General features: G+C 35.1%; 2 protein-coding genes and 1 long non-coding RNA gene across 3 annotated transcripts; all 3 read right to left on the reverse strand.

Moving 5' to 3' along the window:
- Positions 1-27669: 27669 nt before the first annotated feature.
- LOC126814328 (zinc finger protein 8) lies at positions 27670-31618 on the reverse strand. The gene is made up of 2 exons (XM_050539421.2): positions 31480-31618; positions 27670-29086 (listed from the first exon to the last, which is right to left on the reverse strand). Exons 1-2 carry the CDS (start codon positions 31553-31555, stop codon positions 27981-27983), a joined length of 1182 nt encoding a protein of 393 aa, XP_050395378.1. The 5' UTR covers positions 31556-31618; the 3' UTR covers positions 27670-27980.
- Positions 31619-37523: 5905 nt separating this feature from the next.
- LOC126815290 (receptor-type tyrosine-protein phosphatase epsilon) lies at positions 37524-52058 on the reverse strand. The gene is made up of 18 exons (XM_050540856.2): positions 51827-52058; positions 51287-51389; positions 50617-50708; positions 50163-50455; positions 49793-49880; positions 48938-49014; positions 48585-48621; positions 47863-47960; positions 46940-47065; positions 46481-46626; positions 45998-46133; positions 45264-45432; positions 44103-44161; positions 42677-42796; positions 42124-42249; positions 41585-41727; positions 40891-41023; positions 37524-40627 (listed from the first exon to the last, which is right to left on the reverse strand). The coding sequence occupies exons 2-18, from the start codon at positions 51298-51300 to the stop codon at positions 40556-40558; spliced, it is 1929 nt and encodes a 642-aa protein (XP_050396813.2). The 5' UTR covers positions 51301-51389; positions 51827-52058; the 3' UTR covers positions 37524-40555.
- A 15591-nt stretch (positions 52059-67649) lies between these two features.
- On the reverse strand, positions 67650-70277 carry LOC126814356 (uncharacterized). The gene is made up of 3 exons (XR_007677557.2): positions 70194-70277; positions 68992-69120; positions 67650-67815 (listed from the first exon to the last, which is right to left on the reverse strand). It is a non-coding gene; the product is annotated as an uncharacterized LOC126814356 (long non-coding RNA).
- Positions 70278-72089: the final 1812 nt, after the last annotated feature.

Consider the following 72089-nt stretch of genomic DNA (forward strand, 5'->3'; position numbering starts at 1 on the left):
ACCTCCCTGACAAATGTAGGCCTCTACTTGAAAAATCACGGATATCATCCCCGGTCCACGCCCGGATTCAAATCTCGACGATTCAAGTCGAGAGTCCAATGCCCTGCACGGGAAGCCTCTTGGCCGTACCCACTCGACTAGAGAGCAATAAAAATGGGGTTTAACGTCCACTTAAGGTTGTTTCTGGGTTACCATGTGGTTCAATTGTTCAATTCTATTATAATAACCAGCTTTCGAGTAGTGTTTTTCCTTAGTAGTGGGGGGAGACTGGAGTACCCGGAGAAAACCGACGAGCCTGGACAGGCGACACTTCTCCTTGTCACGTTCGTGTACATGCGGAGAATCGGTACCACGCCATTTGACTCAATGACAGATCTTGTGATCTTGTGATATTCGCCCCACCCCACTCGACTACCTCCCCCGCCCCGCCGCCCCACACCACACCGTGCATATAACACAACTATGGGTAAATCAGGATATTTACCCACCGATCATTATAAATATTTCTGTCAGTATTATAGCTGTTAAAATGAATGTAGTAATATATCAATTCTAGAATTTATGCCGCTATGTGAAATCTTGTTGAAGGTAAACACAGTTGAAATAATACATACAGATATTGGGTATATCTGCTTGTTTCTTTGCCACAGCTGTGTATAATAAGCATATGACAGGCGATGAAATTATGATATACAAATCAAATAGTAAGAAATACAGCGCAAATAAAGAAACTATACACCACGTTATGGGGCTGATAAATATTCAAAGTATGTATGAACACCTGATGCTACTTCACAACTGTCAGTGACGTAATAGTTCCCCTTTCCTGTTTGTAATGGGGTGAACCGCCGTGGATCAGGTGGTAAGACGCTTGCTTACTAACCTACATTTATGTGTTAACCATTTAGATGCGGGTCTCGACTGGAAAATCCCGTGTTCGATAAACACGGGGAGTGGGGTGTGTGTGGGGTGGGGAAGGGGGGTGATCGGGAGGTTGAGCACTGGCCCCCTGTCCAGAAAATCCCTGGTTTGATAAACACGGCGGGCCGGGGGGGGGGGGGGGGTCGAGCCGCAGAGCACTGGAATCTTGATAAGAATATCTCGGGTTCAAATACAGGCGTGTGTCTAGAAGAAAAATCGGAATAGACATTGAAAATGTGCCTAGTCTTTCGAATGGGACGGAAAACGCTGTACGTAAAAGAACCTAGGACAGCCGAATACGAACAAGAGTTGAAGGCAACACCACTGCTCGTTTATCCCCACGCCACATTGGACACGCAACCATAGAATTGATGATCATCATGTGTTAGTCTCAACATGAAAACTTGTTGTTTTGACTAGATTCAGTGGTTCTCAACCTCTTTTTGCGTACGGCACACCTTGAAACACATGGAACTATAGCGGCACACCCGGCTAAATATATATGAAATATATTTGTATTTTGCAAAATAAAAACATGGCAAGTCAGACACAGACTAGTCATAGACACATAGAATGACTTAAGCTAAATAGAGGGAAAAAAACATGGTTATATGAACTTACTTTATTGCGGTGTTTCGAATTTCATCAATCAAAAAGATGATTTCTTTTGTGAGGAATTTTCTTAGTGTGCCGTTCTAAATTTCGCGGTACACTCAGGAAGATCTCGCGGCACACTGGTTGAGAATCACTGGACTAGACTATTTGAATATCATTCCAATTAGTTTGGGATGTCTACATACCATTAACTAACTATTTTGTCATTTTATATATCGGGCTTTTCAATTTGTTTGATTTTGTCATTAGGGCGTGTTCTGTAGATAGAGCACGAGGGTGTCCGGTGTGGAGACAACGCCACGTTTAGCGCGAGGTCTAGGTGATCAACCCAGAATTTATAAAATAAGAGGCACCCAGACAATATTTTCTGCTTATTTGGGTGCATTCTATAGAATTAGAATGATGTGAAGAGAAAGAAAATATGCTCTGTGCGGGTAGGGTAAGGTCCGGACACGCCCCTGTATAATGTCCTATATTTTGTATTGTTGTTAATATGTTTAAAGATACATTATGTAAGATTTAGACAAAGAGCTAGCCATTCTTGCTTTAATAGTTCGAAAATAGATAATATAAAATTAATAATTTGAAAATTTCATTTAAATTACTCTATTGCGGGCGAAGATATTAGCCTTTGAAGGTTTGCGCAATAATTTCAACCACAGTACTGGTAGTTCAAAGCCAAGTCTCGCTCCTCCATTTTTAGCTTAAATCAAAATATGACTCAACTGTTCTAATCTGTTCTAATATCGGAGAAATCCGATGCCCATTGAGAGCTGATTATGGCCTGGATAAGTTAATTAATGTCTAATTAATAATTAAGAAAACATTTCAGGCCTAAAGAAAGACCTGCAATAGGCAGATTTAGCTCCTGCATAATGGATGCTTAAATAGAATCACCAGAGATTAGGAAGGAGACATTTACCGATAGTAATGAATAAAATGGGGTTTCACACCCTATTTGTCTACACCAATCCTGTGCCAAGCAAATAAAGTGATTGAAATTTTTAGACTTAATATTTTGTCTTATATTTAAATGCAATTTTCTCGCTCAAAATTGAATTATTATTAATTCTACGCTGAGAGCCATTCTAGTGTGCAGAATCGTACATCTTTGTTTAAGTCTATTTTCGATACTTTTTGAAATCATATACAATGAAATAACAACTGAAAATCGATTTGAAATAGAAGTTAGTATAAATACATGTATTGATAATATTTCTGAAATAAATATTTATTTTGATAATAATGTTTATAGTTTAAGAGCACGCTTTGTTTATCGATTAACATTGGGTATTATTTGTGATAGTCAACGGACACGCACAGAGCTGTACGGGATATATGATAAGGGAAATAACTCTTGTTATCTATCCCAATTTGGATCCAGACTAGTAAAGATATTCCTATTGTTAGTAATGCTAATTATGTATCTTTGCACGTCTCTAAATCTCGCGCTCGCCTGTCTTCATTAGCCCAATCGATGGAGAAATGTAGGACGTTAAGCCCAATTTCAAATTCTATACATTGCTAAGATGAGAACCGCTACATGTGTACGACCATGAAAATGTAGATACATTCTGGACAATTTACTGGATATATATTACGAAACAAATGACTAATTTATGGAGAAGGGTTTGAAATATTCATTTCATTTCGAAGGTTTACTTGTTCATAGTTATGGGACAGGATCGGGGCCCAGACTGCAAATCTGACAGGGATTCGGGTTGGCTTCTTTCAAACGCAATCCAACACACTGTTGGCAAATCGGCTGCACATACATATGAAAGGATATTCTGGATTAGTCAGTTACCATGTATCTCATTTAATTACTTTTTGTTAAAGATGCATTATGTCAGGTACCGTTGCTACCATAATAAACAATCTACGCTACATCTTCAAATTAACCATAAAGTAATTAGAATGAAATTTTCAATATATTCGTTTTTCATTATCAATTTCTGAACGCTAGCTCTTTACCTAAATCTTACATAATGCATCTTTAATAGTGATCGCAATTAGAATAATGGTAGATTTGCTATTATTTAAAGCTAAACAGATTTAAAGTTTCTTAGCCTTACTTGTTATTCTTAAAGAGCGTTTTGCAGGAACTAAACCAAGTTGAAGCAGAACCCCATTATTCAATTCCAGTAGGTTTTGTTTTTCTTGCGCAAAAGTTTAAAATTTCAAACATGCGTGTGTTTTCTATTGAAATATCAACACAAGTTTCAAAATAGATGAAATGGATGAAATGAAAAAAGGCACAACGATGAGGGAAAAAAACATGGCGGCTTACAGCTGATAGAGTCGTTAAGTGGTCATAAAATTGATGAGATATTCCGGGTTATTTATTCTTTCACTCGCGCGAATCCTTGCTGAAGTCAACAGTTCAGATAATGCTAACAATCACAGAAGTAAGCAGCAAGTGATTTCACCTTTTTTTAGTTTTGTGATTACCAGAGGTAGGAGGTTGATACGTGACTTAAAGAGCCGTAACTATGTCGATTAACCCTTTCACTCCCTCCAACTGTTACTCTACTTGTTTTGCACATGTTCTTCTCTGTTATTGGTCTACACAAACCTTTTTTGGTGTAAGATTACTATTTTATGAAGAGATTTAACACGTGCTATTCCTATACAGACTCATTACATAAGCTATTATGCGCATACTGTTTTTACATATTCAGCATTTAGCAAATGTAAAAATGTGAAATTGTGAATAAAGCTAATGTCTCTTTTCACTTAAAGAACCAAAAAATCATTCAAATCAATCTATTCATAATTAAGCTATGAAATGAAACGAAGGCGGACATATGCCATACAGTGTATTATGAAGACAATTTTGCCCAGATAGCGGCACTATGACCTACACTTATTTCGAATTCCAACTGGCAAGGGTTCTTTAATATGCACGGGGCCCAAGTTTTTCATGCCTTTCAAACGACTAGACATTGCCGTTGTCAGGCCCTCCGCCACGCAGTACTGACATGGCGAAACCGCATTGAAAAAACCAGGGGAACGTTCTCGGCCAAGACCGGGAGCGAACCCGTGAGCTACTCGTTAATCACTGAGCCACCGCGTCGATTACATTACTTAAAGTATGAAGTTGAACTTTGTTGAGTTCTTTTGATTCCATAGCTCATAAAACAATATCAATTTTGAAAAGTAATGAAATGGGGTTCAACGTGATACCTTTCTGCACCAACCGGGATGATGAAGATGAGCATGGAAATTTTGGTAAGCAGGACAGAGGTGTTTCCGCCTACTCTTCATTTTATGACCATGTAGTTAATTTTTACTTACATGAAAAGAGTTGAACAACGCCACATTCTACAGAACTTAATAAATAAACACGTACTTAAAATAGAGACATCCTTGTAATGAACCGCGACGAATAACTAGACCGACAGGTGAACGCATGCGCCAATCTCTTTGATCACACGCGAGCAAATGGAACCAGCGCCACTTCCGCTCAACGGGATGTTCCTGGAGGTGTTTGAAGTTAGTGTCCTTACTTTACTTATATTTAGTACGTTTCAACAAGTTTGTCAAGTACTTTTACTTTATGGTTTCATACTTTATTTCCTCTTTTTGAAAAACTGTTAATGGTAAATGAATTATTAATAATTAACTGTAAATATTCTTATCTTATAAGAGGATACGCAGTTAAAAAGTAAAATTCTTTTCATCTTGATTACAAATATAGTATTCATTATAGGTTATCAGTGTAACATTTGCCCAATCCTTAATATATCAAAAGATATTTAAACAAAATAATTTTTTAAAACTTCATAAATTTGATGTTCAGTTACACCTCTGTATGTTACGTGATCCCAAAAAAGAAATAAATGAAACGGGGTTTAACGTCCTTTCATTTTTGCACGTTAATAGTAAGTGAAGGAGAACCACACTGCACGCAAAGCCGACAAGACAAACTACATGGACATTGCATGAAATAAACAACAAAAATAGCAAATCAAGTGAATGGATCCATATAGTTAATTTTATTTATTTGGGATAATGAAGATGGCAAATAAAAATAAATTGAAACCTCGCCTTAACCATTCTAACACATTCCAGAAGTTTAAAACGGTTTGATTGTTTGTTCTAACTTTACTATAATATCAAATTTATACCTTATTTCTTTTTATTTTTAAAGTTCTGATCTGTCTATATTCAAAACGGCTGCCGTTTCGTCGAGTGACATCGACTGTCAGTTTATAAATACATGTAGATCAATTGACGATGTCTTGACTTGATTAAAATCTCTCCACCCGTACCCAAATTTCGTTTTAGCTTTATCCTAGTTTTCTTCGCTACTAAACGGCTGTTGCTTAGGCGGCAGACTCCGCAAATAAACTACAGTGCGTTTACCAACAGTTCAGTAGACAATGTCTTGGCGTGATTGGAAAAGCTGCATTTTCATTGACTGTTTAAAGTACACAAATACGAACACGGTACACTGATAAAGCCATTCAGGTATTCATTCAAATTGAGCCCGGTAAAATATAAAATGCGAAATATAAAACGAAAGAAACCCACTATAGAACATCGTTACATACTTAGTTAGGTATTGAGCAATTCAATGGGCAAAAATTCGTTCGAGCGAGTAGTAAATTTAGTATAGACAAGGGGCGATAATCAATGCAAGACGTATTATCTGCTTGATATAACCTATACACGTATAACACTAATCCAGTTAACAAGTAACAGTACGAACATGTAAACATATCCCTATCCTTCTTTGTTCTTTGTAACGTAACTCTATCAAATTTAACGCTTTGAATCAGATGAAAGATTGTAACTGGACATCAGAGACAGAGTGGTCATTGCCTGGTATGTAATTATACACTCATTATCTCTTTATCTATTGACTGGACAGACGAGTCTTTTGGTCAGTGATTTCTCTATGACCGTTTAATGGGTTAATTAAGAACAGTGAAGCTTTATTTATTGTAGATAGGTATATGTACACGTGTTTAATGGTATACATAGCGGTGTTAGAACACAGTAGATGAATTAACCACGGGCCACATGCCAGATCCATCAAATCTCGATGCTGCTCTTAACCTTTCTATGCTGGAACATTCTTAGTTTTTGCAAACTTATGGCTAATATCTGAGAGTATGCTCGTACTATAGACTGCACACAAAAGGTCAAATTGAGCCACTAAAGTTCACTTTTGTCTTGTGTGTGTGTGTGTGAGAGAGAGAGAGAAAGAGAGAGGGGGGAGGTAACGTCCACTCGACACATAATAGGTCATTTCGGGACTAACATATTGTTCAATTTTATTCCAATAGTTCGCTTGCGCGTAGGGGTCTTTAGCAGTGGGAGGAAACCGGAGGTTGGACAGGCGACACTACCCATTGTCACGTACAACCGGGGAATCGAAACCAAACAAGTTGACTCAATGACAGACCTTATGATACAGCGCGCACGTGCAAACCATTCTTCCAGCCCCCCCCCCCCCCCCCACACACACACACACGTTTGTCTTGTTAAGAGTAAATAAGTTTTAAAACGGATACAATATGTGTTGATACGTTAACACATTTAAAAACTATAAAATGCTTTGCGTTAATATGTTAACAAATTTACAAAGTACACAATGTATTGTGTTAAAACGTTAATAAAGTACACAACGTTTTGTGTGGGATGATTGACAAATTTTTGTGTGGAAATGTTAACAAATGTTAATACGTACACAATGCTTTGTGTTGAAATTTTTAACACGGTTTAAAAAGTAACCAACATTTTGTGTTAAAACGTTAACAAGTTTTAAAACGTAGGCAACATTTTTGTTGATACGTAGAATTGGTCCTATAAATTCAAGACATTTTGTTTTGAAAATAATGTTAAATGAAACATTATAATTCTGTAACAATTACATACAAAGCATCCCTCGTGTGTCTATAATATATTTTGTTAGTTTGTTGTGTTTTGATTTTTTTTTTTTTTCAAAAACCTTAACAGTGAATATTCCATTTGTAAATTATAAAAAAAACCCAAAAAACAAGCAAAGTAAAGCAACAATTGTAAAAATGAAGTAATATCTAGAGTTGATTTAGAGTGAAGGGTTGATAAGTACAAAGAAATATCTGGCAGTTTTTAAACAGTTTTTAGCAGTTAATAATTCATCTGTTGAATTTACGATGAACGCTTGATAAGCAATAGAAAGTTAAAACTGTAAATATTTCATATATTAAATTTATGATCTGTGTCTCAAATGATCTGAATACACACACCACGATACGTAATATTATACCATATGTATCTGCTCTTAAGTCAATTACAGGGTACTACCAACTATTTTATTAAAATGATTGACAGGTCCCAACCACGCCTTCATATAAAAAAGGCGGGGCCATTATAATGGTCTAATTATTGTTTTGAGTTTTCTGTTTGGTTTGTCCGTGTGCGTGCGTGTGTGTGTGTGTGTGTGTGGGGGGGGGGGGGGTGAATGGCCGAATGGTTAGCACGAGGGCGCTGTATCATAAGGTATGTCATTGAGTCAACTGGCGGGGATTCTATTCCCCGGTTGTACGTGACAACGAGTAGGGTCGCCTGTCCAACCTCCTGGGGTTTCTCCGGGTCCCCCGGTTTCCTCCCTCTGGCCTAGTTTGTGTTGCCCCTGTTTGATGCTCTATTTTCTGTTTTTCGAATATTTGATTTTTGCTATATAACGGGAAAAGAAAGCGAATGAAGCAAGTTGTGAAAAAAAACCCCAGAAATATACACAATAATTTGTTAATTTGTAAGTTATTTTGTAGAATACAACGAACTAAAATCACCATTAAACCAGAGTGAGCTATACTCTCTCTGGGGTTGGGTGGGCTAGTGCTTTAACGCGTGCGCGTGAAATCACAAGTTCTGTCATTGAATCAAGTGGCGAGGTTTCGATTCCACGCTTGAACGTGACAAGAAGTAGGCCGCCTGTCGAATCTTGCGGGTTTACTCCGGGTCCCCCCGGTTTCCTTCCACTACTAAAGACCGCTGCGAATTATTGAAATAAAATTGAACCATATTTTAGTCCCGAAATGACCTAGTTAAACTTTATTTATATATTTTTGTTACGTGTACAGTGTGGTCTAGATTAATTTTGCCCTGGCAGTGGCTTTCCCTTTTATTCTTCTTCGTCCTCCAACGACAAGGGGTCGTTTATGTGCACGCCAATGTGTGCATCGGTGGATATTTCATGACTACTGTCTGATTCATCGTAAATTTTAAACGGATTTCTTCGATTATGAACAAACTACTTAACGTTGGTTATTATAAACTTACCTGTGTGTTTGTAATGAACTCCCGTTCAATAAAATCCATTGCACAACTAATTATCACAACGATGAAAACAAGTTCTCTCTTGAAAAATTGAAATATCACAAACTTTTCCCAGAGAAAAATACCAATATGGAAGATGGTTACGTCACTCTGCGGAAGATATCATTTCGTATTAGGGGTGACAGCATAGGAAATTCAAGTACAATTACGACAAGAATCCATGACCACTCGGACCAAAGACCACTCGGTTCAAGATCAGTCGGACCAACTGATAGACCACTCAGCCCAAACAAATAGACTACTCGGACCATACAAAAATACTATTCGGACCCAACAGAAAGACGACTCGGACCAATAATAAAATGTTGTTTTAATAAATTGATAATTGCGTTTGTTTTAATATAATTACTCGAACCAATAATAAAGTGTTATTTTAATAAATTGATAATTGTGTTTATTTTAATATGACTACTCGAACCAATAATAAAGTGTTATTTGAATAAATTGATAATTGTGTGTGTTTTAATATGACTACTCGAACTAATAATAACGTGTTGTTTGAATAAATTGATAATTGTATTCCAAATCGCAAAATATCGAGAACCACACTTGTAGTCACGTTTAAAAAGGGGCATATAAACGTCCGGTCTTCGTATTATTATGTGCTGTTTATATTAACGCATCAAGGGCGGATAACTTGAAAACGTGTCTCCACCCCCCCCCCCCCCATATATAGTTACTCAGGGGTTAGTGGGGTAGAACGGAATGAAACCACTGGGGATACCGCGAATGTGGAAAAAGTAAAATTAGGCTATCAGACAAGAACAGTATACCCGTATATGTAGAAACTGTCAAAAGTCTGGACATACCAAGTCTCATTGCAAGAGTAAAGAAAAATTAGATTGATATTTTTTTTTGGCACCATTATTAATTAATTTTAAAACTAATCGTTGATTTATTTTCCGTACACAAAATTGAACCAAACAACTCTAAATATAAGAATTCCGTATAAGAATTATTTGCTTCTTTGTATTGTGATTTAATAATAAATAAATAGCATATTGTCTAGCCTTATAATATAATTTAATTGGTCCGACTGGTCTTGTTTTGGTCCGACTGGTCTTAGTCCGAGTAGTCTTTGGTCCGAGTGGTCTGGATACCTACGACAATTGGCATTAAGTTTGAGCGTTCGCACACATAACTACCCGCATTCCTGTATTTAGTTACCGTCTTTTACATTCTAGTAAAATCTCTGCAAATTTTATAGCTTTACTTTTTGAAATATTTTGTTCTAATTTTTTGATTAGCGACTCGGATGGGATTATTTACTTTTGAACACGCATGCCGCACAAACACAACTATACATTCGTTTTACGGGCTTTATCACACTTCGGTCAAAACTGTCGAATCGAGAATTAATGTTCCGCTTCTTACGGGGTCATACGGGCTTAGTAGCATTATATACCCACCCGGGCACCCAATACGGCAATAGACACGCTGAGGGCTGCCGCAACACGCTTAAAGATGTTACTGAAGCGGTTATTATTCGATCGAAAGAATGCGTATAAAATTAAAAATACACTCAGAGAATTCGGAGGTAAGCTTCATGATCCTTGTTAAATTAATTATAACATAAAGAAGATAGGATATTTATAGTTTATTCATGACTTTATTTTTACGAGTATCCGTGCAATCAGTGATATTTTAATTGTGAAGAAAATTTGATAGACTGGCGATCAATGGTTTCCATATAAATCTCCTATGTAATTGCCTTCAATTGATATTTTTCGTCGCCCAAACCCATATACGATCAAAATGATCGCGCTGTCAAACTATCTTTCAATGTTAACCAACCCCCGCAACAGGTATATTGGATTCGACCATTACGTCACGAAGACATTGTTGACATCGACTCTGTCGAAATTACAAGTAAATTTTCAAATTTTTCAAGAGAGAAATTGTTTTCATCGTTGTGATAATTAGTTGTGCAATGGATTTTATCGAACGGGAGTTCATTACAAACACACAGGTAAGTTTATAATAACCAAAGTTAAGTAGTTTGTTCATAATCGAAGAAATCCGTTTAAAATTTACGATGAATCAGACAGTAGGCACATTTTTCTTGTCACTACTGACCACAAACATTGCTATGTATAATGCATAAATACAATAAATGCCTTGGCTACGATTGAGCGTAGTTCGGTATTTATGTATAAAGGCAAAACTGTTAACTGTGCCGTTTTCAATATGTAATATCTTTCAACCTTCGTCCGGTCTATGGGACAGGCATATTAAATTATTTAATTTGAAATATAGTAAACATTTACATGCAGCAAAACTAGTTATACGGGTTAAACCTCATTTCGATATGGATGTCGACCCCTGCAATGTTTTAAATGTATCTATTCCCAATTTTAATTTTAATCTTATGTCCCTAGCGATCTATTGTAAACTATACCAGTTACATATCAAATTAAAGAAATAGTGAAAAACAAGTTTTATGATAAAAACATTATCTTCTAGAACTGTTTACTACAACTAACTTGTATTTTACACGTAATAACATCATTATTCCCGTGTGAAAACTACAAATCGACTGCAAAAATTACAAACATTTCTCACACATCTGCAGTCGTATTTTAATCAATTAGAAATATTTAAATATGAATTTAATATCACTACCACTTATACCACTGTCGCGACGATCTCAATGACTTGGACCTTCCCGGAGAGTTTCCTTCTAGAAATGGATGTACCGGGTGTGGTGAGCACTCTAAGCCGAGCTGCCGAAGGTATGAACAAGTACACGGTGAGAAACTGGGTGTTAATTTAAACATCTAGAATGGAACGGAATAAGTGGGGTTGTACCTGGTTATTTTGGGACTAACTCTCTTTTATTTATTGTGATTACGTGTGTAATGGTGAAAATAAGTGCACGATGAGAAACAAAGTCTCAATTTAAGAATCTTCTAGAATTTAAAGGAATGGTCGGATGGCTACATGTATGTAGGCTAGTCTAAAAATAACCCAGGTATTATCCCGACCATCCTGTTAGATGTTTAAATTAACACTTGTGCATTGTTTAATATCTTAGATTTTCTGCGCTATGCACGTGACCACAATAAATAAATGAAAATAACAGTGCGTAAGTCTCAATATACCCTGAATTTTTGAGACTAACATATTTAGTTATGGTGGTCATTTTAAGGACTTTTTTTCCAGGAGGAGAATGGGGCTTAATTTTGGTATATAGAATCTTATTCGACCTTCGGTAATAATTCAGTTCAAAATAGGATATAAAATGATGTTTTGAAGAATTAATCAATTTCACGAAGTTTGTTGCTAACGCCATTTTATCACAATTTATTTTTAGCAGTGTGCAAACGATAAGACGAAACACCTGCATTTACACGTACCCGAAAATATTGAAAGATTGGTAAATAAAGTAGTCCCTAACAGTTTTTGGGTATTAATTTGTTTTGCATGCCCGATCTTTATATAAACAGTAAGTAAAATGAAATTGTTATGATGGATTTTCAAGCTACTAGATGTTGTAAAACCCCGTCTTAAACCTACAGGTGGCGATTATTTAATGATGTAAACATCACTGTAAATTGTAATGTTTATTTTTTGTGTGGTCTCAATCCTCGAGATATGATTTATGACCCCTCATTATGAAAATGATCATTTGATGACCACGGTGTTTAATGGTTAAAGTCTTTTTGTAGGGCTGATTAAGCAATATATTCACTATTTCATCAAAATTCAAAAGTAAAATATTTTTTAAATTGTATTTAGACTCAGTGTTTAATGGTTAACATATTTGTTTTGGCTGATTAAGCGTTATGGTCTATGAACATTTACCAGTAAAATTTCAGATAAAAAAGCCTTAATTTGTTTAAGATCTCTTTGGTAAAATTTTTCGAAAAAGTCTTAAATTGTACTAAAAACATTACACGCTGTGTTTTGTAATAATAAATTTATTTCGGTATGGTATTCCGAATGGGACATTGGCTAAAGTCATAAAATTGCTTATTTTTTTCTTGAACACTGTACTTGAATTTCAGCGTTCTCAAAAGTTACAAAAACAATTATTGCAGAGATACTACAATTGAAATATTAAATCGGTTAAAGCGAGTCTATGCAAGGTATTCTAATTATTGAATATCCTTATTAATTTAGTGGGGAGGGGGTGGATGGCCGAACGGTTAGCGCGTGCGCGCTGTATCATAAAGTCTATCATTAAGTCAACTGGCGTGGTTTCGATTCCCGGCTGTACGTGACAAGGAGTAGGGTCCCCTGTCCAACCTCGTGGGTTTTCTCCGGGTCCTCAGGGTTCCTCCCACTAAAGACACCTACGCGCAAGCGAATTATTGAAATAAAGTTGAACCATATGTTAGTACCGAAATGACCTAGTTTGTGTCGAATGGACGTTAAACCACATCTCTCTCTCTCTCCCTCTCTCTTTTAATTGAGATTTTGTAACAGTCAATATTCTCTGATAATGCCCATTGTTTATGGAACTATAACATTACTATCTGCTAACAAACGCCATTTTGCTTGTATTTGAGAACTGTGCGAGTTTGTAGAATTCAAATCTTTTGTTGATAGCCGTAATTTATTATGTTTTAACTTCAAGCAAATACTAGACGAGGTGGTTTTACTTTAAAAATTAATGGCAGTATTGAAACTTCAAGATTTATTTCTACGAAGGTAATATCTGTACTGCGGTTTCAGTCTGCAACTGTGTTACTGGAATGGCCACTGAGCTCGCGCATCGCTGTTATGACGTAACAATAGACATGGGGGAGTTCCAATCAAGTTAACAAATAGCATCAAGTCGTAATACGGGGTGATTCAACTAGCCAATAGAAACTAACGACACAAAGTTATTTGTTTTTCATTCTGTTATTTACGTCAATATCACCTGATTCAACATGTCAATTCCAGGCATCGCATCCCGCGAGAATTTGCGAGATTAGACGCAAGCATAGATTAAATTGTCAACAACAGGTTCTGTCAAGAAAAGTTTAATGATATACAACACACATACATTCGTCATCTCCCGAAATCGACACAGACATTTTTGACCACCATTGTAGTTGACATATATTTATGTAGACTCTGATAGACGACAAATTTGTTGTCCTGTGTTAAATACTTAACAGGTCTGTCACAAAGTCTTGAGATCAGTTAGATCAGGCGCCATATTGTCGTATTTAAATGACAACGACAGAACTCCTCAAAGTCCATGGAACAAAACATCTAAATTAAAATCCAGCAAGATTTTTCTTTTTCGGTTTTTTCAAAATTTAAAACTGATTAATAAAAAGGAAATCCGTCTAACCTGAGGATGTTTTTTTTAAGTCTGTTTTCCGGATAGTAAATGATATTTCACAGTTTTATTCATGCTAATATGTACATGTACTCAGATTGATCCTTTAACGTTTAATTAAGAAAACAAAATCACGCAGTCAATAAATCATATTTCTGTTTCAAGGCTCAATACCACTCTTGTTGTAACTGAATAATATGCCCTAATCTTTATTCTAGTCAACAAATTGCACTATTTTACAATATTAAAATTAATTGATGATACAAATTTCATCTTAACACACCTAATTTAAAAAATTGAAAAAATTCAACTAAATGATTTGAAAAGCCTAACGTAAACCTTTTCAAATGTGACTTGGATTTAAAAACATTTTCGAACCCTCTGGACAAGTGAAATAGGATGTTATGGATAATTTACACAACAGGACTGGTAGGACACATAAACATATAATACTTAGAATAAGGCTATTATTTATTTTCTGGAGCTGTCAAGCCAGCAAGAGTGTTATTGTCCCTTTAATGAGCAACCGAATTGAACTAATTTTGAACTGATTTTGTAAGGGACCCAAAATAAGTCAAAAGTTGTTCTTAGTGTTTAAGCGTCTGCTTCCACCGAAGGTGATATCCCAGACAAGTCGTATTTTTCATTTTTGTTATCTTAACGCAGGGTTCTTTTCTGTGGGAGGAAATCGGAGTAACCAGAGTAAATCCACGAGACCGGGAAGTCTTGCTTGATATCCGGCTTAACGTCCTCTTCCACTGAAGGTGATATCGCAGACCCCAATGGTTACGCGAGAGAGAGAGGGAGAGAGAAATGGTGTTTAACGTCCACTCGACACAAACTAGGTCATTTCGGGACTAACATATGGTTTAATTTTATTTACATAATTCGCTTGCGCGTAGGGGTCTTTAGCAGTGGGAGGAAACCGGAGGACCCGGAGAAAACCCACGAGGTTCGAAACCACGCTAGTCGACTCAATTACAGACTGTATGATACAGCACGCGCACGCTAACCATTCAGCCACCCCCCCCCCCCAATGGTTACGCATGATAAACCCATCTACAGTATGACGTCATGTGATTTAATTAATCAGCTGCTACAAGTAGTCGACCCCATGACGTTTTAAATGGCAGTCTTGTATCTTATCACATTAGTAAATCAGTTAGGACAAATGAGATTAAGTGGTCTAAAATTGTTATTTGTAAATACGACACTGATTGTCGTCCGTATGTTGTGAACTGAAGGCAGACATGTATATCGCAGTGACTGATCTTGTCCGTGTGAACAGTGAACCAAGAATGAGTGAGTATACACTATACCCAGCGTGTACCGAATGTTTTATGACACCATTCTACTGACTAACTTCCGCGATTTTGTCACAGAAATATCACTAGTTGAGTAAAATACGCCCGCTTCCACCAAGGGTGATACTTCGTTAATTTATCCATAAATATTTTCACACTAATAAGAGAAACTTTCGCTGTGAGTTTATAACCGTTGTGAATTCAACTGACGGGGTCGGGAAGTCTTAGGTGTAGCCCAGTTTGTATTATGATGGAATGATAGGATCCGTGCCCTGGGTAGGGTATAAGCATTTACTACTACCAATGTATATTACAATTATTAACAATAACTGGAGCTCTATTATTTTGGATCACGCATTCTATATAATATTTATTGTGCAAAATAGTAAGGCTTTAAACCCAATTTCATTCGATGTGTTGATTTGTTTGAGCGATGGCAATTTGAATTCGTTAAAAACGTTACTTCTACTATCGATACACCCAGTTTTGAAATATAACCGTCCTAATATCGACACAGTTGGCTTATCCAATTAAACGAAAATTAGTAAGCTAGCCAACTTCCGCTTAATCTTTCGAAACAATCATCTTGAGGGGAAATTTTTCCGGACAGGAGCTTTCCCGCCTACTCTTCATCGAAATCCAACTGCCAATGGTTCTTTTGCGTGCACGCCAACGTGTTCACGCGACGTCGCTTTTTCATCCCATCTTTTCCAGGTCATTGGAAACACGCATGAAATTCTCGTGTACCTTTCTCGGCCAATACCAGGATTATACCCGTTTGTTCGTTCCTGGAGTTTTATGTCCACTTCCACCAAAGGTGATAAGAAACTTGCCAGAGGAAGCCACAAAATAGGCTCGATCCAGCTCTTTTGGGTAAGATACATACCGCGGACCTCCTGCTGCGTGTGGTGGGTGAGCCAACACCATACTGACCGATCAATCGTCACTCCAACACACAAACACGCAGAGCTTATCCCATCACTGACTGAAATAGCCCACCAGTTCAGGCAAATGCATTGCCAATTTTGAACCTGAATCCTCTTAACTTAAAGGCTCAGGATAAACAGAAAACTTAACATAAAACTATGGCAATATTAATGATAAGATTCTTATTCGAAGTTCATCGTGTATAGATCATATGGATTGTTTTTAATTTTTCACACTGAATTTAAATCCGAGCCTGTTTAAAACCATTTTGTGTAGAGGCTCTTGCTATTTCAGAAGTGACAGGTTAATTATTGATGGCTAGGATCAAAAGGTTGCCGGGTTTCGGGTCAAATCCATTTATTAGGTTGCACTAGAAAAAAAAAGAACGGTTCCCGTGCTTCTACATTTCTGCTGTTTCCTAAGAAGTTGATGACTGAGAGGTGAGAGGTTAAATGTTTTACAGTCTCGCACAGAATGACAAATGAGGCAGACGTCTACACTTTCATTATTCATACATCTTAGCTTTCTGAAGTATTAATACGCGTTTCATTCGTCACGCCATATTGGCTGGTGTAATGGCAAAGAAAGAAAAATTAAATGATTTGAAAATGTGAAGTGTAAGAAGTCTAAAAAATTTAACAGATGTAAAACACAATCTTTCGTTTCGCAATTTCTGTCTCAAATTGACCGTGAAATTTAGATAATCAACTTTTTTTTATATGACTTTGTTTGCCATATTTCTGGTAGACTGACATAGAAATTTTCAGTAGGTTCCAAGACAAATAAATATTCTGTTTTCACAACTTTCGTTTTAACAAAGCTCTTCTAGTTTCGTTTGTGACCCTTTGTATGTTATTCAACAAACAACCGCAATGCGAAAATTCAGTGAACTAAAAAAAAAATAGGTCCATATTGCCGGATGATAATTTTGATTTACTGGTCATAATAAAAAAAATAACGCTTACCTCAGAATTGATTTAAGAACTTTCAGATAGACAACTATTTATCTTAAACATTATTTGAATGCTCTTGTTGAAAAAATACAATAAATCGGTGATGAATTAATTTGTTAGTGTTACTTTAACCATAATTACAATGGATAAAACAACTGCAATAGATTTGAATAGATAAAACAACTGCAATAGATTTGAAATGATAAAACAACTGCAATAGAATTGAATGGATAAAAGAACTACAATAGATTTAAATGGATAAACGGCTACAATAGGTTTGAATGGATAAAACAACTGCTATAAATTTGAATAGATATAACAACTGCAATATATTTGAAATGATAAACAACTACAATAGATTTGAATGGATAAACAACTTCAATAGATTTGAATGGATAAAACAGCTACTATAGATCTGAATGGGGAAATCACTTGGTGCGAAAAATCTACAGGTCAAAAAACTAAATAAATTCTAGTAATTCAGGCGAGTCAAATGGCAAAAGCTCACTACCACGTTCCACTGAATTTTCATCCTGTAGCTGTAGTTGCCAGGGCAAAATGTACCTTATAGTTCACTGTACAGGTTTATTAGCAGAAAGGTAATACGTTAAACCCGAACTCATTTCCACTGCATTTCGTTTAATTGAAAAAGTGTATGTTTTCCTTTACTCCGTAATATAACTTTTAATTGGTTTGTTATCGGGAAGAAAGGTGAATGATATTCCCGTCTTCCTATCATTTGCTACCTAGTAGCGACGTGGTAAGTGTTAATTTTGTCTAATGAAGCTAGCTATTTATCGTTGACCTTAATACGTTTTGTAAATTATGTGAGTATATATATTATATCCTGTGTTTTACGAGTTAGTCTTTGGTGCATTTTCAATGAAGCTATTTGTAACTAATAATTAAATCTGAAAGTTGTCGGTTTTATTATAGTACGAAGGTGTAGATAATTGAACCTTAATAACGTTAATTTCTGGCGGTTTCTCGGAAAATGTACTGATTTGAAAATAAAAAATAATACTTGGTAGCTCTTCTCTGAAGCTTTCTTTTCTACGCCTGGTCAAATATATGGACCGTCACTGGGGGGGGGGGGCAAAGCCTCCCCTGCAAAAGGTTCCCCCGAACCCCCTTGTGAAAAAAATCATCGGTAGTTGATATCGGATTCTCGGTGTTTCCACTTATACGGATTTTATGCAGACTTCTGGATTTTTCACCATTTTCAGATCTTCAAATAACGAAGGGTATTTTGAGATTTGCTGGTCAAATTTTCTTTCAAATGAGGGTCCGTCTGCATCATCGTCCTCGATTGAATTTTCTGCCCAGAGTGCAGGAAATAGCGTTTCCGGCAGTCCAATTTTGAATTTTTTTCTCGAAACCGTAGGGAGAGAACCCCACCCCGTCTCTAATATATATTGTCCGTCAATTTTACAGCACCCCTGAGAACACTCCCCCCCCCCCCATTGCTCTGAGCTAGTTACGGTCCTGGTAACGTCATTTCCATGGATGTTTTGCCGAATTCATGCCTGTTTTCTTCCTGATCCATCCACCTCAGAATCTGACATAAAATGCAAATTAAAACACTCGTACAAGTATTTCATTCTAGGCCAAAATGTCTAAAAAAAGATCCCCATGCAACAGGCGCAAATAGTAAAATCGGAACAAATTGCCACACACAAACTCGGTATCCCGAAAACAATTAGTAGTCTTAATCTATATATTTATAAGTTTTGGGAATGCGTACTTGTCCTTTAAAAAAAGCATTGTGTAAGAGCCAGATTGGACCAAATGTTATATACCATTGTTATTTAGGCATTTATTTGAATGCTAAGCCCAGAATGAACCCTCTAGATCATCGCATGGCCGTGATATTCAAAGGATTAAAACACTTTCGCCATTTAATAATTTAACGTTAAAATGGATTATCGAGATTTTGTTTTCATTATCGTAGCTCTGGTGCTTGACGACTGAGACTATACTGTCAAAACTTAAAGTAATATGACACAAATTTTCAATATCCATTTCGCATTGTCTTTTTTGGAACTATACACTACAACAAACACGGCCAGTTCTTCATTTAAATCTTAAATAATTCCTCTTTAATTTATGTGTTATTTACAATCTCATAAAAATAATATTTGCTTTTTCCTTAAAGTTAGATCCAGAAACAATGTTCTTGTAATCGCGAGTAAAGGGTTAAAAGGAAGTAAAAAGAAAGATATATCGGTTGTGTAAGCACTTGTAAAATACGATGATACAGCTTCAACTTGTTCTGAAAACATGGAGCAAACAGCGAAAATAACAGCGTGATTAATTGGACAACAGATGAGCCGATTAGTCGCAGGAAACTGTAGCGTAAATCAACAAGCAGAAATGCAGAGAATTCCCGCACTGATCACAGTTTTAATGGAGCGCTTCTTCTGCCATGCCATGAAATGTTAAAACAGACAAGCGAGTCATTGTAAGCAACATGTTTATGGAAATTAACCATTTATTGCCTTCTTTGATCTGCTGTATACTGGTTAGCAGTAAAGTCTTTATTTTATGATATATGGCACATTTGATTCCATCTTAGTAAATATGTATATACATGTTTTGTAGAGTTTGTAAATCTATGCTCAAAGAAACAATAATGATATTACAAAACAATAAAATGGAGCTTATTTTCTGCACCAATTTTTCTAATGAAGGCGGGTATAGGCAATGCATTGTGCTGTGAGAGAAATGTTGCAGGAATAGCAGCAAAAGGGGAAACTATAGGTTGGAAATTTCCGAGGGACCGATCCATAACAAACTCTACATCGAATTCCTGCACCTGTCAAGATAGACTTCTATTTTCCGTCCCACTCGAACAAGTAGGAAACACTTTCTTTTTTTTCCTCCCCACGGGGAAACTGGACTTGAAAATCTGACGATTGTGTTCTTCTTACATGTTCATGTACTAAAACATCTTTCGTTTGTATCTAATTCTAAAAATATGATCATATTATTCGTTGCAAAATTTGTATGCTCGACCTGATCTGTGTTCTAAACATTTTAAAGGCTCAATACCACTCTTGTTGTAACTGAATAATATGTCCCAATCTTTATTCTGGTCAACAAATTGTACTATCTTACAATATTCCAATTAATTGATGATACAAATTTCATCTTAACACACCTAATTTAAAATAAATGGAAAAATTCAACTAAATGATTTGAAAAGCCTGACGTAAAGCTTTTCAAATGTGACTTTGATTTAAAAATATTTTTGAACCCTCTGGACAAGTAAAATAGGATTTAATGGATAATTTACACAACAGGTAGGACACTAACACATCTAGTACTTAGAATAAAGCTATTTTTTTTATTTTCTGGAGCTGCCAAGCCAGCAAGAGTGTTATTGTCCCTTTAAAGCAGATAACAAATTTTATTAACCAGATTATATTTTAATCTTTAGTATTTGATTAAACACATGAAGGAATCGTGATACTTATTTTTAATTTTATTGACTGATCAGTGTTATTATTCTGCGCATATGTAACTATCTACCTTGACATTAGATCTCTGTCCTAAATGGCCACCATTTTACATCTTTCAAACACACAAAGACTAAAAAATAATTTTTCAATTTTATTAAATATGAAAACAAAATAAACACTTTTCAAAATTCTCGAAATATTCTTAATGGTTTTCACTACAATCGTCGATGTAAGAATTCAAATGTCGGTCAACTAGTCTGGTGTCTTGTTTCAATGGCAGGTCACAATTCTATGGAATACAATTACTGCTTATTACTGAGCGACGTTTCTACTAGGCTTCTCTACTGGACGACGTTTCGACTAGGAGCAGTAATTGTATTCCATAGAATTGTGACCTGTTTAGTCTGGTGTCTGTTCTCAATGTTGTGGTATTTGTTTTATTTATGTATATAAATAAATCTTTGCGATAATTTTTAGTTTGTCTAAAAGAGACACGCGCTATAAAACGCTATTTCATTTCATTAACTATTAAACCATAACAATTCTTTTAATAGAATTTTAATAATTTGTAGTTATTATCGTGTCAATTAACAGAAGATGTTCCGTTTTCTTTTGTTATATTATGTTTGAAATTCCTTATTCGCAAACCTTCGCAGAAACTACAAGAAGAACACAAAAAGTTATGACGTTATAAGATGTTAATTGTGATGACAAATACACATGTTTAGGGGAATCTACCTGATGAATTGAACACGGTGCCACAGAGGGGGGTGATTCATTTAACGGTAGATGAGATCGGTAGTATGCGATAAACATCAACACTCTCGCCATGTTTTCCCAGAAAAACGCTGGAGAAAAAGTTGAATTCGGCCATTGATCACGTGAAACCTGTCGCTTTGTACAAGCAAAAGCAGGTGAGGGGAAAACGAAGATAAAAAGTTTGAGAACATTGTTTTGATGGAGCGGTTAGGAGTCTGATTACTCCATCATGGTGGCTGTGTGTTTTTTTTATTTTATTTTTCATGTAATTTTAAGCTGGTGTAATTGTTGGCACTAGTTTAAGATAATCAGATTTTGTCAGGTTAACTTGGAAGGTAATTAGTTGAGCTGTATGGGGTGTATGTAATGTAGTTAAACTGTAAAATCGTTTAGCTTTTTCTTTCTTCTCACCTACATCACCAACATAAAGAAAGAACGAAAATCATCTAATTTTGTAAAATACACTATGCTAATTAGTTTAATTTTATTTAATATATTGTATATAGTAAAGCTATCATTATATATGTACAATGTATTAAACTTACATTTAATATATTAGAAGTGAATTTATCACAGAAATATGGTAATTTGTTTAATTTTATTTACCATATCTGATGTAGATGAAATATTGATTCTATACTCATTAGTCTAATTGTATCTAGCATATTATATATATATATATATATATGTATATATAATTTCTTTGGCTAAGTGGGTAAGAAGCTGACTCGCTAGCCTGGAGGATGCGTGTTCGATCCCTGCAGTGGCCGAGAAAGTTCATCGGGATTTTGCGGCATGGTTTCCACTTGTCAGTGGTACAGAACGGAGGGCCTGGTAAGGACAGCTGTCTAGTCGTTGGGATGAGACAAAAATCCGAGGACCCGTGTATACATTGGCGTCCACGTTGGAAAAAGAGTAGACCATAGAGCCGTTGCCCGGGCAAAATTTCCCAATAGCACACTGTATGGCATATGCCCTTCTTCATTATCCCAGTCGGAGCAGAGCAGTAGGACGTTAAACCCCATTTCATTTCTTTGATAGGCATTTAGTAATTTAAAATAATACTCGAAGCTACAGTTTTATGGATACACAGTTACTGGATTTATTAATATGCAACGTTTCGACGTGTAATCTTCTCTTTATAAATCAAATATGTTGATAATAGACAAATATTATACAGAATATGCAACAATAGTAACAATTTGATACAATCAATCCATTGGGAATGATATCATTATCCCTACATCGCATTAAAGGTGTTAAAATGCTGAAAATTCAACATAATTGCTTTCTGATTTCTCAATTTGGTAGAGACGAGAGTATACTCGTCGAACTGTCGCATGGTAATAAATCCAATAATTGTGTATCCATAACAGTGTACCTATACAGTTATAGTATATATAGTGACAATATCATAATATAAATCTTAGATTTAAAATGACTCAATGACAGACCTTATGATCTAAAGCGCACACGTTAAACCGTTAAACTTTCTCACAGAAATGGATCACAAAGGTAGAAAAGAATTCCTCGTTTTAACCAAATAACTTTGGTATTTTTAAGTTCCGTCTGTTGTGCAATTTAGGTAAGAGAACTTAGTTGAGATTTCCAACAATTAAGGGAGTTTTGTTTCAGTATTACCAACCAAAAGCTGGTTTCCAGGGTGCACATTTTAAAACTATAGACCCCCCCCCCCCACACACACACACACACACACACAGCCCCGAATTCGTACGGCGTGATAAAAACAAATCAATTTCGGGTGGATTTCTATTGAAGAACAGAACAGATCACACATTTCCGACATTAGGGTGTTACCACAAAATGGATGAAAATATTCTGTGAATTTGAAGTTTTGCACTTGACAATACACCAGTAAGTATTTTATCAACACTTTTTAAAATTCTCTGAATATAGTATCGTTAATTTTACTAGATCTTGGTATCCACCTCACTATGGTTATACCATTTAATGTCATAAGTCATGCCATAGTCAGCGAGTAATGTAGCAACAGAAACAATTGTTTGTCTATACTGTTGTTTTTGTCACGCCAATCTGCTTTCAATATAGAAAATAAATATGCTAGTATGTGGGTACTGTCAGTTGGTCTGTGACTTATAGTAATAAGACTAATATTAGTTTACACTTGTTTATAATAAATACTAATAAATCAGAACACTAGTATATTATGCTGGATCATCGAGTGTTTCAGATATGTATTTGTTTTGTCTCCTGGGCATAGTCATATATGATAACAAACTACATCTTATTCTTGGGTCCAACCATATTCCTGAAGCAATGGCCCGAGAAATCCATCTCTGGCCATTGCTGGATTGACTTATGATACTTGAGTTTTTGAGGGAGTGTGTCTGTTCTTCCCGTTCAATCAAATCTATCCCAAGTACAGCAACATGACAGCCCTTCGTTTAATCTGGGGTCTTCCCTAAACCTTTGGACAGGGATTTGAGGTATTAAAACGGCGAAAGTATTGTTCATCTCTAAACAGTATTGTTTACATTGTATCCGTTTTGATAGGCTCGTTTGTCACGCAATTAGTTTTTCTGCAATATTCTGCTTTGCACTGGTTAATTGGACGTAATTTGAGCTCTGGTTAAAGCGTAATGATTTTGTTACGCAGTTAGCTATTAGTTGTTAATCGTATTATTGACCAATCATAATTTGGAACAGAAATTTGCTTCCATTACAGCAGTGTTAAGTTTGATTAGGTCTAATCAAACGAAACACTGCTAGGAGTGTGGGGGGCAACGTGCTTCCAAATTCCAAAACCTTACTAAGGCTCCACCAATTCTAGTGCTTTGTCAGACTTTTGTCCTTTCTAGTGGGTTCTATACCGAGACCATACGGTTAGTTATAAACCAGCCCCAAACACACCGAACCACCTTGGCACGATCCAGATGAGAAACCTCTTGTATGTGACCAGAATAACGCGACCTTTCCGGAACCAATCCACAAAACTGTACAAACTATAACACCAACCCCAAACCCTTGTTCAGCGTTATGCGTAATACGGATATTTCAAATAACGGACAGGGATCATGGTATATAGCCAATACTCAATTTATGTTCCTAGATTCTGTTATACCTACATGTATATGTTGTAGATCTACATGGCCATGGTTTCATTTATTAGCTTAGTATAACCAGTGTCGTACAATAATATAGTTAAACGCACCCTTGCTGTAAATCAGTTTGAGTGACACGCATGGTGCGTTTGTCGTATCCAATGTCAACATTTAACTCTAAAAGAAATACAAGGTTGCATAGCCCTCTACTCTTGGTTGTCCCCTAGACTTCAGCCCAGTCGGCCTTTAGGTGAATACGGCACCGTTTCTCACCCCAAGCCTTGCTCGACGTATTATGTAATACAGGCAATTTAAGTATCGGTCAGAGATCCTGGTATATAGCCAATACAATTTATATTCCTAGATTATATTATACCCATCTGTTGTAGATCTGCATGGCTATGTTTTCGTACATAAGATTAGTAGCAACAATGCTAGCCCTAACCTTCCTTTGCTGGTGTGTATAACGAGCAAGTTCAGTGACGGGCACTAAGCCTTGTGGTGTGCAATGCGGGTAATGAAAGTAAGGGCCGGAAATCCTGGAATTATACCATCTGTTATAGATGCACATGGCCAAGCTTTCGCATTTTAGATTAATATCTGTCTACCAATGTAGTAACACCTTATTTATGTAAGGGGCATAGACAATACTCAATTTCTGTCCTTATATTATACTCATATGTTGTAGATCTGCATGGCCATGTTCTCGTATATTGGATTAGTAGCAATAACTTCATCCCTCGTGGTGTGCATTACGGCCAATAAGAAACGGCCTTAAATCCTGATATCATGTCCATGCTAGTGACGATCAGAGATCCTGGTATTATGCCCATCTGTTATATATCTACGTGGCCATGTTTTCGTATTTTAGATTATCTGTTTCTACCAATGTAGTAACACCTTATTTACCTATGTAACCTTTCTAGCTGGCGAATATTTAAATAGATCGCGTGCACACGTGCAGTTCATCAACATTCTGAAAGAAAGATGTTCTCACGTTTGTTTATACGTTTAACGGAGTCGGTGTGAAAACACAACACTCTTCTACACGTTACTATACAAACCCTTCTCCGTTTCTGGACAAATAAACAAAACCTATACCAATTATTAAGTTGTTAATGTCGGTTTAATAGCCAAGTGTGCTACATGTTTAGGCAAGGGTAATTTACACTATTTACAGTGGCCATTTTGTTTTATCCCCCCGAATGTGATGTTCTTTGTCTCGTGGATATTACATCACGATTTTACATCCCACCTATTCTTTTAAATCTGCAGGTACACGATATAATAATGTTGCACACGGAGCTCGAACTGGCCGGTCACCCTTTGGCTTGGTGCCGCAGTTTCGATCCCAGGTGTGAGCGTATGTGGCTAGGGGATAAGGGCTTCTTCTCAACCTGGTGGGTTTACTCATGGTGGTCCGGTTACCTCCCACAGCAAAGACCCATATTCTATAATAAAATAAAAGCGCCACTTGTCTGCAATATCACCCTCTCTGTCGACATCACCATTTACATCCTGGATTATATTTTCTGTTGGTGCCGACATATTTAATGAAATAAAATATGGTTTAACGTCCTATTGTTCTGCATCTACCGGGAGGGTCCTCACAGGGCCATGTGGCTGCCCAGGGCAAACGTTTCAGTGACGCCCCTCCCCCTCCCTCCGCATACTGTAACTGCTATGTTCAGTACCTGCGTTCAGTTGATTTTTTTATGATTAAAGAAATTTTAGTTGAATACCTGCAAAGCAAAGGGCGGTGATTTGCTATCTCAGACTCCAAGGTATGTAATGAATAAGTATTGAAAGGGTCGCCCCGGGCTTATGCCCCCCTCAGCCCCCTCCTTTGTGAGGGCCCTGCCTACCGGGATAATGAAGACTGATGTAGGAAATAGAACAATCGAGGTCTCGTGTATACTATTGGTAACACGTTAAAGATACTCTGCCGCTGTCTGGGCAAAACTTTCTTCCTGGCTCGCTGTCATTTGCAACGGGAGGTACAGAAAAGTAAGACGTTATACTCTCTTTCATTTTATTTCATTTACTTCTTCTACGCGGATCGGAAAGTGTGCTAGGGAATTAGAAATGTATTAAGGCCAAAACGACCCCGTTCCATTTCTGTTGAATAATGAGACCATTTCGGTGGATAAACTAAGTTGTATTTGACGAAATACTACCAATTAAATATTGGAAATATTGTTTAACATGTCTGTTGTGCTGGTGTAATTTCAGGATGAACTAACTTATTTGGTCTTAAAATGAAATGGGGATTAAAGCCTCACTGTTCTACACCGACTGGGCTAATGAGGACTGACATACGCCATGCAGTGTGCTATGGGGCGAATTGGGCCTGTTCTTTTTTCGAAATCCAACACGACAACGTGTACACGGGACCTCGGTTTTTCGTCCTACCAGAACGACTAGATATTGTTCCTTGCCAGACCCACCTTCCTGCACCACTGACAATGGGAAACCCTGCGGGCAGCGGGCAGAAAATTTTCTGGATCTGCAGTTTGAGTTAGGGAACTAAACACCCTGAATTAAAATCAGAATTTTGTGATTATTTGAAACTCTTGTTGAAAATTGTATCACGCCACCAAAAGTCAGTAAAAGTATTGGATTTCGGGCCCTTCATTTGGTGGGATGGAATACTATTCATATTTTTCCTTTCATTCACTAAAATTATATAATTAGCAAATTTGCACCCCCCCCCCACCTCCCAGCTCATACCCCCAGCTCACACCCCCAGCTCGTACGCCTATGCTCATAAAGTTATTAATATAAATTCAGAGGCCACCAAGCCCCCGATTTGAGATGCAAAATTCAATATACATGTAGATGATAAATGTAGTTTAACGTCTTGTCAACAGAATACTTTGGTCATTTTGAGACTAACATTGTTATTGTTTTCTATGGTCCTGTGGGCAGGGCTAGAGAGGATAAGTTTGCGCGGACAGCTCCGCCAAATTCAAATATTTCTACACGTGCACTCCATATCGCCAAGATTCCAAACCCTTAAATTTCAACAATTTCCTTAAGTATATTTTAAACGTTTATTTATAATAGTTCTAGTATATATTATATACAATAATAGTACAAAAATAAATTATACACAAATATTCGAATAAATAATATTATCAAGAGAAAGAATGTAAAGCGAAAGTATAAGTAAGTAATGAAGACGAAAGATTTAAAAGATTTGAAAGATTTTTTGCTACATTATTAATCAGTGTGGGTGGCATTTACTCAACAAAAGTCTAGATAACAAGACTTTTCACAAACGTTCACTTTTGGTCCCGTCAATGAATCCATTAATCATCTCGCACTATGGGTAAAGAGCTGAGAGTTGTCTACCGTACCATTCCCATACAAGAACTCTCACCGTGTTTCAATAACAATGACATGCGCGAAAATGTCTTGGAACAACTTTTACATCCATATTTTTTAATTTCAGCGTGGGTCTGAAGATGTGCTCGAAGATTAGAACGATCGGCAAAAGCACGACCACAATGTTGACAAGAAAATGGCTTCTCGCCAGTATGAGTCCTGATATGACCTTGTAATAACCAAGGTCGAGAAAAAGCTTTACCGCATAATTTACACTTACAGGGTAATGTGTGAGTTCTTATGTGCATTTTTAAAGCTCCCAGGGAGGAATATGATTTATCGCAATATTTACATCTAAATTCTTTTTTAACTTGCTGAGAACAGTGGAATTGTCTATGTTTTGAAAGCCCCCCGAATGTGGAATAACTCTTCTGACAGGCTTCGCATTGGTAGCGTGGTGGCGAATGAGCATTGAGCTGTACTGGTTCAGATACGTCTGGAAGTTTCTGACCGTTCCAGTGGTTCATATTTTGGGGCTCACTCATTCCATTTCTTAACCACGAAAACCAGGAATTCAAATTGTTACGGAAACTGGAATCGTGGAAAAGACGGTATGGATTTGGGTTTGCGAACATTGGGTTCCTATCTCGTAGCAGACGGATAGCATCTAGCTGTTGTGTTGCTGTTGGGTTGGCACAATATGGAAGCACTGGTTGGGGAATAAGTGTTGTGTTTTGCGGTAGCTTGGTCTCTATACGTGCCTTCACGGTTGTTGGAGTGAAGACTGTTTTTGGGGTCTGATTACGTCCCTTGACAGAAGGCTCAATAAGCCACGGTCGCACAATGGGTTTAACTGCACTCTTGGGGGCTTCTTTCTGGTCAGTGTTACCACATTGGCTATTCATTTTCTCACTAACTGGTGTCTCGTGGGAGAGTGTCACAAATTGATCGGTTAATTTGTTGGTTTTTAACATGTCCTCCATCATATTAGAACGTTTAACAACAACCTCATTCACGTGCGAGAATCTGGTGTGGCGTGGTGAGTTGTCTACAAGATGGGCATGTCGGAGGATGTCAGATTGCGTCATCAATTTATGTCCATCAAAAACACTTGTGTCATCAGTTACATCTGAAATAAGGGAAGAAAATAGAAATAGAAGCACGTGTTATCTTCATCAAGCCACTTTTAATATTAAATAATATAATGTATACATTTTCCCCAATTACAGCTATGTAAATGATTTATATTAGAGGGAAAATAATAATTCATTTTAAAACATTCTCAACGACACGAAATTCTGTTAAGTAGGATATAAAAGTAACTGTTCGATAAATGTATTGTACTAATTGTTAAAACTGAAAACAAAACTGGGTGGACCCTTAAGAACGTTAAATTTAAGCCCAAAATTCTTTTCTATTAAATCTGACATTTGGAATAATAAATTAATTCTGACAATGGTTATTTAATAATCATCTTGGCATTTACTGCTCGATACATCCTTTTTGTAAATTAATGTGTGCGAAGTATTAAACATTTTGATTAAAATTAAAAGGCATGGATCTGCGGAAATTTTAAATCTACATATATAATTACAAATTTACAAATTTGGAGTACACATTTTTTTTTAATTAGAAAGAAAAGTTTGTTTGGTGTACATAAAAATATTCCTAAGAATAAGCAATAATAGCGCATTTAATTTTATCTAATATAAAGAGTTCTTCTCATAATATTTAATACTGATTTTTAATGGTATCTAATAAAAATTTCAATAATATCTGATAATAATAGTAATGCTATCTAATAATAATTGTATTAAACATCTAATAATAATTGTAATAAACATCTAATAATAATTGTAATGTTATTTATATTTAACATTATTATTTATTAACTAGATGTGAGATATATCCGTGAAATATGGCATGCGTAGGAGTTCTGAATGATTGAAAGAAATGGGGTTTAATGAAATACTACTCATAAAACAGGGGTATTAGATTTTGATCAAATGATTAAACTAATATTTCAGTTGTAGTTTCAAATTTCAAATATTACCGAATTTCTATAAACTAATCTGATAATAAAATGAATAACTCTGCAGGTCGACTTTGTCTGTTTTACCAACCAGATGACGGAAATGACGTGATTTAAGATGTGAAGTAATACTGTATCAAATAAATCAGCAATAAAAAGACAACCCGCGGTGATAAAATGAACCGCTAGTTAAATGTTATCATGATAAAAAAAATCTCTGTAGGAATTCTAATCGTGCATGATCCCTATCACCGTGGGTGTCTACTTAACATTATCTTTATGTAATGATTTTATAACCCCGAGTTGACTTGAGTAACTTATATCATATCAAGATTACAGAAAAACAAGATTGTTATGAACAAAATATATTTAATTTAAACATTTAATGACTATACATCTTCCGCTAATTAACTTAGCACTTGATGTTTTGTTTTTTTCTTTTAATTTATTAACACTTTCATTTTGTTTCTATTTTAAAGACGGCGGCACTTAAGCAATGAGTGTACATCCATTTCTCGTCACCCACGGCAAATATTTAAATGGAAAATTTTAAAAATGAAATGATACCATTTGTATGATTGAAATCACACAATTCGGGTGATCAAAAAACAACACACTAAAGCGTTTTCCCAAATCAGTTTTCCTTTTCCGTATATAACTGTCTGCACTACAGTACTGTGTATACAATGAACATTTAGAAAATTATTTAAAAACAGAAACATACAATATATAAATTCTTGACTGATATGGACCTAACACATATATGTTAGTAGTAATTAACATATTTAATAAAAACCAGAATGGTGATATTAATAATGTTCCATTTATTTTTTAGTAGTGTGTTTTTTTTTTTAGAACACGAGCCAATCTGCCACAGATGTGATTCTATTCAATTATATTTTACAAATACAGTATAAGTATTTTGTGTCTATTTTTGCCCTTAATATTTTAAAAACGCACTTTGCGCTTTCTTAAAAACCACTTATTATTAATTAATGATTAATCATTGTTGTGATTACGACACTCTGTGTTATCTTGTGAATGACACAAACACGTGTACTTTCTTCTTGTAAAGTCATAATTATACAGACTTTTTAAAATGCATACAAATGTATACTGTCGTCTTAAAAAGTCAATAATTATAATGCCTCGTTAAAGAACAAATTTATACTGTTTTAAAAACCCCTGATAATACTACCTTATCATTGAACAAGATTATACCGTCTTATCAAAGAACAAAATTATACTGTTTTATTAAAGGACAACACTATAATGTCTTATTAAAGAACAAAAGTATACTCTTTTATTAAAGATCAAAATTATATTGTCTTATTTTTTTAAAAATTAAATATCAAAAAAATATCGTCTTATCAAAGAACAAAAGAATACCGTCTTATTAAAAAACTATAATAAACAGTTATATTAAAGATCAAAATTATATCATCTTATAAAAATAAATTGAAATCAATCCTTAATTAAGCTACCCTTACCTATTTCAATATACTCCATTGAAGACAATCTATATTCAACTTCTTCTTTTTCCGAAGGATCAGGGTTCTTTTCCATCAACAATGCTCTCTCGGCATAACAAATTTCTTCTTCAGGAACTAAATCATCCAAGACACAAAGGTGCCGACAAATGTGTGAATAACGGTACATGAGAATTCTTTGATATAAGTACAAAGTAGTGTTACAGACTTCGATGCCAATTAAGCTGAAACTAACAACCCCTAGTGCTATTACCAACCAATCAGAGCATAGATCGACCATTTGTTTCCGAAACCCCGCCCATAAATATATTGGCACGCGCTTTAATCTGACAACAACAGGTGTGACAGTGTGTGACGTCATTGATCACTCTCTCCGCCTCTTAAACACTATGTTAAACGAATGGTGGAGGTCAAAATAAGATGCTTTAACCGAGTGAAAATTGACCACTTGTGGTGCGCATGTCATCAAACAGTTGCAGAGAAATAAACAGATTAACATTAAAGGCCATGGAGACCGGCTGTCGCTTTGACGCCTACTGAGTTTTAATTGCCTTGTCTATTACGCAGAATTCCACCAATATTTAATTCTATATAAAATATCTGTAAATGTAATTCTCTTGAACTTGAATAAGCATTTCTCTAATATAATGACGTGATCAGAGTAGATAATACTCTTTCCTGTTTTTGTCAACATCTAGTAATTAGAAATACACACTTTTTCGTCTTTTACTTTATTGTTCTGTAACATAAGAGGAATTTAAGGGGAGTCTTGGCAGAACCTCCATTTTAATTATAAAACAAAATCTTTAAAAGTTATTTTATTTATTAACACAATATATACCATTTTGATACCTCTAACACAATTATAAAATTTTCTCTAAATAATGTAAAATTTCCTAACAATATACTCTTATATTACTAGCATTAATAGCATACAAATTTACAATAGAACATTTTACCTATGGAAAATTCGCAAGTACTTAAATGCTTATTAACAGTATTAAAAAAATATAAAATTACAATAGATTATTTTATGTGCATAACATTCCCAAATATATAAACTTCAAATATTGATAGCAATAATAATATACAAAAGTACAATATAAAATTTTAGCTATGTTAAATTCTCAAATAAACGAGAAGTGATATAAAGTGTTCTGTTGGTTGTTTGTTTTCCTTGTGTATACAATTTTCTTAATTTGTATTTGTAAAAAGATGTGACGTATAGATCTTTCTAGGTGCTTTTCAAGAGAAAACTAATGACATTATTTATCATTATTAATCTAATTTTTGTATAATCCAAATCAAAAACGAGAAAATGGATATCTTGATTTAAATTACTAGTACTGCTTTCATGGGACACTTACTCAGAAATAGCATGATCTTTAGCAATCCGTTATCTCCCTTACGCCAGTTTACAATATCCCACATGACTTGAAATAAAATGAAATGGGGTTTAACGTTCTGCTCCGATTGGGCTAAGGAAGACGGGCATACGCCATGCGGTGTGCTATGAGGGAAACTGTGCCCAGTCAGCGGCGCTACAGCCTACTCTTATATCGAATTCTAACTGCCAATGTATACAGGAATCTCGGGTTTTTCCGTCCCATCTGAATGACTAGACAACTGTCCTTATCAGGCCCTCCGCCTAGCACCACTGACAAGGGTAAACCGCGCCGGAAAATTCAGATGAACTTTCTCGGCCAACACCCGCGACCTCCAGACTAGCGAGCTAGCGTATTTTTTTGTTTCTTGTAGATATATCTATTCACAAATTATACAAAAAACAAAATTCATTTTCATTCTACAAGAATAATCTCACTGGATATTTACAATTTAAAAGTTGTATATACATGTATAAATATACACACATATACACCCACCCATACATACATATACACGTATACATACATTTAAATAAAAGCATATTTTCGGTTGATAGATTATTAGAAATATATCTATTTTGCTTTGGTTAGAAGTTACCTGTGACAAGTTATATTAATATATCTACATGTACATAGTCGAAATGCGATTTACCGTTGTGTTAAAATCACGTTATATATGATTGCATTAGAAAGCATAATTCCATGTTGTAAAAAGTTTCGCTCTTACTTACTTAACCACCGCCCCACCCCACCCTCCTTACACCTAAAGCATAGAGAACAATAAACCACCGCCTGTCTGAACAGAATGGATCAGCTGGATCGGCATCACTAGTTACCGACAAAAACCGAGAAGACCGTTTGTCTTGTCTATATCGCCCGATGTATTGCAAAAAATGACTGACAAGGAAAGATATAGATATATACATTCTATCCAACATTTAAACCATTTCATAAAAAAAAATTGAAACAAAGTATGGATAATTAAAATTGAGGGTTTTGTCGGGGATTAGTAAAACCATTTCTGTCCAAATTTCAATTAATCATAATTTTGTCAATTTTTTTTATGAAATCATTATATTTTGGGTTGGATGTGTAGAATATGCATATCTGTAACACACCTAGGGACCCCGCTGGATGGATAAATGTTAAGGTAAATTTAGTCGGTCCTTACTAAAAGTTGGGAAACACAATCCAATGGAATATATCTACCTTAAACTATACAACCCAGATGTGTAGTTTTAAGTCCGAGTTCCAATATGGGAACGTCACCAAAATTAAAATGTCAATAATTGATTTTAAATATTGAAAATGAAGTAAAGTGGAGTTTAACGTTTTAATTATCTGCACCAACTTGGCCAATAAAGACGGGTATATGCTAGGCAGTGTGCCACGTGTCATCCAATTCCAATAGTCAAGGGGTTTGTCGTCTCATTCGAACGACTAAACGCTGCTCCTTTCCAGACCCCAACCCTATACAACTAACAATAACTTTTGTCCAATCGTTTTTTATGGTACACCATCACTGGCAAGAGGATACCACGTTGGATAATACTATATAAACCAGGAATCCATCATGATATCATCTCAGCCATCAAACATCGATGCGCAATGATTCAGAGAGAGTTGGGGTTTAACGTCCACTCCACACAGACTAGGTCATTTCGGGTCTAACACATGGTTAATTTTTATTTCAATAATTCTCTTGCGCGTAGAGGTCTTTAGCAGTGGGAGAAAACTGTAGGACCCGGAGAAAACCCACGAGGTTGGACAGGCAACCCTACTCATTGTCACGTACAACCGGGGATTCGAAATTGAGTCAACTGGCGTGGTTTCGAATCCCCGGTTGTACGTGATTCAATCTTATTAATAAGAGATCCATAATGGAACCATTTTTAACGAAAATTCATTTTCGTGATTTTATTTTCGTGATTTTATTTTCATACCGTGTAGTTTGCGAGAAATTAAAAATTCCTGATATGATGATCAGCAGCCTTAATCGGAAACTTATCAAAACATAAGAAATATGGAGACGACAAACAGATACCGCAAGAGAATTGATACTGGCGAAGATATTAAAGTTGTGGTCATTTCAGCTTGTTCCCTGGCCACAAGATCTGTCAAACGCATATAACGAAGATCTATCGTAACATAGTAATGTAGAAATCAGAAGAAAAGATCACTTTCTGTTTACATCGCCATTTTATTAATTACTTCCGTCAAATTGTGATGAGTTGGTCGCGTGCATGGCGCGCGCCAGCTGTTGGGGTATAAGTGAACCGTTACAGGTTCAAAGGGCTGACGGGAAATATACAAGAGGTCGTTTCATGTCGAAACGTTTTATGTACCGTTTTAATTCCATGACTTACTTACCTTTCTGTTGATAAATGGCTAATTGAACATGAGTATTTACACTTGTAGGTACTTAAGCCACACAGACCGTCTTTAAAAGACTATTAGACCATAATATACCTATGTTACTTACAAGTACATGATACTAAACACAAACCTAAATGCTACTCACAGGTAAAATTATAACTGTCTATGGTCTTTGATTTACAGAGTGGATAATGACTTCTTAATTTTATTCCTTTGAAGGGAATCTTATTAAACATTTTAATTTTGTTTTAAATTTAAGTCAGTACACAAATTAAAAAAAAAGATACTTTATATATAAGGTATTTAAATGAAATGGGTGAGGCTTATGGTCCAACTGTTCTGCACCAATTGCCAAGGAAGCCGCGATGAATCACTAACCGAGGTCCTGGTTTCGATTCAAATGTTGGCTGAGAAGATGTCTCGGAATAATCCAGTCAGTAATGCAGGTCTGGCACACGTTGGCATGCACGTAAAATAACTCATAACGATTTTAATACGATGCATAGTAGGCGGAAACGGTGATGTCCTGGCACAATTATTCTCCTCATATTTCACTACATCTTCATAATCCCAGTTGGTGCAGAAATGTTGGAGGTTAAACCTTATTACATTTCCATCTGCCAAGGGTTCTTTTTTCGTCCCACCCGAACGACTAAACGCCTTTTAATACCAGATTGGATAATCCCGAAGAACTGATTAGTGAGCCAATATCACAACCCATCGAGCAAATGAGAGAAGGATAACAGACGTGTTCTCTTGTCTTTGGACTCATTTTTGCGATTCGGTCAACAAAAATGTGTACATGTACATTGTACTTCAAGATAATCCAGTACGAATATTAAAGGGCCCCCAAATCAGTATAAAATATTTGTACGATAAATAGGGACCACAGTGCCTAATTCATAATTTTATGATGTTATTTATTATGTTGTGTACTGTTTGTCCCAAATAAAGCTTTCTATTTATCGTGATGAAATACAAATTGCATGTTTGTGAGTGTGACGCCAGAACATGCCCACTTTTCACTGTTGACGCAAGGGCCCTAGTGACATTTTCAGCCAGTGTCCCAATGTAAGCTAATCCTGGTCTATTAAATAATGCCTTTTTATAGTATACAAACAAATGTTGACGTACAACACAAACCTCCAGACACTGAAACATTTAAAGATTACCGCCATGTTTCTATGATGTCAGAGACTTAGCCACGGGAGCCCACTGAGTATGACGCTAACTCACTTACGGGGAGGCCCATTGATGGTTCTATTCCAGTTTGGTCCGGAAGGGTTATGTGGGATATTCCAGTTAACAGAGCTGAGAGCCTGGCAAGAAAAAAAACGTCTAAATGTCTATAAATTGAGAAATGAAATAAAAATGAAATCGAACACCCGACCTCCAAGCTAGAGAGCCAGCGTCTTAACCACCTAGCCACTGTGGCTCCATATAAATTGAGCAAACCAGTCAACAATCATGAGTTCAATAGAAACGATCATGACGCAACGTTAACTACTGTTTGTCATCGGTTGTATTGTTACAAACCATGCTCTTGCTTCATCTTGACTTGCAAATGTTGCAAGACAACGCCATGCTGAACATACAGAATTGGATTAAGGTACCCCGTGATTGAGTGAAAAGTTATTTGGTTTGAAGACCAATGCACAGAACTGTGACCAAGAATATAACTGGAGACCTAACAAGGCGATAAAAATAAGACTTCTTAGAGATTCGATGGTCTTTTTTTTAAAAAAAAGAAAATATATTAGATTTTGGTGTTAGAAAGTCAATCGTATTGTAGTATTTGGCCATAGTAGACAAGTGACTTCCCCATCACTCTAATGTTAAATCTCGTCCCTTTCTACTACAGATGGAACAATATGTTCGTTCGCTCGTTTCTAGAGTTTTACGTCCACGTCCACTTTCGCCCTACTTTTCAACGTGACCACCTCTTAACTTTGTTATCCTTCCGCCTCAAAACCATGGTAATTTTCCAACACCTGACAGAAAACGTAAATTCAGAACCTTCTCTTCGATTTCTACACCAGTCAAGGCAAATCCCCATGCCAAATGGCGGGAGATGGGGGTAAAATGCAAGAATTTATTGGTGGCCTGTGCTCCTTGTACCAAGAGAAATTATTGCGTTGAAACTAGACTTGTCTCCCTTGAATAATACAACCGACCAACAGTCTTGTCGGCCAGGGCGGCATTTTCAACAGCGCAAGCTGTACAGATGTCTGCGATATAAAGACCCAGAACAAACGAGTAGGCCGTAGCACCGCTGCCGGGCCAAAATGTCCATCATAACACACTACATGGCGTATGTATGTCTTCATTAGCCCAGTCGGTGCAGAAAAGTAGAACGATAGACCCCATTCCATTTTTTTAAATTTATTGAAAAAGATAACCTAAAATAATTCCAGAAAACATAATTTTCATTGATTTTGAGTCAACAAAGGACTGTATAAATCATTAACGAATTAATAATATTAAACGAAACGCAAATTGGAGCTGTAACTTTGCAATATACATAACAGTAGTGTACTAACATTGAATCAATCCATTGCCTAAAAGTTTAACCTAAAAAGAATTCCGTAAAACAGAATTTTCATTGATTTTAAGTCAACAATGTCTTTATGAGCAGCTGTATTGAAAATATGATGCCATCAATATTTAAAATTACATGTAGCCAAGCCTTTTCCTGCTTACCTTTGGCATTTAGAGCCCGGGGACACTGTAACGCCCACTATTCTCATTAGGACATGGCTACTCTCTTTCGAAATTCAATAATTATATGGGCCGGATTCCATGGAATTTGCTATTACCATGATTTTAAAATAAATTTGGCATATGAGGTCTTAGGCTTTTATTTTTCAAGAATGCAAATAATCAGGATAATCGTGACAATTTATACTTATTTAAAATTATTTGTCATTCTCATTCATGGTATTCAACTCTGCTGCTGTCTTGCCAGGAATTATTAACTTGTTGTACATTTTAAACTTAAATTTTTCGACTTCTAATCAATTATAAAGAGACCCTTTTTTGAATAAAAATATTAAATAAATTATGAAAAAAATAAATAATCTAAAAAAGACAAATAAATGATTAAATAATAAAAGAAGAACAAATTGAAGCAATATTAAGTTTGATTTTTAAAACTAAGCAATAAATAAAACAATGAGGCTGATGTTCCCTGCCGAATCCCAAAATCAATAGACGACACATATTAATTAATTGCACATTTATCTTTTTCAAAATTATAGAGAAATCAAACTGATTATTTATACTTAGTCTAAGCATAAATTTTCACGATCAAACTCGGTCAAGGTTTTGAAGTGAAACTATAGTGAAACTATACGCTATTAAGTTTTATTACTCCCTATCAGTTAGAATCAAAGTTACTTGTCCCAAAGCCTCGGCCAATAAAATTGCTTAGCTAATGAACATCTATATCCAGTTTAAAGGGCATGTGGCTCTATTTTTTGGAACTTTGAAATAGATGAAAATGGTTTTAAAAGCACATATTCAATTTTTGAATTAATATTGTAATTTCTAATTAATAAAATATGTTCGGTGATATACGGGAACAGTTCAAATTGAACGGCATTCGTTTACGCCTGCTTAGTCCATTCTACACGTTTTTAAAATTATTATTTTGTCGTTTGTGAATCAGCCTTTACTAATTAGTTCCACACTGTCTTGTTGTATGGGGTCACTGTGGCTAAGTGGGTAAGACGCTGGCTCGCATTATTTTCCGACGTGATTCCCCGATGTCAGTGATGAAGGACAGCTGTCTAGTCGCTCGGGTGGAACGAAAAACCGAGGTCCCGTGTACACATTGGCGTGCACGTAAAATATCCCTTGACAGTTGGAATTCGATATAAAAGTAGGCCGTATTGCCGCTGTCTGGGCAAAATTTCCATCCTAGCAGACTGTATGACGTATGCTCGTCTTCATTAGCCCAGTTCGGAGCAAAACAGTAGGACTTTATTTTTATATCTTTTCATTAATTGTGTTTTAAATATTGGATATTAGGATCCTCTAGTTTCACGGCAAGATAACAACATCAATATTGATTGAAATTGATCAATATTGAATTCTAATTCGTGATTTTAATTTCAAATATTATGGAAAATATTGAGTTAGATAATTAGCTCCTTTAAACATTCTACCTCAATTAAAAGCAAATTAAATTGCTTATCGTTACTTGGCGTAAGCAAAAAAAATCTGATCATCGAACATAGCCAAGGTGTTCAGTTAGAACCAAAGTTATCGTGTTCCAAGGTATCAAACTGAACATCTCTGCTTAACCTTAGTGCGCATGATCGTACTGGGTCAAGGCATTCACCTAATAGACACCTACACCAAGTTCAAACATTCTACCTCAATCAGATCGAAGTCTCTACTTTGCCTTAGCAGAAATGCTCAGCATCGAAGTTTGTTAAGGTACTGATGTAATGAAAATATACACAAAGTTTCACTACTACCACTCCATTAGAATCAAAGTTGTCGAGGTCCAAAGTCTCGACCAATCCAATTGCTCATGGCTCTGCTTACAATGAGCCCAAAATGCTCATTATCGGACCTGGTCAAGGTATTGATGTAATGAAACTATACACCAAGTTTCATCGCTCTCACATAATCAGGACCAAAGTTATCGCGCCCTAAAGCACAAACGGCTGATCTCTGCTTACCTTAAGCAGAGAAAATGCCCAACTTCGAACACAATCAAGGCATTCCACCTAAGAAACACCTACCCCGAGTTTGAACATTGTAGCTCAATTAGAAGAAGAGTTATTGTGCCTTAAAAAGTGTGACAGACAGACGGACAGAACCATTTTAAAAGTCCCCTACTTTCTTCGAAAGGCGGAGAACAATTGATACCAATTACATGTATAGATGTATGCAAATATTATTTTCATCAATTATAGATAACATTATTACAAATCCAAAAACAACTAACAAATGTTCAAAATATAAAAATATAACTATATAACATTTTTCAACAATTATGGATAGAAAGTTGTATACCCAATCGAAGTAAAAAAAATACCCCAAACCATACTGGCCTGCTGTGTTCAAATTAGAACAACATTTACAAAAACACGAATTCATGCATTTCGCCTGGCCCAAAAGGTTTCGAAACTTTCGCATGAACTACGAAATCCAATGGGTACTTCCAGAGATATAAGCAAAATGTATAAAGAAAATAATAATAATCCGAAAAAAAACAATAGTGTAAAACTCTAATTAATGTGACTTCCAAACTATAAACTAAACATGCTGTATAGCAACATAAATGAATCTTAAAGCTAAGAACTTTACAGATTTTCATAAATATTCAGTCTTGTTAATAGTTCACTGGTCATTTTATAGATAAAGTCGTATTCATCCTGAAATAAAGAAAATAAAGAACATATTGAGTGTCGTGGATAATTTCTAACAATGGGGCACACATTTCTATGGTCGTTATCAGAAAATCTTCGAGATTAGACTGAAGCACATGATAACAGATAATACCATTTGGAAACATTTGCCTGGCTTATTACTAATACTTACAATCATTACACGGTTTCCAATTACATGGGGTTTAAAGTGATTTATTTTGTTATTAGGTGGGGGGTGGATAAAAATATAAAAAACTAACATTTCTTACCTTATGATTAATAACATCATTCAATGATTGTTGAATTTTTCTTGTGGTGTTAAAAATCTCCACTTCCTTATCAAGTTTCATTCTTTCTAGTATATTTCTTACAATACAAAACATAGCAGCATGTTGCATTTCACTGTAATATAAAATATAATAGTAAACAGTTATCTATCTACCAAGTATAATATCTCTGTAATATAAAATATAATAGCCAACGGTTATCTATATACATTGTAATTATATTGTTTAATATCACTGTACTATATAATATGATAGTGAACAGTTATCTATACATCTATGGAAAGCCAAACAGCTCTTTATTCAGTGTTCTTAGATCTTAATTTATAGTCCTTCATTTGGAGACCAAAATTAAACTTTGTATCATAAAAGCGATATTTGTTTTACAAATCAGAAAATTTACTTTAGAAATCAAAAAATGAGTCTACATTTACATTTCATCAGAGACATACAACGAAAAACCAATCACGAAAATCAAATTTCCAAATACAAATCTCCAAATACCAATCTTGCAAAACATTTACCCAAAATTATTTCTGCAAAATAATTTCGAGAAAATCATCGAACCGGAACATTACGACATGTGCCGAAATCAACATGGCTTCATCCTGTGATTGTTGACATCCCTTTGTGTGTTGTTGTTTCGGTATTTACTTAGAAAGTGTTTTGTAGTACAAACCTGTAAATAACTGTGACTGGATGAGGTGTGGAATCATATTGATCAGTCAGTCGTATCAGTTCTGTAATATCTGATTTCAGTGATTCTAATCCATACCCTCTTCCAGTTTTCAGTATTATCATCTTACACACATGTTGTATGTTCTTTTAAAATATAATATATACAAAAATCACTATGGTGCAGTAATAGTATCTATCATGCAATAACTGCGGTACAGTAATCAGCAATATTGTCTACCATGTAATCGCTGTGGTAGGATAATCAGTGGCCATGTCTACCTTGGTACAGTGATAGTATCTACCACGTAATCCCTTTGATACAGTAATCAGTAATAATGTCTTTCATGTAATCACTTTGATATAGTAATCAGTAATAATGTCTATCATGTAATCACTGTGATACGATACGCAACAACAATGTCTATCTACCATGTAATCACTATTGAACAATAATCATTAATGATGTTTAGTATGCAATCACCATTGTTTAAGTAGTAACAGTCAGTATTTAAACAGCATGTAATTATTAATATTATTTACCTGTTTATAGCTAGTAACAGTCAGTATTTGTAATCCATCTGTTGATAAATAGTCTACTTCTGACGAAATAGTCATTTTGCCAATAATTTCGTTAGTGCCAGAACTGGGATAAACTGACACCTGATTCTGAAATAAAATAACTATATGTATTACACATAACAATCAATGACCTTAGCTTTCAAGAGTCAAATCTATTAACAGAGAATATCTCCAGAACTGAGGCTCATGGCCTTGAAATCGAAATTAAAAACAAACCAAAATGTAGTCATGACTTGGTTGTGTTTAGTTTAGGAAGAATTATTTCTTAGCTAGTAACTTTGCTTTCAAGAACGGAATCTTTTTACAGAGAAATTTTTTAGAACTCAAGTCCATAGCCTTGAAATCGAAACAATAAAAAAAAACAGTCACGTCTTAGTTTTGTTTAGTTTCGGTAGAACAATCATTTTACATTGTTTAAATATAATTAAATTAAATCGAGAAAGCATTTCAAACAAATCTAATTAAGGAGTTTCCTTTAAAATCCCACCTTGGGTATATTTTAATATGCTATTACCTGGTCATTTAATATTACCACAGCTACAGAACTTTCCTGATCTCTGATTAAATTCCACAATGATTCCATGTCATGCCCTTTAATATCACTGATAACATAACCAATACTTTTCTTCCATGACTATTAAAGTAAATACATGATTTAATATTACTGAAAAATAATCACCACTTTTCTTTCATGATTTGTAAAGTAATATCATTAATATCATTGATTATATATTCATTTCTTCCATGACTAGTAGCGTAATAATATGAATTGTAACATGGACGGGAAATTTTCCTTTGTTCTTTTTATTGAATAAGCAGATTGTTTCCCCTTTAGTGGATTGGGTGGAGCTTAACCGCGCAATGACTAGACATGTTTCCCGTCTTCATTAGCCCAGTTCGGAGCAAAACAGTAGGACGTTAAACCCCATTTCATTTCATTTCACTAGACATGTTTAATGTTATTGCACTCTTTTGCTGCTTTACGCCAGTTTTAGTAGAAATCATATAGAAATCAAGTATGTTGAGCTTGTGTCAATGTTACAAGTCATTTATAGCACGCTTTATTCGATAACAGGTTTATCATCTCAGCCTACGGTCTCGATGTTTAAACCTGAAACCTGAAAGCTGTGCGATAAATATAACTTAATAGTACTGATAGCACAAACAATACTTTTTTCTGTGACTAGATAGCTGATAGAATAACTCCTACTTTTCTTCCATGACTAGTAAAGTAATAATATAACATTAACCACTTTTCTTCCAAGATTAGTAAAGTAGTAGAGACATGATTTAATATAACAGATAGCATAATCACTACTTTTCTTCCATGTCTAGTAAAGTAATAATGATATAACCAATACTTTTCTTCCATGACTAATAAAGTAATAATATGATTTAATGTCTTGAAATTTATCCGGACATATATGGGTAATATGGTGTAAGTATAGTAAGAATAACTATTATTGGTTAATGTACTGAACATATAAATAATATCCACAATGTTTGAAATTTAAAAAATACGAATTAGAATCCAACATTGGTCTAATACAATCAATATTGATGTTGTTATCTTGCAATAAAAATATGGAATCCCAATACCCAATATTTAAGACACAATGAACATTTCATAATCAGTGCACGAATCGTGTATTCTATGGTTTCGAGTGCCATTTGTAATGCACAAAGGAAAAACATATTCTACAGTTAATGCGGAAGTAAGTAGTATAATGGCTGATTTATAAATGACAAAATAATAATAAAAAACGTGTAGAATGGACTAAACAGGCGTAAACGACTGTCGTTCGATTTGGACTCTTCGCGTATTTCACATTAATATGTGCTTTTAGGCCCATTTTCGATTTTTTTAAGGTTCCAAAGAATAGAACCATACGCCCTTTAAGTGTTATAGCCGTCTGATAAATCACATTTAAAATACTTACTGAAGCTCTGTGAATATCCAACTGTGGTTTCTCAGGTACATAGATCTTATTCTTATCTGCTGCAAACAAAACAAGAAACAAAACGAGCGTTGGGCGTAAATGTGCGATAAAAAAATAGGCGTCTTCCTTTTGACCCAATGAACACTCAATAGTCAATACTCAAATCAAATTTGAAAACAACCGGTACATAATTTTGACCTGTAGGTTATTCACAAGATTTTGATTACCTTAAAATAAAGTAAGAAATTAGACCCACCCGATAACTTGATCCAATTAATGGTTTGACGTTTATTCCGTGTGGACACGTATTAATTCCTGGTCCATATCGCGTATCCGTATCGATTTTGAGTGTAACGTCATCAATGTGTGTGTATTTCTCATACGTGATACGGCACACGGATACGGCAACACGTATCGAACAGCTTTCATACGGAAAAAGTCCGTATAACATCGTCGTCAAAGACTGGAATTTGATCATTAGTTTTGATTAGTTTTTCTCCGAATTTTCATATTTTATTTCTGCCTGTCTGTCTGGATGGTGGTCGATCTACGTGCTAAATTTTGGGAGGTGGGACCTTGCAAGTATGTAAATCATGTGATTCTATGGTAAAGGGTATAAATTATCTCTTTGGAATGATACATTAGTGTAACCAAAAATTCGACATTAAATTTTATTTAATATCTCAGCGACTGTCAAGCGACTTTTCTCCTTCCAGGAATTTGTAGGCTAGACACTTGACTAGTACTGGTGGTTATCTTGGTAGATAAATGCCATCATGCTGTAATAGAACTAAGCTCAGCTCAGCTATACTCATACTACCCGGCGCGAAAATCTGCCAGATCTCTAAAACTACATTGACGCAACGTATCACGTATTCATATCGTGGCGACACTGATACGTGATACGGTCGAGAAAATTCCGCTTGTCAATTCCGCTATTAATCCCAATTTTTTTATGTTCACCAAATGAAATTAATTGGGTTTAACGCTGTGCCTTATTGCACCAACCGGGATATTGAAGACGGCCGTACGCAATTTTGAAACTTTTTCCCGGCCAACGGCTTTTCCGCCTACTTTTCGACAAATTCCAACTATCAAGGTTTCCTTTACGTGGACGCTAATGCGTGGACGATGACTATCGTATTAAATTATCTAAATCACCTTCGTTTATCATTCCTTTTAGCAACTGCAGTTCTTTGTTTCTAAAACATTTTGTCAAATGGAATTTCTTAGATTTTCCAGATATCATTTCGTACTCTAATACAGATGTACTAGTCTTTCCATATTTAAATGCTTCAACCAAAGCTTCATAGACAAACTTAAGTTGAGTCTAAAACAAAACATGAAAATTACAAATGAGAGATAAGAGGGCGTGAGGAAGATAGAGAGTGATGTGACATTAAAAGGCAATTTTACAGTTTCAGAGTGCGAGGGAGATAGAGTAAGATGTAGGCCTATCATCAAAGGGCAATGATACAGTTTCAGAGAGAGAGAGAGAAAGAGAGAGAGAGAGCGGGGGGGGGGTCAATCCTTACTCATTAAAACTTGACGCATAAAATGATTAAAATCGATCAATATTTAAGTTCTATCGATTATCCGATATCATGTATCCATGAACATCGAGGTCAAGATGGCATCGAACCTCTGTTTATTCATTTACATTACTATCTAAAGAATACTTTTCAGACCTTATTTTCGTTAAATTTAAATCGGAAATTGACCATTAGCCTGCTATAGTATTGACACATTAGGACATATATCAAATTGTTAATAGATCCGGAGCTATTAGCCTACACCAAATATAGTTTATGTGAGGATGTTCTAGTTTCCGATTTATCTGAATCAGATGATTATCGCTTTCCGATTGGTCATATTAACGCTAGATATATACATACGGCTGTTTGTATCATGCCCTTTCGTTGACATCTCATAGTTTTAAGAAACTGTAGAACGTCAATACTTCCTGTAGCATTTCCTTCCTTCAGAAGAGCATCTATAGCTACAAATGTACCAGTTCTTCCTATACCAGCACTATATAATATAAAATGATATTACTTATGTAAAGTAAATTAACACCAGCATTGGTATGAAAACGTAACCAACTAACGAAACAAGAACGACGTTTTCGCCAAGAGTTCATTTCCGTGAACGCCGATATAGGGACCTCCGGGTTTCGTCCCATCCAAACGACTAGGTAGTGTCCGTTGCCAAAATAAAGCTTGTATTAGAACAGACTGCATATATCTATTAACAGCGAAAGCTTGTAATAGGACAACTCACAGTCCTTGCTCACAGAATAGATAGGTAGTATCAGGTGTTCCAGTGTTTTACATTTTGATCTAAAACCAAATGCATTAAAATGGCACGTTTGTTCTCACCTGCAGTGAACTAGAGTAGGCGAGTTTGAATCGGCTTTATAATCTTGAACACAATATAGAAAATCTAATAAATCTGCAACTTCCGGTACGTCATGGTCAGCCCAAGCTGTAAAATGAAACAAAAGGGTCTGGTGCTCTTTGCCGGACTGAAAATATAAAATATCAAAAAAATTAAAAAATTTAATAAACGACAAAGTTTAATGATGCAAAATGTGTGTGTTTTAAAGTCTGGTCATTTTGATATGCGAAAAGGTCTAATTTTATGCCTCCATGTAGTACGAGAATGGGAGAATTATGTGACGTTTCAGTGACGTTTCGGTCAACGCGACTTCAAATTCCAACAGCCAAGGGATGTGTACAAAATGAGATGAAGCAAAATTCAAGATTCGATATCCTTAAATACAGGAGATACTCCCTTTGAATTGAAATACATTATTGGCTGAAACAAATTATGATCACCTTCAAATGCTTTAGGCTGATCTTTCTAGTTGTATAGCTTGCTCGTTGAATTTCTTCATCTAGAATAAGTTCTAGGTTACCGAACACTTCTCTTCCAGTCTCCGGCCAATACCTTTCACACTTAATCTGAAATCAAATTATGACAATTTACGATCTTTAATGTAGATTCTAAAACCAGGGGGCATATGTTAAACCATTTAGGCCATGCGGGATATTTTAAGCTTCGTTAGCTTCTCAGACCTTTTCCCAAATATTTTTCAAATTTTTCCCATTTCCTAATTTGGTTGAATATTTATGTAATACCCACCTATTTCATAATCCAGTTTAATACCCACACATTTTCTTATTTGGTTTAATATCCAGATGTTTTCCAATTTGGTTCAATACTAATCTATTTTCCAATATGGTTTAATATCCACCTATTTTCTAATTTAGTTTAATACTAACCTATTTCCTAATTTGATAATATCCACCTATTTCATAGTTTAGTTTAATATCCACATATTTCCTAATTTGGTTCAGTGCCTACCTATTTATTAATGTGGTTTAATACCAATCGTTTTTCTAATTTGGTTTAGTACCAACCCTTTTTTCTAATTTGATTGGATATCCACAATATATTCTCCAATTTAGCTCTTACATAATGCATATTTATTGAGACTGCTTTTCTTTACATTTTGAAATAAATTCCTATGTTGTAATGAATGTATACATTATAAAATTTCTGAGTAATATGTACACAGTTTAAGCACTGCCTGCAATTCCCAAATATTACGGTTTGTATGTGCATATATGCTTTATTATCTATGCCACTGCATACCAGAAAAAATGTCAAATATACAGTTAAAAAACTTGCTTAATGAAAACTACGGTTTTTTTTACATAATTTTGACTAGAGAAATATGTGCCTTTACAGAACTTACCTTCCTGGATTCAACCAAATTTGTTAACATAACAACCTTGACAACTTTCTCTTCAAAAATCATCCTGATAAAGTCGTTTATCGTTACTTTAGTCGGACCTGGATTTATAGAAAATAATACATGAAATGTATTTCTTTAAAAATAATATAACTTCTTTGGTTTGGGTCAAAATAATTTTTCTGTTCGGTGTCCGAAATCTCTAAGCGATTTAATTTTCATTTATGAAGGGTACTTGATCTGGTTATCATTCGGTGTGACTGTCGACTACTACACAAGTACAAAATGCTGGGTACAGAGACACGACATTTAAATATGACGCCATTCTTAATGATTCACGCAAATGAAGACGTAAAAGGCGCTAACCTCCTTGATTTAGGTGAACTATAAGCTATAAAAGTGTGTTGATCCAGTGTATTATGCAATTATTGAAAGTTATTGAATAAACTTTATATGATGTAATTTTTGTTTGGACAGATTTGTTGAATTGTCGGAATGCGGTAGTTCCCAATCAACACAGCGAAAACTCGTCTATAATATAATTATTTCACACCTTGTGTATAGCAATATTACACGAGTATAAACGGCAGACGGGTTGTCTACAAATTTTTAAATGATGACATATATTCATATCAAAAATAAGTAACCCGGATCAAAAGGGTGTACCACTTTAATTTATCGTTCCTACGACAACAGAGTGCAATGAAAATGAAGGAATTACATACCTTGTGCTGCTATGAAAAATTGGCTCTGCCTGTAACTCTGAAATACACAAGGCATTATTTTAGGTGGTGCGTGGCTGTTCGATAAAAGTAAATGGATGAAGACTCTCTTTCTTACAGGGACTGGTCGGACATAGCGATGGCTTTGTTGTCTACTTCTCCGAATGTATACGAAAACTACAGATGTTTGTAAACCATCGGTTTCACTACTAATTTGAGTGACAATGTCGACTTCAGATGGTATACTTGGTATAGGGTAGGATGGATGTTTCCATCGCAAGTGATCGTAACGAGAGGAGGAGGGTGACTTACATCTACGTAGCTGACATTAATATAACAAGTTGTAAAAAACTTACATCTACGTAACTGGCGTTAATATAATTAGAATGTGGATCATTTCCAACTTCACTGAGTATAACACGATTGTGGTCATCTAAAATAAAACAAAACATATTTCCTTAATCTTACCGCGTTATCTTCCTAAATTCTGACTGATATCATAGGAATTGGTTGTGATTTTAGATTTTACAACCCATTGATTTCACTTCTTTAAAACAAAATCAAGTGTTACTGGTAATATTTGACCTGAACAGCTGTTAATCGTAGATTTGAAAAAGAAGTTCAGTGATCGAGCTATAAAAGAATTAATGAATGAAATGGGGTTTAACGTCCTACTGTTCTGCCCCGAACTGGGCTAATGAAGACGGGCATGCGCCATACAGTGTGCTATGAGGGAAATTTTGTGACACTACGACCTACTCTTATATCGAATGCCAACTGCCAAGGGATCTTTTACGTGCACGCCAATGTGTACACGGGACCTCGGTTAGCTACAAAAGACATTCAGTGGTCTACCTAGAAAAGAGGTTGATATAGAGAAGATGTTCATTGGTTGATGTAGAGAAGACGTCCAGTAGTCGATGTAGAGAAGGCGTCCAGTGGTCAATGTAGAGATGACGTCCGGTGGTTGATTTAGTAAAGACGTTCAGTCGTCGATGTAGTGAGAATTTAGAAAAAGAGATATAACGCATCAATTTTGATGGATATTAAGGCACAGGTTATAGGGGATTTGGGGTATAGGTATGTTTCATCCACATTACAAGTAGCGGGAAGCTGAACAATTGACTTATTTAGAATTGATCCCCCCCCCCCCCTTGCGAGGAGAGCTTATGGATGGTCTTATAAAGATTGCTAAACAACTAAATACTCACAAGGATAATATCCCAGATATCTATTCTTGGCTCTGTTTTCTTGAATTTGTGAATCGTCATATACAGCACTGAACTCTGACGACAGGCCCTTGATTTATACATAAACAATATATAAGTGAGTTTTAGGTAGTTTAACCCTACATTGAATTCATGATTCTGATCCAACAACTTAAATATGTTCGACCTCTCCCCCCAACAAGCCTCCCATAATATAATTGACAAAAACGCCGCTGTCAAGGCAAATTTTACTCATATCACACTGCATGGCGTCTACATGCCTCCATCAGCCCGGTTGCTGCAGAAAAGTAAGGCGCTAAACCCAATATTATTCCATTTATGTGTGGCTGGAATCAATAAGAACTACACCTACCTTGAACATATCAGTAAAGACACCTTGTCTTGAATTTAGCTTAGTAAACACATCTTCCAGATGAGCTACATCAATTCTTTTGTTCTGTACAACGGATTGCAAGTTATAATAATTGGTCTCGGACTCTTGTTCACACACATTTGGGGGCGACTTTTCTCTCTTGGATGGTTTCTTCTGTTCCTTATTATTAATCACCTTCTTTGAGAGGGGATCTTCAGAACTGTCCTCGTATTTTGTGATAGTAGCCAGCTCTATGGCAAGCATTTCATCGTTTACATAAGTGGGATCAGCCCCTGTAATTCAAAATGTATAAATATATCTATATAACATTATTAGTATCCCCATACATTATCCTTATTAATTATTGTCCCTGTTAGCTTTCCTATTAGTATCCCAAATATCTCCCCCAGTAGTATCCCTATAAAACTAAATAGTAAGCTTAATTCATAAATACCGTTTACTGGTACATTATGGTTTCCATTATTACAGCTTTCGGTCACTGGTTCCGTTGTTACTTCATCAGAGTTCTTATCTTTTCTCGATTTTCTATAGAATATATGTTGGTATAGAGTAAAAATATAATTTGTGTTACTCAAAAATATAAAAAAAAACGCGGGGTTGGGTAGCCGAATTGTTAATGCATGCGCGTTGGATAATAAGGTCTGACATTGAATCAAGTGGGTTTTCTCCGGGTCCCCCGACTTCCTTCCACTGTCAAAGATCCGTACGCGTAAGCGAATTATTGAAATAGAATTGAGTCACATGTTAATCTTGAAATGACCTAGTTTGTGTCGAGTGGACGTTAAACCCAATTTCTTTCTAAATATACATGAAGATCAGATTTAAGAAAAGATTTGGTAGCTTCAGCGATAAGTTTTCTAGTTCTTCCAGCTTTCTGTTAAAGACACGTGGAATGCATCGCAATACTATCAATTTTATCTTGATAAAAATGCCAGAAATATATATAACTTAACATGCAGTCACGAACAGCCAATTACACTGGAATTCAAACTGCGTGAGACATTTTCTTATTAACAACAGTTTCTCAGGTAAACCGGTTAAAATTCAGCGAGACAGATGGATAGAAAAACCTTGATGTATTAAAATGGTAGAAATACTTTTACCTGCGACGATACATGATAATGATAATCACGACAACAACAGCTAATAGTAACACAACTACTGATGAAATAACAGCTTTGTTATCCACAGCAGACGTTTGGATTTCTGTAGAAATAATCGAAAACATACATGATAAATGTTATCTTCCAAATAGATTATTTGTACTGGTAGTCACGTATAAAGTCGACTTCTTGAGCAATTGACTTATATTACAGCATCAACAATTCTTTAATGATTGATTTACATTACGGTTTCTAAACAAATCTTTTCTATTCCAGGGCCTATAGTTCTTGAATAAGTCCAAATATATTCCTGTGCCAACAGTTCTTGCATAAGTTATTTAATTATTCCATAAATTATTTATGCCCATGTGTCAATAGTCCTTGAATATATTCATGTGCTAACAGTACTTTAATATAAGTCATTTATATTCCATGCCAACAGTCCTTGAATGAGTCATTTATATTCCATGACAACAGTCCTTGAATAAGCCCATGATAGTAAATACAAAGCAAATTGCCTTTGGAAAAGCCGATACTTACCGTGACTGCAATCAAGACCTTTATAACCAGGTAAACAATCTCCATAACATGATCCATTATTATGATTACATTCAGTATTTGGTATTCCACACTTTCTGTTATTACATGACTGTTTACACCGTTCACCATAAAACCCAGGCTGACATTCTTAAAACAAAATTGTATTATCAGTTATACCAACTGTATAACCAACACTCTGTTGCTGGGTCGCATGTCGATAGTATAACATTATTGTACCTCGTATAACCAGCATCTTGTTACATGATGTCTGTCTATATTTCATATCTTACTGTTTTTGCCATGTAATCAATAAAGTCGATGTGTACTCTTGGATTAATTTTCACTATATAATTATTAATTTCCCCGTGTAATTAACAATTTCCCCATGATTCACTGCACTGCAGCATCTTTGCATGATTATATTTGATAAATAGGGAATCTCCTACCAGTCTTTTTTGATATCAAAAAATATCACCACAAGTTGATAAAGTAACAAAAAACGAGGCTCTGCCGATTTTATTTATCCCCCAATCCCTTCTGACATGCACAAATAGATGAATATAATTCTTTGCTGTAGATTTAACTTTTACTGAACATTATGGCGTAGAGATATACTCAGCCAAATTAAAAACTTGACACTCGGGATTTTTGGAACTAGATTTTTAATATTTGGTTTAAGGCAACTATTTTAGTGTTATGTTGTGCACAGACGACCTTGACATCAACAGAAAGCAAGAATACGTCTCGCCGAAAGAGCTGAGCATTCTTGCTATAATAGCGCAAAAACAGATAATGTAAAATAAAAATTTCATTCAAATTACTTCATTCTGAGTTAAATGATCACTATTTGTAGTTTTGACAAGATGTGTGCATAGTTGTAACCAGGCCACTGGTATATTCAAGACTTAGTCTCGCTTTCCCATTTTTAAATTAAAATTTTAAATGGCGAACTGTTTTAATCTAGTTAAAATCTCGAGTATCTGATGCCATCGAGAGTTGATCATGATCTTGTTTTGTTAATACCTGCAATAAGCAGATTTAGCTCTGATATACCTGTCTTTCAGCAAACAGTCAATACGGTCTAAATCATGATAATATGCCCGTCTTTCAGTATATAGTCAATATGGTCTAAATCATGATATACCCGTCTTTCGCCAAGCAGTCAATACGGTCTAAATCATGATTCGCCGGTCTTTCACCAAACGGATAATACGGACTAAAAATGATTCATGTACAGTCATCTTTCACCACATTGATCAGTTATTTTTATTTTATGCAATCACTCCCGTTTTTACCACACTGACAAGTCAGATGATATTTGTTTATATTTTATAATTTTACCTTGAGTACAATCACCGCCTTGATATCCTGCATTACATTCTTCATTGTTACATTTACCATCAACATGGTTACATTCAGAAGGCTGTCGACAGTGACGTGAATAACAATCTTTAGAACAATCTTTACCATACTTGTGTATACCATATGATGCCTGACTATTGAATCCTCCATCATTACATTCTGTAGATTTATAATTTAATATATTAACACGAATTTTTAATATCCAACTTATTTAATATTACATTCAATCTGACTAACCGTCTAAAATCAAAATTGTTTTCACTGCATTTGACTGACAGTCTTAAATTTTCTTAGACGAAATATAAGAAATGTAATCTATAGGATATTTTTTTTCAACCTTTACCATAGTTAATATAACAAAACTGAAAATGATTGGGAAGTTTAGATTTGTCTTTGATTCCATAAAGTAGTTAGGTTTTTAAACGTTAAATAGGTGTAATTAAACTTGGTGCCCGAATGGGTTTAATATATTTATATGAGAGTCAAGGTTCGGACTATGCCTTGGAAATTAGAAGTGGGGGCGACTAGCATGTGTCTCTCTTTTGTGGACCGAAGTTAGATTGTCCATTGTATTAACTGGACGGGTAGGTCTGTTATCCTTCGGTTATGTGTCTTTGTTAAATGAGTGGCTTCTTTTCAAAAAGATCTGCTCTGGACCGATTTGATTCTACGGTATCTCTAATAGCTGAGAGAATAAAGATTTTTTAGCCGAAAGAATATCTTCCGTCAAAGTTGTGGTTGATTCCGAGGCAAAAAGAGGAATCACAACAAAATTAGCCATAACGAGAGTGAGATAATATAAGAGATTTGAGTGGCTATGGAGACCTAGTTATTCCGGGTGTCATAATTAACATACTAAAAAACCCTCATTGTCAATTACATACTGAACATATTCATATTATAGCCAATGATCAAGGAATCGTTATTTTTCAATTGGATAAACAAACGGTTGACATCCACGAGACGCCCAGAGATGGGAAAATCAATAGGACTAATCATTCATTGTCCCAGTGATTTACATCGAATATTAGTGAGTTTTAATGCGCACCACAATCGAACATATTCAAGATATTTTGATCCTTGACATATTGTTTTATGTTTCCTCGGAATTGGACAGAGATTGTAGCACCTTGAGTATCTACAAACATCATACATATTTCACATTTTGCTTAAAAGGCAGGGGCTATGACTCTAGAATAGAAGGTCTGATGTGTGTCAAAATCGAACACGAACAAGATCGTCCACTCAACTTTGTACATATTTTTTTTACATTTTTAGTAAAATGCAGGGGGCATATCTCCAGCATGGAAGGTCCGATCCGCACCATAACTGAACTCCTCAAAGAATCTTTGTTACCTAAAATATATTCCAAGTTTCATCTAAATCCGACAACAATAATTGTCGTACAATCAGATGCCATAATCCAGGAAGTTATGTACCAAAATCGAAAGGAATCGAGATCTTTGAGATATAAATCGATATTTCAAGTTTCGTCAAAAGCTTAGATAAAACGTCTAATTCAGTCAATAGAGAGATGAGAGTTCAACAGGGGATTCTCGCTGGCAGATGATAGACCAAATATAGTCTTTTTTCACTGTACTTTCACTGTTACTTGAACATGTATAACGAACTGAGATGAACTGTAGGATTTTCTATTGACCTGTACCAGTCATAGTTGTTCCGACTTGCTTTCACATATTTTCCGCCTGTATATTTGAACTCGACAGAATCACATGGAATAATCTTAAAACTTAAGTATTTATCTGTCTTTGCTGGTCAAGTGTTTCCACGTGGCTGTTGAGGAAGATTGAATAGCCCAAGAACGTAAAATCGCTTACATATCTCATCAAACATTTGCACTATATTCAAATATGGAAAATGAGGTAATATTACCTTGAGTACAATCATCACCTTGATACCCTGCACTACATCCTTGATCACATTTACCGTCAACATGGTGACATGACGAAGGCTGTTGACAGTGACGTGACTTACAATCTTTAGAACAATCTTTACCATACTTGTATGTACCATATGAAGCCTGGCTATTGAATCCTCCATCATTACATTCTGTAGATTTATAAATTAATTTATTAACATCCATGTTTAATATTCCATTTTATTTGACAGATATTCTAAAATCTTCTTACTACTGTATATAATAATAATCTTCTATATATATATTTGTGACTGTCGTTTGTCTGTCTGTCTGTCTGTCTGTTCGGGGTTGGCGGCTACACTAGGTCTGCCCCGAGTCTGAAATTTGGGGTATAGGGGTAGCTCGGACCGGGGAGTAAGATAGGCCAGGTGGCGTTAGTCTACCACTTCCGGTTTCGGAGTTATGACCCCCGAGCGAAGCCGGGTATCTGTCTGTTTGCCTGTTCGGGGTTGGCGGCTACACTAGGTCTGCCCCGAGTCTGAAATTTGGGGTATAAGGGTAACTCGGACCGGGGAGTAACATAGGCCAGGTGGCGTTAGTCTACCACTTCCGGTTTCGGAGTTATGACCCCGAGCGAAGCCGGGTATCTGTCTGTCTGTTCGGGGTTGGCGGCTACAATAGGTCTGCCCCGAGTCTGAAATTTGGGGTATAGGGGTAGCTCGGACCGGGGAGTAACATAGGCCAGGTGGCGTTAGTCTACCACTACCAACCCCGAACAGACAGACTTCGCTCGGGGGTCATAACTCCGAAACCGGAAGTGGTAGACTAACGCCACCTGGTCTATGTTACTTCCCGGTCAGAGCTACCCCTATACCCTAAATTTCAGACTCGGGGCAGACCTAGTGTAGCCGCCAACCCCGAACAGACCGGATTCGCTCGGGGGTCATAACTCCGAAACCGGAAGTGGTAGACTAACGCCATCTGGCCTACGTTACTCCCCGGTCCGAGCTACCCCTATACCCCAAATTTCAGACTCGGGGCAGACCTAGTGTAGCCGCCAACCCCGAACAGACAGACAGACAGACAGACAGACAGACAAACGACAGTCACAAATATAGATAGAAGATATGTAGAAAATCATTTAACAGTGAACACAAACATTATTCTGATATCCCACCTCATTCACCCCGTCGCATTTAGCAATCAATCACATACGACAGTCAATCACATACTGGGTTATTTCTTACTGTGTTTCCACTGTCTGATACAATCGTATTTCAGCCACTGCACAGTACGGACAAACACATGACACACTCGCCTTTCATGATACATGTACAGCCGCCTTTCACCACATTGATCAGTTATTTATATTTTATGCAATCACTCCCATCTTTTACCACACTGACAAGTCAGATGATAATTATTTATATTTTATAATTTTATCATGAGTACAATCACCACCTGCATTACATTCTTCAATATTATATTTACCATCAACATGGTTACATGAAGAACGCTGTCGACAGAGCAGTCATGCCACTTCCGTACATGTATATTCCATATGAAGCCTGAATATTGAATCGCCCGTAATGACATTCTGTGCATTTTTGAATTAATATATTAACATCCATTTTAATATTACATTCAATGTGATTGACCGTCTAAAATCAAAATTGTTTTCACCATATTTGACTAATAGTTTTCAATTTTCTTCGACTAAATATAAGAAATGTGATCTACAGGAATGATAAATCATGTTTTTTTTTCAACCTTTACCATGGTTTACATAATAAACACCCTCATTGTCAATCACATACTAAACAAATACATAGAGCCAATGATCAAAGATTCGTTATCTTTCCAATGCATGATAGGGCCAATCCTAGCTCATTGTTCCAATTATAACGAATTCTATTTAAGATCTTTTTATCCTTGACATATGTTTTAAGTTTCTTCGGAATAGGCTAAATATTGTAGCATCTGGAGTGTCTACTAACTTGATGCATATTAGACTAACTCTAGAATGGAAGGTCTAATGCGTAACAAAATCCGACTCATCGAAGAACAAGAGAGTCCACAAACTTTGTACACATTTCACATTTTTCGTAAAAAACAGGGGGCTTATCTCCAGGACGGAGGTTCCGATGCGCACCAAAATTGAACTCATCCAAGAACCTTTGATACTTAAAATATGTTTTAAGTTTCATCTAAATCGGACAATTACTGTCGTACAATCAGGGGCCATTATCCAGGAAGTGACGGTCCAATATGTGCCAATATCGATAGGAATCGGGATCTTCTGGATCTAAATCTATATTTCAAGTTGCGTCAAAACCGGATAACAATTGTGACCTGTAGAGGGTCCACAAACAAAATGTGGATGGGCGGACGGACGGACGTCCGGACCCACGTAATATTTATACGTCCGCATAAAAATGTGGGAGCATAATAAACCTAATCAATTCTGACCGTATCAATATCCATTACACGTAGACGTTCTTTCTTCGTTATTACATTCTGCAGACATCTAGCTTTTATGTTAATGCAAATAACAGAAAAGATCAAATTTGGATACATGAACAGAAATGATCAATTTTAGCAGGTACGATCAATTTTAGCAGAAATGAAATGAAATTATTAATTTTAAACAAAACGAATAGAAGCTATCAGTTTTAAAGAAATGAAAAGAATGTATCAATTTGACAGGGAATAATCATTATTGGCAGCGATGATTATAGTAAAGTGTTATGCTACTTGCATTATGTTTGATTACAACTTAATTTATGTACAATAGTCACCCATCCACCCTGGATGACACCCTGACTATTGAATACTTCGTCATTACATTCTGTAGATTTATAAATTAATATATTAACATCCATGTTTAATATTCCATTTTATTTGACAGATATTCTAAAATCTTCTTACTACTTTATATAATAATTATTATATGACCGAGTCATATGATTTTGTATTTTGCACTTTCTTTTATTACAACATTCAGAGCTAATTTCATTTATGAAAAGGCGATACTTACCGCGACTGCAATCCAGACCTTTATAACCAGGTAAACAATCTCCATTACATGATCCAGTTATACGATTACATTCAGCATTTCGTCTACTGCACTTTCTGTTACCACATGATTGTATACACTGATCACCATAGAACAAAAGCTGACATTCTGAAAATAATTTATACCTTTTATTAAAGGATGACCTTTTTATATCATATATTTAGTAAAACATTTAACAGTGGACACAAATATTATCCTGGTATCCCACCTCATTCACCCCGTCGCATTTAGCAGTCGATTACATACTGGGTTATTTCTTACTGTGGATCCACTATCTGATGCAATCGTATTTCAGCCACTACACAGTCCGGTCAAAAACATGACACACTCGCCTTTCATGATGCATGTACAACTGCCTTTCACCATGCATGTACAACTGCCTTTCACCACATTGATCAGTTATTTATATTTTATGCAATCACTCCCATCTTTTACCACACTGACAAGTCAGTTGATAATTGTTTATATTTCATAATTTTATCATGAGTACAATCACCACCTTGATATCCTGCATTACATTCTTCAATATTATATTTACCATCAACATGGTTACATGAAGACGGCAGTCGACAGAACAGCCATTTCCGCACATGTATTTCGTCAAAATCGGATAACAATTGTGACCTGTAGAGGGATCACAAACAAATGTGAACGAACGGGCATTGGGACCTACGTAATAATTATACGTCCACATAAAAATGTGGGTGTATAATAATAATATCAGTTCTGACCGTATCAATGTTCATTAAGCGTAGCCGTACTTTCTTCGTTATTAAATTCTGCAGAAATCTAGCTTTTATGTTAACGCAAATAAATTAACAGAAATTATCAATTTCAGAAGCTCGATGATCAATTTCAGCAGAAATGAAATGAAATTATCAACCTTATACAAAACGTACAGACCGTATCAATTGTAAAGACATGAAAAGAATGTATCAATTTTAAAGAAATGAAAAGTATCATAATTGTTTGACAGGGAATAAACATTATTGGCAGGGATGATTTTAGTATAGTGTTATACTTGCATTATGTTTAATTACAACTTACTTTGTGTACAGTAGTCACCCATCCACCCTGGATGACACCCTGCTTCACATTTTCCATTATATATGTCACATAATGATGGTGTCCGACAATTTCTATCTGTACATTCTACAATTAAACATTTCAGGTGCTATTTCAAATATTAAGCTTTTTTATTACTGTGTCCTTATCATCTATGTGATTTTTTCTAAATTTAATTTTTTTCCCTTTTCTCCTTTTTTGGTGCTAAATCATGTCATATTTTTTTATCAAACATATTCGTATTAAAAACATTCCTTTTGATGTGATATCTGGCAAACAAACGGATTTAAGCAGCGTTTTAAAATTTTGAAATATGTGTTTTCGTTGAATGAAATATATTTCGATGGAACTGGGTTGCTAATTTGTAAAAAAAACAACAAACAATTGAAGTATTCCTAAGTAGTCTAATATACATAGTGCAAGTCGTTCTCGACACATGGATGGAGGAATATACTGATGGCTTGCAGTCTGTCTCTTCTTGTGATAGACAATGTATTTAGACCAGCTCTTTAACAATATTCACGTTCCGTTTTTTCGTCAATTTGAACTATGAATCTTACTTATATTACAACTGGTTCCAGTAAATCCATCAGCACATCCATTAGGACATTGACCAGTGACTGGATCACATCTATCACCAGGTAATTGACAGTAACACAATGATGTACAATCTGGTCCAAAGGTACCAACCGAACAAACTGTATAAATAATATAAAATTCAAATCAAGTGATAAATATTTCTAAGGAATTTAACAGCCACGACAGAATGATTTTGGCTTAAAATCATTGAATAAAGACCGACCTACATGTTCGATTCTATTTCATTCCTTGTAGAGTTTGTGCATTTCATGAAAGTATGTATGTCCCACAAATAAAGTTCAAATAAAGTGGTAGAAATTTCTAAGGAATTTAACAGTCTCGGGGGTGAATGTTGTGCACTATAACATATGCATGGCCGTATAAAAAGTTAATATTGCTGTCCCATTAACTGCATTACAGATAGAAGCGAAGAAGCGACTGGGAAAATATTTACTGTGGATCAGTTTGGTGAATACAGTGCGGCTCCACTTGGTCAGAAATTCTATCTTAGTCGGGTTGACTCCAATAGACATAATTACTTTATATACAGAGCTATACTTAAAGCTATAAAGGGGTGAAATTTGCGTTGGTTTCTCTAATAACTCTACTTCTTCGAACAGGTTTGTCCGGAAATGTATTCCCTTCGCTAACTTAGTCCAAAGTCACTAGAGCACTTTATTTTAAGTTTCTCTTACCATAAACTTCAACTTCACAGAGATTCACAAAAACGGAATTTGTAGGTTCGTCAGTCTTGTCATTAGTAATAGTTATATATTTTCCTGTAGTGTTACAGTTTACCATAAATCCATTAGGCTTATTCGTTGAATCATAATTATCTTCTGGTCTACACGGACTTTGATTTGTTTGGTTACGTTCATCTACGAATAATTTGAATCCTTTAAATCTATAAGTGATATCTATATAAATAAACAAGAATAATTTACAAAAATAAAAATGAGGATGTCTGTGTGGCGGGTAGTCATATATATGATGATTGTTTTTACGCATATACAAAAACAATACGCCCTTGTGTCCATCAGCGACTAAACAAGCTTGTATAATAATACTCTAAATTGATCTATATTTCGAAATAATAAATATGATGTCAAATTCGATAACACAGATCTTCTTGTTTGCAGATTTATCGAAGTTTACATCAAAAATATTCTATTTGATTTGTATGAAATTCGTAACAAGCAAAGGTCAAATCAAAATATACATCTCCTTCTCGTTGGGCACCTTTATATGATGTAAGCTTTCAATACTGTTAATTTCATAAAATTCAGCCAATATATTCTTCCCGTTTTGTTGAAAACAAAATGGCCGTAAAATCAATCGTCCTAATACTTATATATGCATGGTAAACAACCGAAATAGTACGGCGGTATATGTAAGAACATTAGAAACGTCCAAAAGAAAAACTGATAATAAAAACACTTAGTGCTTCTGTTTATAAAATATTACAGTGTACAGAAGTGGTATAGCAACCATATTAGAAAACACAATGCTATAATCCAAATTGCAAAATAAATTGATTTTTTATATTTCATATTACGGCAACATGCCACTGACATGGACTAATAAATACTAATTGTTTAATTAAGGAAAAAAACATATATCAGCAAATATGTTTGTGAGTATACCACGGACGTGATAGTCTAGTCGCGGTAGGCTTGATCCGTCCCTTAGAATATCTAATATTACAAAACACAATATAAATAATGTTATGTAATATAAACTATATAATATAAAATCATGTGGGTGACTTTAAATTTTACTTACGTAGATCCCTTGCATATATTTTTATATTAGTAACAGGATAACTTTGTCCTAAATCTACTCCCCATGAAGCATTTGTTCTGCCACCAGCCGTATGGGTACAATAATTATATTCCTTGCTATGATTAGTATCACCATCTACTGCATAACGAGAATAATATCTTCCTCCATAAGTTGAGCTCTGCCACGTATTTTTGTTAAATGCAACATTTTCTGAAAATTGAATTGGAATAAGTTTGTAGATGGCAAATTACCTGGCAAATCGAATTATTTCACACAAATCAAAATAATGAATCTAGTCTTTAGGAGTGCTGCCTCGGCTAGCGATATGTCACATATATTTATTATTTCATTTCTTAATGGCATACAAGGATGGCAAATTTATAACACGAAAATATATTCTCAACATATCAGACTTTTATTTTCTTAATCTCATATTTAAAGGGACAATAACACTCTTGCTGGCTTGAAAGCTCCAGAAAATAAATAATATCTCTATCTAAGTACTAGATGTTTAAGTGTCTTACCTGTTGTGTATATTATCCATTACATCCTATTTCACTTGTCCAGAGGGTTCGAAAATATTTTTAAATCGAAGTTTCATTTGAAAAGGTTTACGTTAGACATTTCAAACCATTATGTTGAACTTTTCTTAATTTTTAAATAGGGTGTGTTAAGATGAAATTTGTATCATCAATTAATTGAAATATTCTAAAATAGTACAATTTGTTGACCAGAATAAAGATTGGGACATATTATTCAGTTACAACAAGAGTGGTATTGAGCCTTTAAATGAGTTTTATAATATTTTGATGATATATAGTCCATTCTTCATTTGGTCACCTTTCGCATCGATACATACAAAAGTGCAATCTGGCGCCGAACACAACTAAACCGAAGAAGCTCGAAATAGAACAAAGCAATGGGATTATACGATTTTAATTTTCCCATCGTAAACTTTCCACTCCTGAGCAGTAACATATCTAAATAGCTAGACTATGTGCCTAAATGTCTCACCCAGACATTATGCTTAGGTTTGCATATACTGGTAGATAGATTCTTTTCAGAGACAAAGTGATCTAACTTATAACAGTTTTATCTCAACCCGAATATTAATAACATTAGGGGATCGATAGTACTATGTTACATCTAACCGAAAATATTGCTAACCCTTTAGTATCCATGGTACTATCCAGAATATCGATGTTGTCCTTAATATTATTAACCCTTTGGACTAACTCGCAATATTGACAACCCTTTGGTACAATGGTATATCTAATCAAGAATGTCAATAACCGTTTGATATCGATGGTACTATTTTATCAAAATATCAGTAACCGTTTAGTATCGATCGCTCTAGATATTGTCTTTCATGTTGAAAACTCTTTGGTCTATTATTACCCCTTTACGATGGTGGCTCTACATGTATATGGTCCAGAATATTGATAACCTTTTAGAATCGATGGTACTGTGGTATATCTAACCCAGACGAAATTATGTTTAGGATTGCTTGTACATGTATTACATTACCCACTGTTTCCAGTGTCTTTATAGTTAGTTGAAAGTAAATTGTTTTTTCAACATATTATTTTTTTGTCAATCTAGACTGAAAACGGGTTCAAATAGCAACCATACCCGATATACTCGTTCATCGTACATTAACAGGATATCCAGCTGGAAAGAAACACAGATTACGGTAGCTTCCTACCTTTAGCGTTAGATAATTCCTACCTATTTGACATGACGAACCATACCATCCTTTCTCACATTTACGACTAGAACAGACACCTGTATTAGTATCACAATATCCTTCATCACAATGACATATATATCTATCATTATATCCAAATCTTGGTTGTTCTGATTAAAAAAATGAACAGATGACTAATTATTTAATATATTTCAATACATACATAAACTCTTAATGATAACTGTTATAATATTTCATTTCGACGGCACCTCGTCGATTAATATCGTAAAAGAAAATAAAGACCGAAATGCTGTTAGATACACAAGGTCTTTTTCCATGTCCACCTTAGTCATAACTCAATACACGGAACTTATGGATTAGATAGCAATGTCTATAACAGACGTTTATCAACGTACGTTATTACTAAATTTACGTTACACGATTTTATTCGAAAATAAAGAAGTATTCATTTCCATTTAAATCAAGTCTTGAAATCGTATACATTTCTCTATACAAGCTCCACGCGGATCTAGCATTAATTGATTCCTCGATCAGTTGAACTGCTCGAGCTCATCCGTCGGTTCAGTGGCCGAGAGAAATAATTTTAAAAGCCTACATCTAATATTTCAACTTTCTTTTTTATCCGAAACACGTATTTCAGCCCCGGAAATTTGTGAAATCTTTTTGAAAAAATAAAAATAATTCATGTTTTTTTCTTCACAAAAATGGATAAATATTATCGAATAAATAACAAATAACGCTGGTTAAAACAGACACGGTTACATAATTTATATCGGAGATTTGAGACAGTATGAATAGCGAAATTCTGAGACCGCCATGATTTTATTAAGAGGTCACCCCCGTTAAGCGGTCAGTCACGAAAATGTTCTTGAGGGGCTGCTTAACTCTTTCACTGCCAAGGTTGTACGTGTATACAGTAATCATAAACTGATGTATATATTGATAACAACGAAAGCTTCCAGCCTATCACTTCTTGTGATAGACAATGTATTTAGATCAGGGGCCTGTTTCACGAAATTTTAACTAAGATAAAATCCCAATTTTAGTAATTTGATTGGATAATATTAGATTGATTTTAGTGCTTAGCCCATCAAAATTGAAGTATCTACTAAATATGGATTTTATCTTTAAAAAAAAAATTCGTGAAACAGGGCCCAGCTCTTTAAATTTCGTGAAACAGGGCCCACCTCTTTAAAACAATATTCACTTTCCGTTTTTTCGGCAGTTAGAACTACAAATTGAACTATAAATCTTACTTATATTACAACTGGTTCCAGTAAATCCATCAGCACATCCGTAAGGACATTGACCTGTGACTGGATGACATCTATCACCAGGTAATTGACAGTAACACAATGATGTACAATCTGGTCCAAAGGTACCAACTGAACAAACTGTATAAATAATATAAAATTCAAATCAAGTGGTAAATATTTCTATTTATTTCATTCCTTATAGAGTTTGTGTATTTCATGAAAGTATGTGTGTCCATTTCATGAAAGTATGTGTGTCCCACACATAAAGTTCAAATAAAGTGGTAGAAATTTCTAAGGAATTTAACAGTCTCGGGGGTGAATGTTGTGCACTATTATAATAACATATGCATGGCCGTATAAAAAGTTAAAATTGCTGACCCATTAACTTCATCCCAGATAGTAGCGGAGGGAAAACATTTACTGTGGATCAGTTTGGTGAATACAGTGCGGCTCCACTTGATCGGAAATTTTATTTTAATCGGGTTGACTCCAATAGACCTAATTACTTTATATACAGAGCTATACTTAAAGCTATAAAGGGACAAAGATTGGTTTAGTTTCTCTAATAACCCTACTTTTTCAAACAGGTTTGACCGGAAATGTATGCCCTTCGCAAACTTGGCCTAAAGTCCTACCTATGCCACATCTGACGCTAATGTACTCTATTTTATGATTCTCTTACCATAAACATTTCTTTTGATGTGTTATAAAGAAAATGAAGCTAAGTTGCGGTTCTGTTTTCTACTGCACACGTTCAAAATGTCGAGGAATTGTAAAAAAAAAACCACAAAAAAAACCCCCAACAAGAAGTAAGATCTGGCAAATAAACGAAATTGAGCAGCGTTTTAATATTTTGAAACATGTGTTTTCATTGATAAAATATATTTCGAATGGAACTGGGTTGCTAATTTGTATAAAACCCCCTAAACAATTCAAGTATTCTCAAGTAGTCTAATACATATACATGTACATGTATACATAGTGCGAGTCGTTATCGACATGGAGACGACTTTGTTGCTGATGGGGGAATATACTGATGGCTTGCAGCCTTTCTCTTCTTGTGATAGACAATGTATTTAGACCAGCTCTTTAACAATATTCACTTTCCGTTCTTTCGTCAAATTGAACTATAAATCTTACTTATATTACAACTGGTTCCAGTAAATCTATCAGCACATCCATTAGGACATTGACCTGTGACTGGATCACTTGTGTTAAATTCAACACAAATGTTATCTTAAAATTCGGCGTAATAAATAATATAGAAAGAAAACACACAAGATTTTATAAATGCACACAAGGTTTGTGTTAAGACACTAAAAAGAACACAAACTTGTGTTGACTTCATTTAACACAAGTCCTTGTGTTGAGATCCAACACAAGAGTTTTTTCAGTGCAGTAATACAAACCGTTCCGGGCAGAATTATCATCACATTTTACGCCTTAATATAATTTTATGGATCTATTTACCCAACTTCGAACTCTATTATTTATCTATTAATAATTTTAAAATGTTTTTTAGAATCCGAATGACATAATAACAAGTTACTATTTACGCCCCATTAACTTCATCCCTGATAGTAGTGGCTGGGGTTTGTTCCGGATCTTATTTCCACGAACAGGTTTGTCCGGAATATATTCCCTTCGAAACCTCGGCCTAAAGTCCCACCTCTGCCACTGTTGACGTTAGTATACTTTATTTTAAATTTCTCTTACCATAAACTTCAACTTCACAGAGATTCACAAAAACGCTTGTTTCTATACGTGTATACTTGTCATTGGTAATAGTTATATATCTTCCTGCACTGTTACAGTATACCATAAATCCATTAGGCTTATCATTGTAATCATAGTTATATTCTGGTGTACACGGATGTTGATTTGTTTGCTTATGTTCATCTACGAATAATTTGAATCCTTTAAATCTATAACGGATGTCTATATAAAATAAATAAACAAGAATAATTTACAAAAATGAAAATGAGGATGTCTGTGTTTATTTTTGGGCGGACGACGTGTGGCGGGTAGTCATATGATTATTTAAAATAAATAAATCAGAATCATAAGACTGCAAAGACAAGCGAGGGTTGGACACCGACACAAATACACCTTTATTGACAGAAAAACTGCTTTCGGCAATATGTGTGTATGGATGTCTGAGTGTGTTTGTTTTGTCATGATGTGTGATGGGTAGTCAAATGGTGATAGTTTTTAAATATACTAAGTTAATTGGCCCTCGTTTCCATCGGAGACTAAATAAGCCTGTAAGATAAAACTCTAAATTGAGCTACATTTCGAAATAATAAATATTATTAAAACACCATTTTTGTGTTTTGTCAAATTCAATAACACAGACCTTCTGGTTTGCAGATTTTCCAAGTTTGCTTGAGAAATATTTTTTGTTTGATTGTGTTTGGAATTCTAAACAAGCTAAGGCCTAACAAGAATAATACTCCTTTTTGTAGACACCTCCTTATTACGTAAGCTCGCATCTCTGTTAATTAATTCTGTCCTTGTTGTTGAAAACAAAATGTCCGTAAAATCAATCGCGCTAATTCTTAGATATTGATGGTAAAACTATGTACAGCGATATACATAAGAACTTAAACCAGAATCTTTCAATAGAAAAACTGATAATAAAATCATCCTGTGCTCAATTTAAGTTATGTACAGTGTTTAGACGTGGTATATAAACCACATTGTAAAACACAATACTATAATCCAAATTGCAAAAGAAATCGATTTCTATATTTCGTATTACTACATGTACTAATAACTACTGAATGATTAGGGGAAAAACACATCTCAGCAAACGTGATTATCGCGGACGTGATAACCTAGTAGCTGGATCCACCACTTATAATTTATAATATTACAAAACACTATATAATCGATAACGTTCAATCTTCAAATATTGTATAATTTGTTTATTGGTATTATAAGGGTAAAGTTGAAGAGTAAAGACACCATATAAATATGTGTATTAATATTAATAGTCTGTATTCAAAAATTATATACAGGTATATTTCTGTTTTAACAATGATGAATTTAAATTCTACTTACGGTGATCCCTTGCATATATCTTTATGTTATTAACAGGATAACTTTGTCCTAAATCTACTCCCCATGAAGCATTTGTTTGGCCACCAGCCGTATGGGTACATTTATTATATTCCTGGGCATGACGAGTATCACCATCTACTGCATAATGAGAATATCTTCGTCCATTCTCGTCCCAATAGGTTGAGCTCTGCCACGTATTTTTGTTAAATGCAACATTTTCTGAAAATTGAATTGGAATAAGTTTGTAGATGGCAATCAAAGTGGCATGAATTAAATGTGAATACCAAAAAATACTAAAGACTTACTGGAACCCCTAGGGGTTCAGCCACTTTCGTTTATTTCATCTATAAAGATGTTTAGTTTCTCACTGCTTTACATTTTTATTCCACATAATAAATTAAAATGAAAATCCAAATATTTGACCACCCTACTCATTGATACATACAGAAAAGTAATCTGGCGCTTAATACAAATAAACCGAAGAAGATTTATTAAAAATGCTAGGATTAGCAACTGGGAATAGACCAAGACCATAAACTTAGTGTTCGATTATACGATTTTAATTTTCCCATAACCTTCCATTCATGTACAGTAACATACCTACATCGCCAGGCTATATGCCTAAATTTTCTCACCCAGACGTTTTGCTTCGGTTTGCATATTGTAACGTTCATAGAATTGGCACCTTCCAATGTGAAATCCAAACAATTTTACACTGATGTAGCATTTTGTGTTTATGAACTTCTGAAGTTTGATTGTCCTTTAGGATAAATAGTACTATGTTATATCTAACCCCAAATATAGTTAACCCTGTAGTATCGATGGTACTGTGTTATCTAGAATATTGATAACCCTTTAGTATCGACGTATACTGTGTCATATAGAATATAGTTAACCCTTTAGTATCGATGGTACTGTGTTATCTAAAATATTGATAACCCTATTGATGGTATTATGTTATCCAGAATATTGATAACCCTTTAGCATAATATCGATGGCTCTACCTGTTGTCCTTGATAATACTAACCCTTTGGCCCCCCCCCCACAATATTGATGGTACTATGGTATATCTGACCAAGAATATTGATAGCCGTTTAGTATCGATTATAATGATAACCCTTTGGTCTAACCCAGAATATAGATAACTCTTTAGTATTGTCTGGGTTCGATGGTATATATATATATAACCCACTATTCCAGTGCCCTTATAGTTAGTTGATAGTAAATATTTTACACAAATATTATTTTTATCACTCTAGACTAAAACTGGGTTCATAGCAACCAGACCCCGTATACTCGTTCTTAGTGCATTAACAGGATACCCAGCTGGAAAAAAAACACAGAAAATGTTTCATTAAATGCTTCCTACCTTTAAAGTTAGATAATATTTCCTACCTTTTTGACAAGAAGAACCGTGCCATCCTTTCTGACATCTACCACTAGAGCAGTAACCTGTATCATATTTACAATCTCCTCCAATACAATGACATATATATCTATTATTATATCCAAATCTTAGTTGTCCTGATACAAAAAATCCAAACAGATTACTAATTATTAAATACATGTATATTTCAATACATACATAACGTTGAAAATTTTTGAAAGATACATGGTTTCTAGCGTCATTTTGACGTTCATCTTGGGAAACTGGAGGGCACTTTCCTAAGACACAGAAACTGAGATTTAATACAACATATGACATATCAAATACATGTACTATGTTTTAGTTTTATTGATGTAATAATAATCAGATGTGTACGATTTTGACAGAATATTTTAAGCAAGCAAATACATGGAAAAACAAAAATCATGACTATAAGTTTATTTTTTTCAATAGCCAAATCACGTTGAACTGGATGCCAACGGGACTTTTTGTGCACACTTGGAAGCTCACCGTCATTGTAGCGTTATACAGGCCCGGACTAGGCCTTGATTACCTGTTGGGCCCCATGGCGCGAAGGCCCGGCCAGGTGGCTTATAGTTCTGAGCTCACACAATCCGATTCTAATCCTACCCACGTCCCTAGGTACCCACATTGAGACCAGTCACCGGTTTTCCTCTACTTTACGATCAAGTAAAAGTATATTTTGTTCAAAAGATTATATAAACAATTTTTTCAAAAACATTACTCCGCCAGGTACCTCTAGACTCTGGGAACCTGAACAAGTGTGTTTAACATTTTCGTGCACGTAAAAGAACTCTTGGAAGTTGTAATTAAATATAAGAGTAGACCATAGCGCCGTTGTCCGGGCAAAGTTTCCGTCATATCACACTGTATGGCGTATACCCATCTTCATTAGCCCAGTCCGAACAGAACCCCATTTTATTTCATTTCATTTTCACTACTCTGTAATTTTGTATCGTTTGCAGACTTTGATGGTGCTGTATTTTATATTTTCTGACATTTAGTATACCACTGATATTTATAATATTACTTTATATACCGTAACATAAACTTTATAGTTTAAATAATATCACACTTCTTTGTATTTATGAAATTTGAAAGCTTATTGATATAGATGGCACTACATGTATAATTTATATATTCTTACATTTTATATATTGATAATTAAATAAAGTCTGAAAAAGCTTACCATTTATATACTTAATATATACCACAAAGATGATGGTCATATAAAATAACCACTGTCGTATATCGGCCATGTTCCTCTCTACTAGTGTCTACTAGGAAGAATTTTTTGCAACTGCTCATTTTAAAACCTGAAACATGTCATGTAATATCTTCCTGGTCTGAATATGCATTAACGATGTTAAAGTAGCCATAAGTCTCTAACTCAATATCATCCAAAGTCTTCGACATTGAAAACACGAATTATTTGTCAATTTAAATCAACATTGATGTTGTGATCTTACTGGGAAAGGATGGGCTTCTGATATCCTATATTTACGACAAAATAAACATTTTACCATCGGTACACGAATCGTGTACCATAATGTGATTCAGCGCCATTTGTAACAAGGGACTCGAAGAACGCGGCTAGACAAGTTCCACAAGCCATGTCAAATGGTGATGTCATATACTTATCTGGAGAGCATGCACAATAATTACTATCGGTGTAGACTGAAATAACCAGGCGCTAAAGATTGCCATTCAATTCAGACTTCTTGCGTATTTTGCCGAACGTAACTGACTTGAAATTAGAGTAAAAACCGAAACGATTGAATGTAAATCAGTTTATATACATTCATATTAAATTATTATGCGTTGCAACCCAATGTGTCAATTTCTAGGTTCCAAATATTAGCGATTTAGCTCCTTTAAGTATATATCAAAAACAAGCTGTAGTGAGGAAAATGAATCACATTTATTATTTGAAAACGTATTCTACTCTTCAATATTACTCTTAAACCTAACCCTTTTTAGACGGCTGAACTTGGATCCAATTTACCCTTTACCACTCTTAAACGGATTAGGGCTATGGTTAGTATTCCCAAAAATACTCATTCATAAAAAGCAGCTATTGTAAACTCTCGGACCTCCCCCAACCGGCCTACATTTGGGATTCCTCGGTGACAATCGAGTGAAAACGGAAAATTTGGGACTCTAACGCATGCGCCGTCTGAAAAAGAAAATACCTTAACTCCAAGCATGACAGCTGAAATATATTTGTTTTGTTTACTTACGTCACGATTCTACTCATACCACATCCATTTTCTCCATTACAATTCTGTGCACTTCGCGCTTGTTTTTTATGTTTTTTTTTTTTTTTCTTTTTTTCAGCAAATAACAGCGTTTTAATTACTTTATATTATTGTAAACGATAATGAATAGTCTCATTTATCAGGTCGTTTTATTTGAACCTTGTGATAAATGAGGGCTGCTCTATTAAAGTAGCATTGAGTCAATGTAAGCCAGAATAATGTGTTATCATTTAATCGCATGTTATCATATTAATAGTTGAATACACAGATTCATTTATAAATTCTAATAGTTCAAGCCTTGGTATGCGCGCTATCTTATATTATGTCTTTCCATAATGTCGTTTAATAGGCAAATATTATATTACTAGCCATGCAAGTACTTTAACAGTTTTTAAATATTGTATTTCTGAAATTTGGGAGATTTATTAAAGCCTTATACAGTCATAATACAGTTTGTAAACAATTGGGCGTGATTTGTTTTTATACAGTAATGATAATATTCTTACTGAAAATATTGATTAAGAATGGTAGCTACTGTTGATTAAAGAATCCTGTAAATATAAACACTGTATAGACTGTAGACTTTTTACCAATATAATAACACTATTCCAATGTTACTGGAACGAAAAGGTTAGTTGTAGTTTTTTTTTTACTTAATTTTTACAGCCATGTTATAATGTCTGCATCATGACTAGTAGTTTATATGAAATACAGGATATGACTGATACAAGGATATATTTCGTTATCAAATCCCATTACATTATATAGCATCATATTAGCTATAGTCAAACGTTTATATAAAAGTTGGGGATCACGGTGGCTAAGTG

This window comes from Patella vulgata, chromosome 3 (genome assembly GCF_932274485.2).
Source record: "Patella vulgata chromosome 3, xgPatVulg1.2, whole genome shotgun sequence".
NCBI classification, from domain to species: Eukaryota; Metazoa; Mollusca; class Gastropoda; family Patellidae; genus Patella; species Patella vulgata.

Coding starts and splice junctions, on each gene's coding strand:
- LOC126815290 (XM_050540856.2), bottom strand. Junction 41,728..42,123: donor CTGTTACTAGCTATAAACAG/GTAAATAATATT, acceptor ATATTTTAAAAG/AACATACAACATGTGTGTAA. Junction 41,024..41,584: donor CCAGTCACAGTTATTTACAG/GTTTGTACTACA, acceptor TTTATATTACAG/TGAAATGCAACATGCTGCTA.
- LOC126814328 (XM_050539421.2), bottom strand. CDS start 31,555: ATGGAAAAGAACCCTGATCCTTCGGAAAAAGAAGAAGTTGAATATAGA. Junction 29,087..31,479: donor AATGGAGTATATTGAAATAG/GTAAGGGTAGCT, acceptor CCCTTATTTCAG/ATGTAACTGATGACACAAGT.